Source organism: Pipra filicauda, unplaced genomic scaffold, assembly GCF_003945595.2.
Source record: "Pipra filicauda isolate LSUMZ 115617 unplaced genomic scaffold, ASM394559v2 scaffold352_size854550_pilon, whole genome shotgun sequence".
NCBI classification, from domain to species: Eukaryota; Metazoa; Chordata; class Aves; order Passeriformes; family Pipridae; genus Pipra; species Pipra filicauda.
The window spans coordinates 371,062-442,175 of NW_024104479.1; the positions used below are offsets into that span (position 1 = coordinate 371,062).

At 47.7% G+C, this 71,114-nt stretch overlaps 2 protein-coding genes across 3 annotated transcripts; one reads left to right on the top strand and one right to left on the bottom strand.

The window, feature by feature from the left end:
• Nucleotides 1–12,146: 12,146 nt before the first annotated feature.
• On the bottom strand, nucleotides 12,147–48,959 carry EMSY (EMSY transcriptional repressor, BRCA2 interacting). The gene is given in 21 exon segments (XM_027717839.2): nucleotides 12,147–13,896; nucleotides 15,485–15,853; nucleotides 15,855–15,983; nucleotides 16,818–17,381; nucleotides 18,804–18,952; nucleotides 21,667–21,822; nucleotides 22,099–22,263; nucleotides 23,508–23,706; nucleotides 24,602–24,775; nucleotides 26,294–26,430; nucleotides 27,734–27,907; nucleotides 29,630–29,779; nucleotides 31,347–31,601; nucleotides 32,794–33,061; nucleotides 36,667–36,926; nucleotides 40,274–40,426; nucleotides 41,697–41,872; nucleotides 43,724–43,798; nucleotides 44,281–44,380; nucleotides 47,805–47,913; nucleotides 48,845–48,959. Coding segments are annotated over 20 exon segments (3,918 nt in total). The 5' UTR covers nucleotides 47,875–47,913; nucleotides 48,845–48,959; the 3' UTR covers nucleotides 12,147–13,701.
• Nucleotides 48,960–52,511: 3,552 nt separating this feature from the next.
• THAP12 (THAP domain containing 12) lies at nucleotides 52,512–58,451 on the top strand. 2 transcript variants are annotated; one of them, XM_027717845.2, is made up of 5 exons: nucleotides 52,512–52,686; nucleotides 54,158–54,278; nucleotides 54,845–54,952; nucleotides 55,344–55,380; nucleotides 55,611–58,451. In XM_027717845.2, exons 1-5 carry the CDS (start codon nucleotides 52,598–52,600, stop codon nucleotides 57,557–57,559), a joined length of 2,304 nt encoding a protein of 767 aa, XP_027573646.1. In that variant the 5' UTR covers nucleotides 52,512–52,597; the 3' UTR covers nucleotides 57,560–58,451. The 2 variants fall into 2 exon arrangements, with proteins under 2 accessions (XP_027573646.1, XP_027573645.1); XM_027717844.2 differs by lacking the exon at nucleotides 52,512–52,686 and adding an exon at nucleotides 53,398–54,011.
• The last annotated feature ends 12,663 nt before the right edge of the window (nucleotides 58,452–71,114 follow it).

The following is a 71,114-nucleotide window of genomic DNA, read 5'->3' on the forward strand; positions in this document are numbered from 1 at the left end:
AGTTTAGCAGCTGTCCCAGACAAATCCCCTAGAAAATCAGGCCAGCAGGATGATACATCACTGACTGTGTCCCTCTGCTGCTCAACAGGAACCCTGATGCAATGTTTTTCCCCATTTATGTCATTGGAGCAGATCCAGTGTTTCCTGCTTGCCCCAATACGCTGATTAATATAATTAACAGTCATATCTTATGATTATTCCAACCCACTTATTCGACTCAGCCTGACCAGAAATTCATTTCCCTCTCAAGAAAGGGAATTACTTTTATTACGATTATTATTATTATTATTATTTTGTTTCAGACTCCAAACACCCTTCAGTTTCTATCTGTGAGTCAATCCCCTCCAGCTGTGAACCCACCCCAAGTTCCCTGGAAAAGCAGCTTTCGTGCCTCCCAGCATTGCTGTGAGAGGATAAAAGCATCACACTAAGGGAACAATCATCTTGCCTTTATTCTTCAGCACCTTTGCCTTCACTCTGAATTTTAATGTGGACAAGAGGTGCCAGCTGGGGAGTTTTGCAGACTGAAGTCCCCTCCACTGTTGTAAAGCAGGAATGAGCATAAATTTGGTCTAATCTCATGGAGGCAATCATCACAGATACTGGGAGTCCTCCTGGGGACTTTATGGGTTTTGGATAAGGAAACCCATTCCCTTCATCAGGTGTGAGAGATGGATTAGGCATAAATGGAAGCATGGAGTTTATAAAATTTAGCCTAGGAGACAGCAAGGTTTGTGCCCTATATCGAAGTTAATCCCATTGGATAGAAATAATGGAAATTTCACAAGGGCAGAGGTGCAGGTTGCACTTGGTTACATCTGGGCTGGACCAGGAAACAGAGTTTGGGTTTAAATAGACAGCCTAAAACCATGGGGAGAGTCAGTCACTGCAACTGTGAGCGCGTTGGTCCCGATCCTGAGCTCAGTGACACCCTCTCTGCCACAGGGCAGATTCAGGGATGCCTTTAGACAGACATTAACTCAGACATACAGAGAGAGCTCTGCCCACCCATCAGAACTGTTAGGAAGCCCCAAAACTGGCTTCAGAGCCAGTCCTTCCTCACCCCCTGGACGTGCAGCTCCTGTTGGATCTCTGTGCAAACTGTGGATGGGCTGAAGCCTCGGGAGGGTTTTTTAAGCCTTGTTACTTTATTAGCTCTGTTTATCTTTCTGTTCCGTGATGACAGCTGAAGTAATCCCAGCCCTCATGAATAAACTCAGAGCTTCACCTGTGTTTAGTTAAAGACCACGAGGTCCAACACTCCCCACAAACACGGCCTGCCCAGGGGAGCCACACATCCTGCGCTGTGCTGGAAATGACACTCTCCAAATTTGGTGTCTGTTTGGTGCCTAGTGAAGCTGGTGGAAATACAAAAATGCTGGCAGCAGCTAAGGAAAACAGCTCTTTGGTTTTTGTTCTGTTTCATCTCAGCTGAAAGTTTGCCAAGAGATGCCCAGTCCACCTCCTGTCTTTACAAACCGGCTGAGTCTAAACTTACTCTGCTTGTTTGTTTGTTTGCTTGGTCGGTTTTTAAAGTGTCTGACAGTCCACGTAAAACACTGAGACAGAGTGTTACTGGACGAGTTTCAACCTTGCAAAGAGAAGGAACAGCAAAACAAAACAAACAAACAAAACCCTCTCGATAAATCTCCAGTTTGAACGTCACATCTGAACAAACCACTGGCAGCCCTTTCTGCTCTGGGGTGAACCTTCATCCATCCCCCAGTCAGCCTTTCAGCCAAAGGCTTTTTGGGCCACGTACAGTTTCTTCAGGAAGGTCAAGCCCTCAGCCTCCAGTCCTTCTTTTGCTGGCAGTCTGGAGCCTGAATATTTTGGGACAGATGTTCAGGGCTGTGGGTCACTTAAGAAACAGGGGATCTATTTGCCTTTCTTGGAGTTAGTCTGGAAGATATTATTCAAAGCTCTTTTTGCTGCATGATGAATTTTTCATTTTAGTTTTCAGCTCAGAGGTCTGTTACCTATTTTCTTGCTGCTGACAAAATAAACCACAAAGAATTTCTCATCTCATTAAAAAAAAAATAAAATCTAACAGTGGTCCTGTATGGAGTTCTTAAGAAAAGGGCATGTAACAACCACAAAATGTTCAAGGCAAGTGGAGAGAGCCATAACCTTCATCCAGGGGACACTGACAGCAACAGTTTGTGGTGCACAACGTGGGCTTTCATCCAGTTGCTGCTCTGTGCAGGTTGTGTGGGTGCACCAAGGTAGTATCTCTAATAATGTCCGTGGGGACAAAGAACAGAAGAATTTGCATCCTCAGTGAAGCAGGGATCCAACAGATGATGACACTGAGTTAATGCCTGGGTGCCCGAGCTTGTTCCCCAAATCCATACTTGAAAAAGAATGTGGAAGGAAAAGGGATTTTGCAGTAGGATGGGAAGATGCAGCTTGGTCTTGATGAAGTTTCAAGGACTTTGAAGGATTGTGGGCCAATCTAATATGGAGCCTTTTCTCTAGACAATAAGAACAATATAAGGGACTGTCCAACTTCTGAAGAAACTGTAGAGTATCAAAAAACTCTGGAAGATAAGCAAATACCTTGTGGCAATTAATACCCAACCCAGTACAGGCTTTCAGGCATCATCTCTCCAGTAAACCAGACACCATGAGAACCAGCTCTCTCCTCAAGTGCCACTAAGCACAGCCTGGCAAACAGCACAAGATGCTCAGACACCATGTTTTGGTGAGAAATAGCCTTCAGCAGCGTGGCCATGGGCTGTCAGGGCCAGCTGGTGTCAGTGCTGCAGGGCAGTCATGGGCAAGTCCAGTTTGCTGGTGTGGGCACAGCCTTAGAGGGAATGAATGACCCAGGCACGCTCAGGGGGCAGGAATAACGGGGCTCTGGGGTGGGACAGTTCATGTGCAACTCACACCCAGAAGAAAGGGAGTGTCCAAAGTCATTTCCTGAGCCTACCAGGAACAATGCTTGTGCCTTCAGGGAAAAGAATCACAGAAATGCCAACATTTTACTACAGACTTAGGACCTGAGCCCTACTCTGGTGCCCCGGTGCCTCCTGCAAACAAACACTGGAAAATGAACAAGCAAACAAAAAAAACCCAAAAAAACCCCCAAAAAAAAAAACAAAAAAAAGGGAAGAATTTCTGATAACTTCTGCCTGGAAACATGGCTGCAGTGGCTGTGGATAATTGATAACAACATAGACACAAACCAGACACGCTGTCCTGGTATTTGTTGGCAAGAATTGTCCAGCGACTCAATCCAAACTGCTGCAAGGAGGGTGAGGTGGGAAGGGAGCCCGGGCACCCTGCACAGAGCAATTTATATCACATGTTACACTTCACATGTGGTGTTTTTTCCCCCACCTACTCACACAGGAGGTTTGTGACTTTAATCTGTTTATTTTTAGTAGGAAGCATGAGTAGGTAAATACGTGCTCTGAGCTGGTATTTTAGGCAGGAAGGTTTAATTGTGCGTGTGCTAATTGTTGTGTTTCTGGGGTTGTTGGTTTTGGCCCGGCTCCTGCCCACCCCCACAGCCCAGGGGAACAGGTCCTTTGGCTGCTGGCACAGACACTCCCTGCTACTGCTGCACACACGGAGCAGGGCGGGGGTCCCACCCCCCCACACCCTCCCTGCCCTTCTTCCCTAAGAAACTTGGAGCTGCTGGAAGCAGCCAAGTCAGTCTTGGGAAAGAAGCCTCTTGTTTGTGTGCAGGACGAGTGGAAGGGAGGCTGTGGCCACGCAGGGTGTCCCTGCTCCACGCCGAGGTGTTCAGGTGAGACCCGGACTGAGCCTCTGCTCTCGCTCTGGTTCTGCTGCTTCTGCTGCAAGAAGCGACAGGAGCAGCTGCCCCAGAAGCTGTGCCCACCCTGCTGAGCTCGTTGGTGACCTGCCCCTCTCGGCCTCCAAGAAGATGCTCAGGTGGGTGGGAAAGGGAGTCTGTCCCTCCTGCCCACATGGGAATCCTGCAATCCCTCGGGCACCTGTGCAAGCACTTGGCCCGGCCCCAAATCCCACAGGCAGCATGAGATTGCTCAGGCAGGCACAGACATCTTTTAGGACATCCCTGCATGGGAATGGTTGCTGAGGAAAACTCTGTAACCTGCTAAATCTGCACTGAACTCGGACCCAGCCCCCTCCTGACTCCTGACTCCTGATTCCCTCTCCCGATTCCCTGCTCCCTTCAGACTTCCGGGCTCAGAACCTCCGAGGGTAAAATACCACCAGATTTTTTTAGAAACACTCAAGTCAAATTCCAGACTTGATTTATATGCTTTGGGTAACGTCACTGAAATAAAACACAGTATAAATAATGCCAAAACCCATAGACCAGATAGGTAAATAAATTACAAGGTATTGTAAAATGACACGATTTTGATTAAAACCAAGAACAGAAAGGCAGACCAGAGTTTAGGCTTCAAATGACCCAGGTCAGCTTGGACTAGCTGAGGACCCATCAACCAAAGTGTTAACGTGCTCCCCTTATTTTCTAGACTGTAAACCAAACTCCAATTAATCACCACCACCCCAAGCAAACAATCTCCTCTAATCACCTTGTCGTGACAATACATCTTTGTAGTATTGCAGAGGCTCAGGGACATCTTATAAACAGGATGTAAGAGAAAATATATTAAAAAATTAACTAGATTACTGTAGTTGCTAAATATTATTCCAAGTTTCATAATACTATGTACTTTATGGCCCACATATAAAACAGCAGCTGCTGTTAGAAGAGTTTGTTTTTCCACTCATAATCAAATTTTGGCTCGTGGAAGGCTGTTATTTTTCTACACCCATTTTTTTTCTGGGAATTGTTGCACCAAGCACAGACAGAAAAAAAAAAAAGGGGGGGGGGAAGCTAACTCTTTCTTTATGGGTTTCCTAACTCTTTCTTTATGGGTTTCCTTATTTTTGTCTGTCATCCACCCACCTCCTGGTAGCTCTGCTCTGTTCTGTTTGTGCTGCTGGAGACACTCATTCTCTCTGCATTTCTATTGCTAAACCAGGGCATTTCTCACATCCTGTGTCCGGGCAGGTTTTTGGTCCTCCATGTTTCCCTCTATCCCCCTTCTCTGCTGAAGTATTTCATCTGTGCTTCTGCTGCCACACAGCCACCGAGTGAACCTCAGCACTGGGCTTTGACCTCTCTTCCCCCTCGATCTTGACATACCCACAGGGAGCTCTCACTACCAGAACCTGCATTTCAAACACACTTTTTTTTTTTTTTTCCCCAGAAATGAACACGTTTTCCTCCCAGATCCCACCTCTCCACCTTCAACTCCCAGATCTTTGACTCTTTTTCCTCCTTTCCTGTCCTTGCTGCAGCACTTCACTCACTCCTTTTCTTTCGTTCCCAAGTCCACACTTCCCTCTTGGAGACCAACCCCTCACACAGTGCTCAATCACACAATTGAAGTTACAAACACAGCTGTCCTAAGACCTCTCCTTTTCTACCTGTACTGCTCCCTGACCTTCATAACTGGGGCTCTCCCTGCTGGGACCAAGATCCAGACTATTATTCCACAGTGCAATGGCTTATCTCTATCTTCTCATCTAATTTCTTTTATCTCTTCACATTCTTGGCCTTGTGCCTTTGCCCTTTCCCTGTGCTCATCTGTCAAATGTCCTCTTTTCTTCAAAGCACTGCTTAAAATTCAGCTCTCCAAGCAGCACTCCTCTTTTCTAATCCCTGGCAACCTCAGATAATCCTTGTGAAGAAACATTTTCTCATGTTCTTCCACTGGTTTGACTCGACTACATCAGATTTCAAAGCCTCCTAGACAGGGAGTATGTCTTATCTGTAATCTATAAAATACTGTTCACATCTAAGCCACCCTACAAAGGTTATCTACTAAATGGAATTCCCTGCAGTGTATTTATGATCAGCTGCAAGAGGATGAGGAAGACCAGCTAAGATGTGAAGTTAACCGTTTAAAGCCTAAAACAAAGAACCAAGTGACATGGATTTAGCTTTCAGATGAAAGAGGGTAGATTTAGATTGGATAGTAGGAAGAAATTGTTGGCTGTGAGGGTGGGGAGGCCCTGGCACAGGTTGCCCAGAGAAGCTGTGGCTGCCCCAGCCCTGGGAGTGTCCAAGGCCAGGTTGGAGCAACCTGGGCTAGTGGAAGGTGTCCCTGCCCATGGCAGGGGGTGGGAATGAGATGATGGGCGTTAATGCTGCTTCCAACCCGAACCATTCTGTGATCCCATGATTTTCAAGTGAGATTTTGCTTTGCAGTATAAAGGAATCACGATTTGCAGCTCCATTTGAGCAAACAGCTGAGTTTTGCTTCATCACCTCCACCCAGGAGGAACACACTGTGGGACACGTGCTCAGCTCTGTGGAGCATCACCTCTCGCTGCCTTGCCCTGACAGTGATGGTTGTGGTAACAGTTAACAGTTGACAACCACATGGCCCCCTCAGGACCATGCCCTGACCCTGCCTGGCTCTCTGGGAGAGCTGTGCCCGTGCAGACAGGCTCCTGGGAGCACATGCTAGATACTGGCACCATGTGTGCTGCCGTAAGTCAGGGAATGGGAAAAGAGAAAAGTGGCTTTTGAGAATTCAGACTGATCCAGGCTGCCCCTCGGTTCTGTTACAGTCACTGAAGTGGTACCTCTGGACTTTCTTCGTAGTAGGAAGATCGTTTTGGAATAAAGGGAAAGGCAGCTCAAAATATGCCCCCCTCACTGAAGCAAGTTCCAACCCAAAAAACTCCATCCCTGCAATGAGACTCAGGGCTTGCCCAGCCACCCTGAGCAAACAGCTCAGCACATGACAGCAACTGCCCTGTCTTGCACATAAACTCAGCACCTGGACTGCCTTTCCTTGGAAACTGAAGTCAGAATGTGTGTCTGTTCCCAATGTCCCTGTATTCCTCCCAAGGGAAGAAGGACTCTGGCTTTGCAAGTGCAGCCTTAGTGCTGGGGCCAGGAGGGAGGAAAATGGGTGTTAGCAGCAGCTAATAAGGTCCAGTTGCTGTGAATGCTCCTCAGAGCATCTCAGCATCATTGTTTTGGAGCCATGTGAGTTCTGCTGCCAGGGGAGAAGAAAGGAATTGCTGTCACATGTTTTCAATGAACTAACCGTTAGCTGATACCCACCATTTAAATATATATGCATTTATGTATATATAAAATTGCCAGAAGTGCTGCAAACCTGGGGAAACAAGTAATTTCCTTCTCATTTGAAAAACAAATCTCAGCACATAATTAATTAACCGGAACCAAAGCTCGAAAGCAGGTTTCAACTAGTGCAGCTCTACTCCCAGCAGCATGGATTGATGGATGAAGATTCCCTTTAAACCCAGTCAAAACACCTCAGCCCAACCCTGCCAAACACTTCCCCTCACATCAGAACTACAGACACCCTGGACATCACTGCATGGCTGCATCTGCACAGTCACAGCTGTGACTTCCACGGATTCCTCAGCCTAACTCGTAAACTTGGATCCAAAGGAAGCAATAAAGCTTACAGATAGATGGATAATCTCTCTCTATATATAAATAAAATGTAATCTAATAGCAAAATAAAGCTAAGAATGAGCACACCTCATTCTCAACACCACAGGTTTCCTCTGAGGAGCAGCCAGTGTGGGGAAAGCCCTGGAAGGGGATGGCAGCTGGGTCCTGCCCTTCAGGCACCACCCAGGGACCTTGCAGGGGAGGGAGGAATCCTGCTGGAAGAGGGATGATTTGCCAACTGGAAGCCACACCAATTAGGGACAGAAGTAGCAGGGCCCTGTGGAGAACTGCTGAGTGAGGACACGGGGTGAGCAGCAGCTTGAGGTGACAAAAACTGGCCGAAGGAAAGACACAGCAGTTGGTTAATTAGGTGAGGGGGGGCAGGAGACTGGGGAGGGGGGGACTCCAGAAGATGCATTTTTCTATTTACATGATTTTTATTTCGCCCTCAGTTCACACAGTATCCAAGCAACTCAGAATCCCACACGGATTTTCTCTTTACGCTCCCCTGGGGAGCAGGGAATGGCCCAGGGCTGGGGGAGCCAAGGCAAAGAGCAGAGCAAGTGGTTTCTCAGCCTGGGGGCAGAGAGACTGTCTGACCACGATGATGCCAGCCCTGCTCAGCCTCTTCACCACAAGGGCCTGCCTTCCCCAAGGGAGGGAACTGCTCAGCAACCTGCCGGGGTTAACTGGAGAGGAAAGGCCTGAGGACAAGAGAAACACTAATCACAGGATCATTAGGGCTGGAAAAAGACCCCCAAGATCATCGAGTCCAACTGTTAACTCAGCACCAGAGTGTTCAGCACTGAACCCTGTCCCCAGCTGCCACATCACAAAGCATCACAAACACCTCCCAAATCACCTTGTTATTGTAACAGTTTTCCACCAGGAAAAAAACCCCATTCTCATCATATCTGCGCCAAGCTGAGGCAGAGCTCTCACTGCACAGCACTGCTGGTCAGCTCAGGAGGGACAGCAGTGGGATGGCCCCGAGGGGAGGCAAGATATGGGTCATTCCAGCCATTCATGGGGGGGGTTTTGCCACAGGCTACATGAAAAGAATTCCTGCATCCTTCTCCACCAGGAAGCCAGAGTTTTCCAGCTGTGCTTCCCTCCATCTGAATGCATTTTCCCCACCACAAAAGCACAGCCTTGTGGATTTTAGACTGATTGTTCAGTACTGGCACAAGAAGGAACATTGCTGGGTGATGTTCCAGTCACCTGGGTCCAGTACTGTCTCCCTTGCTTCAGCAAAAGGCTTTTGTGCTTAGAAGTCCAATTTAAAAAGTCCACCTGTAAAAGCAGAGCAGAGAGACACGTGAAGAGCAGAATAAGGAATTGAAAGCAGTCTGGTAAAAAGCATAATTTTTCTATTCTGGCTGACTCACGGAATCATTTGGGTTGGAAGGGACATTAAAGATCACCCAGTTCCAACCCCATAGTGAAGAATTCCCTCTCACAGTGAAGAATTCACATTTATAATGTCATGGTACACAGAACGACTGGATCAAAGAATTTTGGGGTTTTCTAGTAGTAACTTGATTTTTTTTTTTTTGAGCTATTTCCTTAGTCAAGAGATCACGAAGCAGCACAGCCCAAACTGCAGCAAACAGAAGTGCAGGAGTGTTAGGGTTGTTCAGAGGAAGCTGCTCACAGGGGGATGCAGTTTGGGCTGTTCCAGCTGAGGTTCAGTGGAACATCTGCACAGGGCTGTTTATGCCTCCTCACTGCACAGCTGGAGAAGCCTCGTCCCTGGAGATGTCACCATGCAGGTGACATCCAGCACAGGCACCTGCCCTTTGATTTGTGTTTTCCGTCAGCAGTTGTGTGTTTTTGAGGGGCACAGGCTGGGATCACACGTTTGGTTCACAGCTCAGCTCAGTCCTTCAGCACCCACGGAACACAAACACAAACCCGGCCCCGGGGCTCAGAGAGGAGGCACCCCTGGAAGGGTCAGGCTGTCCCACACAGCAGCCTTCTCTCACTCCCGTTATAATCAAGGTGTATTATTTTGGCAAAGCAATTTACTTTTTCAACATGAAGGACTCCTAGAAAGTGAGAGCTGACAGAATGTTTTTTTGCCTGGTGTCTCTGCAGTCCAGAAGTGGCTGCAGGGACAACACACCAGTTAAAAGTCGGGAGAGGAAAACAAATATCCCTATTTCTGGGAACACTGCAGCTACAACACTTTGTTCTGACTAAATTTGTGCTACTTCCTTGTGGCCTGTTCTCATGCTGCTGTTAACCTCTTCTCAGACCAAGATAGTGTTCCTATTTCATGTCCAAAACAAACCAAGGGCAAAACCCAGAAAACACAGCACAGACCAGGAAAAAAGAAAAAAGAATGTGTGGGTGGGCAAACACTGGAACAGGTGGTTGAGTTTCCATCATGGGAGATTTCCAAAAACCCAGAGGGACGTGGTCCTGAGCACTCTGACCCTGCTTGGAGCAAGAGGGTTGGACCAGATGATCTCCAGAGGTTCCTGCCAGCCCCAGAGATCATGTGTGGGCACGAAGGGCTGTTCCCAGGGCTGTATTCAGGTCTTGGGCATCGAGAAGCTTCTTGTGAGGAACTTCCCTCTCTCTCCAGGGAAGTCAGAGATGGAAAGCTGACAAAAACACTGAGATGCCATTAAAAAACCAACTAGAAAACCCCCTGCTTTTCACAAGAGGCCAAGCACTAGGCAAAACTAAAATCACAGGGAGTTTTGAGTAGGGTCTGATCTGGAGCAGTGTTTGCTGGACAATTCTAACAGTCAGCACAGAACCACTGAATGGTTTGGCTTGGAAAGGACTTCAGAGATCATCATGTCAACCCCTTGCTGTGGGCAGTCCTGGGCTTCAAAAATGATTCCAGACCATGTGGTTCCTCTTCAGTCCACAGTGCTTAAAAACTTCTCCATATCTTTCCTGCACCAAACAGTCCGAAGACCCTTTTGTCTAGAAACAGTGAGCAAGTTCCCAGGCACCATTTTCCCATTTACAGCACTCCAGCAACTCAGTGCCATAGGAAGGACACTTTGCACAGGCTGTTGGCAAACATTCCTCATGGTTTACACCCAACCTGAGGAAAGGAGAAAGTCCTGAGCCCAGCACAGACACACAGAGCCTAAAAATAGTTTTCTGCAGCACAGACGAACCCCAAAGCAGTGTGATTTTTCTAGTTCATTACCTTAAATTATGATCAGTCTCCTCTGGATTGAACACTGCCCAGCTGAAACCACCTGCCTTTGCAGTGCACCTGTGGGGATGACACCCACATTCTCCTGGGAAACCCTGAGACTTCAGGAACTACTTATGCATTAGAAACAAAGGCATGTGGTCTTAAGTTTCCCTGAGTTTTAATTTTTTAAAAGCTCTTGGGTAGGTTTTGATTTTTTTTTTTTAAATCCCATTTATTTACTCATGTGTTCTGTCCAAATTCCTGATACCAAAAAATTATCACCACCATCCCTACCCTTTGTTCTCTTCCAAGGAGGGACATCAGATTCATTTCAGGAACGAAGATGCAGCTTGTCAGGGGATGGGCTATGGAAATGTTACCTTGCACACTGATGTATTTTTAGCAGCTCAGGGATATTTATAGGGCTGTGAGGGGCTGGTTCAGGGCTGCAGGATGAAGTCAGTGTCCCAGGGGCAGGTTGGAAAAAGCTGCACATCTGCCAGGCAGGGCAAGGAGAAGGCAGTGATGCCTGGAGTTCATGGGAAGGGGAGAAGGCCAAATGCTCCAAGGATGCCTTCCTCCAGTCATTATCAAAAATCAAGTAACTAAGGAAAAGAATTAAAATATTGGCCCTAAATATTAGCTCCTCTTGTATATTCCTTGTTATTAAAGGTATTCATATGGTGAAGTGCTGAAGCAGACAAATTCAACAAAGAGAATGCCCAAAACACAGCTCCAGTTTGGGAAAGCAGCAGGAGAGGAGTCTCAAGAATGAACACACTGATCACCAAAGTCCCTTCTTCTAAATTTGTGCCACCAGCCCCAGACATCCCCAGCACGTGCTCCAACCTGCCAACCTGGAATCAGTCACTTCTCACACCAACAGGAGAAGCTTTCGGGTGTTTAACAGAGATCTGGTGCCTTCAAGGAACTGTCAAATAGTTCACTGCAGTTGTTCATATCTTTGCTCCAGGCACTCCTAAAGAGGCAAAAAAGGTCTGGCACAAAAATATCAGAATAAACTGGAGCAGAACTCCACAGTGCAGTGAGAGCATCAGGTGTTAATTCACCTCAGGCCATGTCTTAGCACCTGTTTTTGGCTGGGGAGAGCACACACACCTTCACCAGAACTGAAACTAGAATGTAAGGAACGTTCCTGGGCATAAGCACTTCAGAGAAATCTTACTTTCTCTGATATTCTCATGGCCTTCCAGTCCTGGATTTGTCAGGGGCACCTGAAGCCCTGCAAGAGCACAGGTGACCCTGAAAATCTGATACAAGCCAGAAGAACCGTGTGTGTCACTTGCTTTGGGCTTCTCCCAACTGGGGCTGGACAACTACAGACCCTTCCTGGGCAGCAGAAACCAAACCAACACCCATTTCAACATAAAGGTAACACAGAAATCATTATTTTTGTAACCCATTATTCCAGCATTTGCACGTTGAATTTATCAGGACACTTCTCTACCATATTAAACTACATTATTTTGGAACTAGTGCTGATGGAAGAAGAAAACAGAAGGGGAAAAAAAAAAGTATATGAAAGTCACAGTGACTTAATTTCTAAGATAACAGAGGTTAGGTGAAAACCAAGAGCCCCACCTAGGGGTTACTGTGCGTTCTAACACAGGTGGATATTCAGGACAAGTGAGATAAATGGGTTTTAGGGTTTGTATTTTTCCCTTTGAGTTACTCCAGTTGGAATTTAACCTTTACTACAATATCAACAGTAAAATCACAGCTTAAAAAAAAAAAAAAAAAAGACTGAGGCAAAGAGCTGTATTAGACTTTGGATGAGATCTACTTACAGTAGTACTTCAGCACCAAACCGTGGGCAGTTAGGCTTCCAGACGTATGTACAATTAAATGATATGGCAAAGTCGTAAAATGCTTAGTTATTTATAATGAAATCTATACAAAACAGTTAAAAACGTGGTTTTATATACACATTTGGAAAAAAAAAAAAAAAAAAGTCTTGATTACCAGAATGTATTAAAACTGGTTCTCTCCTCCCCTCTGAACCCAAACCTGTCTCCGTGACCTGGAACTATCACAAACCCCAATGTATTGCTTCAACAAGCCAAGGCATAAGGCTCATTTTGGAAACCTGCCCCTGTGTGCCCATTTAAGCTTTTAAACTCCCCAAATGGTTAAACTTTAAGAACAGCGTGTAAGAGTAAAATACAGATTTTTAAAAGCCTTACATCACTTCTAAATTCACAAGTTCAACTTGGAAAGACATTGAACCACTTATCCCCAGTTTTTGAAAAACTGATTTATAGCAAAAGACACCCCCCCCACTCAGTTTGTATCAGAATTAACACAACTGCCTGTTTCACAGGAACTTTTTCAACAACTTGGCCTCACTTTAATAAATAATCAAAGATTAACTGGAGTAGATGAGCATTTTGTGCACTTAGGGCAAAAGAAATGCCTCATATACCATCGCCCTACTTCTTGTAAAGCATGAAAACAAAATCCACCAGCAAATCCACTTTTCTATCAGTTAGTGATTTTGCTTATTTCCAAACATTCACCAACAAGAATTTAAAAAAAATATATTTTTAGTCTTATGAAAAAAAAACCAAACCAAATCTTATCTCTAAGTGAGCAAGAAAGCTGACCAATTCCAAAATTCCAGCACTGTCAGAGACACTAGTCTTCTCTCACATGCTGTTTGAAAATACAAGCATTTATTAAATGTTCTCTTTTTTTTTTTTGATGGTGTTTTTCTCAAGGAAAGGACCCGGCAAAGTGACGACCCCTTTTCACTGGGAGCTGTTTCAGTATCTGGGCAAGGGCTTCCAGAGCACGAGCTGCAGAGTTTGCTGCAGTGTGGTGTCTGAGCAGGAGTACATTCCACTGTCACAGCTTTACTGAATCTTGGCAACTACATCTTTTCTTCTCTTTGTTTTTTCTTTTGGAAACAGATTTGAAGAGGCAGCTTCTGCGACGCCGTCCTGTTAAAACACACCAATGCTCCCACGAACAACTCCAACGGGCAAAGTGCTCCAGGACATCACAACACGAGGGCATCTTGGATCCTCCGAATCCCAAGACATTCTAAAGTGCACTCCAGCATCCCAGTAGCTCAGGATTGCTCAGCAGAGCTCCGGGAGGGGCTGGGCTCGGGGCCATCCTCGGGGCCACTGTCCCCATCCTGCTCCATCGCCGTCTCCTCGTCATCCAGGCGCTGACTGGTGAAGTTGTTGAGCTCCAGGAGCCCGCTGGGTTCCACCACCACGTTGGAGCTGGAGTGACAAGGGATGGAATAGTGAGGGATAGTCTGAAAGAAAGAAAACATCCAAGTTTAGCAAACGGTTTGGACAGGTAAAGGCGTCTGGGCGAGCACAGGCACTCGGGGAAAAAGGTATTTGGTTTCCAAGGGCAGTTTTTCCCAGCTAAGGCTTCAAAGCATCCTTTCACTGGATTGTGAAAGGTAAAATTCGAATGATGTAGCTCTTCAGGCCCTGATCCTGGCCTTTGATCTTCCCTAAAGGTCTGTGACAGCATAACCAATGCCCATCATCCACCGCTCCCCAAACCCAAAGCAGAGAGAATATTTTCTTCAGCCTTATCTTGTCCTGATCTTTTTCAGACAAGCCATTCTGATGTCCTGGGTTAGAGGAGACTCACAAGGATCACTGAGTCCAACTCCTGGCCCTGCACAGGACACCCCAAGAATCCTGTGTGAGCATTGTCCAGGTGCCCTGGGATGACTAACTCTGTTTTCTGTACTAAACTCAATACAAGCTCCAGCCCTGTTCAGGGTTGCAGCAGCACAGAGGCTGTGGAAACACCACAGCTGTTTATTTCTAACCTATTGTTATTATTTATATCTATTTATTTCTGCTTATACTTTCCCAGGTTGTAGAAGCGAAATCTACAACTTCATACAACTGAAATTCCAGGCAGTATTTGCCTTTTGAAAGAGCTCATTGGGTGCCACAAGGATAAACAGGACAGGTTCTCAAAACATAGAGGTCTGAAGTAAAACAGAAATCTACTTTTGCCTATTTAGGGAAAGGAGGACTATAAATGAGTACAAAAATGATGATTTCTACCACAGAGAAGTTAGTCAGCCCCAGTGAAGATTTTACAAAGTAGCACGAAAAATTTGAGACCTCTGTACCCAAATTGTTTCCCACATCAGCAGCATTTTCACTGTAACACAAATGATACATAATACAACCATTTCAATCCACCTCTCATTTGTGTGAGCATAGGCTGTGTCAGCTATTACTTATATCCATATTATACCACTCAGAAGACTTCTATATTTTAGTTGACATTCAGACAACTTATTACAACATAAACCATCATATTTAAGACAGCAGAATCAATGAAAATATCAAGCATCAGTTAAGCAATAACTCAAGGCATATAGGCTGAAGATCAACAATCATTTAATCTCAGAAGTGGTAAGTCTGGTCATAAGTGAAGTTAAAAAGCTCCCTTTTGAATTCAGACCTTATTTGTTAAACTTTCCCAGTAAGTAAAACTCCACCATGCCATTTTTTGTACTAATTTTATACTCAGAGGTAACATTAACAGAAGTGACAAAAGACTCTAGAACACAGTTCCGTACTCGGTGTCGAAGGCCACATTTTTACCCATCTCAAATGAAAGTACTTTGTAAAATGAGATGAGCTCGGTTGTTTCAACAGAAGGAGGAAGACACTGAGGATGCAGCGCTAGAGAAACTCCAGCTCAATTTAAGAACAACGACACACCCTGAAGTAGCAATCCATTACAAGTGTAAGAGCAGAAGAAGAACCCAAACCCACTCAAACACCCTCCCGTGGCTGCCACCCCATCAGCCACGAGTTCGCTCCGCTCAGCCTTCTGCCTCATTGGCTCTGCTCTTCCCTTACCTGGACGACGATCTCCGAGGAGCTCTCTTCAGCTTTCTTCTGTGAGAGGTTCTGAATGTGCACAAACTGGTTTGCTGGGGGCACTCCCTGTGCCTCGGCGGGAGCAGCAGCGGGAGGGGCTGGGCTGGGCTCTGTCCGGGGCTGTTGCTGGGGGGTGGAGGTTGTTGCCGTCGTCCCTAGAGCAGCCACCCGAGGCACCTGGGGACAAGGTGACGACTCTGCTTCACTAGAGACTTTACTAGTGGACGTGGCCTGCTCTGGGGGATCCACTACCGTGTGCTCTATGTTTGCATCAGTGTGAGCTTCCACCACAGACACTCTCAAAATATCTGCTACTGCTGCCTCCGGGGGTGCCTGCATGGGAAACAGGGCTGGTAACCGGCAGTGCCAGCTGGGGCACACCACTGCCACCTGCTACCTCTGACACGACGGGAGGCCGACACCCCCCGAGAGTTAGCTCTGTGACAGTGGATCCTTGCATTAGAGTTGGATGTTGCACCTGAAAATCAAATTTTTGTTGTGCATATCACAGTTAATCTTTTCTTATTGAAAACCTAATCGGTATTTCCGAGGACAGAGTGGCACAAACAACATACTTGCTGTTAGGAAGACAGTTGAAACTCAGTGTTTTAACAAAGGAACTAGAAATGATAGGGCGACAGTTAATTGAAGCCTGGGGAAAAGCAGCTTCTTAGGCTGCTAGGTAAGGATTGTAGCAGTATAATCCCACGGCAGCCTCATTTTCCTTTGGGATTTACAGCCCCATGGGATGTCTGCTAAAGCCTCTAGTTTTCACATGTATTGCTGAAAGGGCCAAAAAAAAAAATTAAAATTGTACCTTTCTGGAGTTAGTTAAAATACATTTTTTTTTCCATGTTCCTCAGTCTTTACATTTTTCCCTCCCAAGGAAAATCAAATTACTCCTGTACATGAAAGCCATATAATTTCAGGAAGATGTAAACTACAAAGGAAGAGGAACAATGGAGAGCCTTAGGAGACTGCAGTCTTCACTTCCACAGAAATAAAAAGTGCTATGGGAATGGAAATTAGTAACGTGTCACACCTACAAATTAAAAGAAAATAACTAGGGACAAACTCCATGCACCAGTGGTGGCTGAAATCAATAAGAACTGTCCAACAAAACACGTTTGTGAGCTCTATGGATCTTTCCCCTGTGACATGTGCTGCTCTTCCCTAGTGCCAACCTTCTGGCGATGGACACCAGCGGAACGAGGAGTTCTCGTGCCAGGACAAAACACTGCTACACAGCCCAGGGCTGGCTGGGTGGTTTTGCCTGACCAGCAGGACGTGCATGCTATCAATATTCCGTTACCTGGCTCGCTGGCTGCTTGTCTGAAGAGGCAGGGAGCTGCACTGGGCTCGGGGGGGGCTGGGGTTGCACGTAGATTTTTTGTGCCGTTGGTGCCTGCTGCAGTTTGGGCAGCTGCTGCGTGGTTTTTACTGCCAGCACCTGCACTACAGTTTGCTGTGGCTGTGCCACTAAGGTGGGGAGTTGCCTCTCTTTGGCCATCATGTGGTGGGGGGGGTGCTGTGCATCTGGTTTGCTCTGTGCTTGCTCCTGCTGCAGGGGGGTTAGCTTTTGATGCCTTATGGAAAGCTGGGGCATTTGCGGGAGTTTGTGCTGGATCTGGTCGGCCTGCAGGTGGATTGTCTGCTTCTGCTTGGTCTGGAAGCACTGCAGAGTTTTCACTTGCAGTTGAGTCTGTTCCAGCTGTGGCTGACTCAGTTTTTGCTGCTTTTGTGCCTGGGACTGTGTCAGGGCAGATCTGTAAAACAGGCCAGTCTGAGGATCTAAGGTGTCCATCTCTTCCACTTCTCCCTCCTCGGTCCCAACTTGTTCACTGTGTTTCGTAAATGCAGTGTGACTGCTTAAGGCCTTAAGGAGAAGAAGTTAGAGCATGTTAGTGAAAAGAAAATGTAAGAATACACAATCTAGAAATAGTTTTTCATGTTTCAAATGGACTACTTTAACTTATTTTGCCATCACAGGCTCCCAATTCGTGTGTACTAAGATAGTATTACATGGGATTCCACAATACACATGCAAGAAATAGCTACTTTTATCATGTTAAACTGTGGTACATCTCTAGGTGAGAACATTAACTGCATCACTAATCCTCAGGGGGGTTTTGTACACCTCACTTGAGTCAGACTGAGGTTCAAAGCCCCCCAGGGTTGCCTGGCAGGTGGACATGAAGCAGCAGGGAGTAGTAGGCAGCTGAACCAATAGCTCCATGTTCAAACCAGAGTCTCTCTGCACAATTTTTACTCTGCCTCTTGAAAGCCTAGTCATCTTATCCATGATTTCCTCTGCAGGTCCCCATAGGCCTACAGTCTACCTTATTTCAGCAGAGATCCTCCCTTCTCCTTCCTTTCTCCAAACTGCAATTTTTCTTGGGTGTGGCACAAACGTCTGATTTTCTGAGGGATTTGAGGGAGTGAGCAACCTACACTCTACACTTTGAACACCACAGGATAAAGGTGGTCTCCGCAAGGAGGAAGCAGCCTCCTCCAACACCCATGGAAATCCACCCCCTGCCAGGGGTTTGGAACCCCAACACAGAACTGTTCTGCAGCACAGCTGAAGTGCCCAGAGCTTAAAGCCCTGCAGAGCTGAGCAGGTCCTGACCAAAGGCAAAGGAGTGGCTTCAGTAAGACTTCACCACAAGCTGCAGTGTTTGTTTGAAGTGTTTGGGATCCTCATGGTACTGATCTAAATACCATCTGACTTCTGATTCAGAGAAGTTTGCCTTTTCACCAGCTGAAGCCCTCAGAGGGCAGGGACAGTGTGTGCTCTGGGTACTGCCCAGGTTCTGCTCAGCCCTCCTCCCCCTGCACTGCCACCAACATCAGCTGAAGAGTCCAGGCCCCTGCAACACAACCACCACCCTCACCACCAAAACACAGTCATAGAAAGGTCTGGGCTGGGAGGGACCTTAAAGCCCATCCAGTGCCACCCCCTGCCACAGGCAGGGACACCTTCCACCAGCCCAGGTTGCTCCAAGCCCCATCCAACCTGGCCTTGGACACTTCCAGGGATCCAGGGGCAGCCACAGCTTCTCTGGGAACCTGTGCCAGGGCCTCCCCACCCTTATAGTAAAGAATTTCTTCCCAATATCTAATCTAAACCTGCCTTCCTTCAGGCCATTAAGGTAATCCTACAGTTACTAACTTGCCCGTACACCGAACGTTTTTGGTGGCAGCAACACGACACATTCACCCAGAACAAGCCCCGGTCCTGTACAATTCATAGAGCCTGCTGCTGTGTACAGACTGCTGGGAAAAGAAAGGGTCCAACCTGCTGCATGATGTGGGTGATGGCTCCCGTGGAGGAGGCGGGGATGGATTTCACCACCACGGAGGTCTGCGTTGCCGTCTGCGACTGCGCCACGTGCTGCAGGAGGGTCCGCGGGGGCTGCGCCGGCGGCGGGGGCTGCCGATGGCTCACTGCAAGCAAAGAGCTCAGTGCCACTCCTCCAGAGCCTCCTCAGGGCTGCACCAGGGCACGCCAGCCTCAGCTGGCACTCCAGCCTCAGCTGGCAGCACGGAGGAGCGGGAAAGGTCCCTTTGCTCCGGCCTCGAGGGGCACAGCTACTCTGAGAAACCTCCCGGGGGGCTCGCTTTGCTCTCTGTTTCCTGAGTCACCATGCTCGGTCCAAAGCTCCTCTGGCCTCCCTCTCCCAACACACCAACTCTGCTTATGCTCCATTGCCAGCTGGGTTCTTTGTACAGCACCAGTATAACATGCAGAGCACGAGTTAATTCTGGTTTTACGCTGGTAAAAGCACTTCCACAATTGACTGCAATTAAGAACAGCAAGCCTTGCTCACTGAATTTCTACCACTGAGAAAATGCACAAAAGACCCTCCAGAGCACAGGCTAAATTTGGGAGATTAACACGTAGAAAATATTTGGGTATTATGAAAATGAGTGAGGCTGATCCAACATGACCTTGTCACAGGCCTGTGTCACTTCTGAGAACAGATCCAGCATGAGTTACAGAGCTGTGGTGTGGGTCTGTAATTAAATAGGGGATCAACAGAAAAACTACATGCTGCTGAGAAAATAAACCAAACAAACCATTCTATATTGCAGTCACTGATATGAATCCAAATCACTTTATACCTGTCCATATTAATAGGCACATATTTGCTTTATATCTTAGTTACAAAATATTTCATAACTGAAGGAGAAGAAGCAAAAAGTTGTAAATTCAGTTGTAGCATAACTTAAAATGAAAAAGTTTCTAGTGACCTTCCTGATTGTTAAGAGGAAGGTCATATTTTGAATTAATATGGTAATTTTCCTTTCTCACTCCAAGAAAGGAGATGGATGATATCAATACCGGCCTGCATGCTGTGCCAGATTCATCCTGGACACCTCCCAACAGTTCCTAAGCAATTGAAAACTTAATTTAAAAGTAAAGTTTCTAACCTATATGGTTGTGTAGATATTCTTCCGAATGTGAACCAATACAGTGTTGTCTTCCTGAGTCTGCAGACAGACAAGAAATGGTGACACTGAGATGTGTGAAGTGCTCCCTTCACCTCAGGAGGAAGCACATGGCGAATCCCAGCTCCCCCAGGGATTGCAGTGTGCCTAATCCTTTGCTCCAGGGGCACGCAGGACATTTCACACCACACTACAGACTCTTTACTATCTTACTACTGAATTTTTAGCAGAAAATACAGCTCTGTGGGTTACTGATAAATCCAGAGAAGCACAAATTAAAAAAGCTCAATGATCTGCATTCCCTGGCAGTGTTCACAGAAACTGGGGGAAGGGACAAAAATCTAAGAGCAAAATAAACACTTTTGTGCTGCAGCAGAACCTGCTGCTCCTCTGCCCACAGCAGCCTGCAATCCTCTGGGAGATTCCCAGATTTCAAATCAATGTTTACAAAACTCCCAGTGTTTCAAACAGTGACATCTCCAGGAAGTTCTCAGCTTTTGTACTTTGCGTGGCTTCTAAGCTGCAGAAAAGGACAAAGACACTGACTGCAACTCCCCATCCTGCCTGCCAAAGGCCCTATTTTACATCAGGTTGCACAGCAAGACCTGTCAAAAACTGGAACCTTGACCATGTGCTCAATGCACAATATCCGTGCCAGGGAAGGAAAAGTGCTCTCCAGTTAGCAGGCAGTTATTTGTTGTGCTTTGGAGTTTGTTTTAAGAGAGATCCGAGGGAGCAGGACTCAAACATTCAGAATTGTAGCAGATACAGTAAGTGTTATTTAGAAGAGTAACAATAACATCCTCCCCAGCTCCAGTTTCACACAAATTTAGGCCGTACAAGGGATGCAAGCGAGGGGAGGAAGCACAGAGCAAAATATCAGATTAGACATTTAGCACTTAAACCACTGGAGTTACAGATATGTACCTAAACAATTCAATACAATTGTTTTATTTATTCCTCTATTCAATGTGGATTTTCAACATGGTTCTGCTTTCCTTTTCCAAAGAAAGCAGGGAGGGAGACCAACAGTGTGGACTCAAGAAATTAAAATGGAAAACAGGTAATTTGATCCTCTCATGAAGTGGTTCACACCTAATGTTGGGGAGCATCAGAGAGACAAGGACTTACACAAAATGGATGTCCAGATAGGAGGAGTCAGGAGTTTAAAAAGTTAAGCACTGAATTCCAACCAGAATTTGAATGATTTAAAGTGCAAATTTATCAGTTTAAAGCTTTCCAGCAAATGAAGAAACTGGGGACCACATCAGCATGCTAAATGCACACCTGGCTTTAACTCAGGACTAAATGGGTTTTAACTCAATGTCTGACTCCTCTCAATATGTACAAAAACCAGGATACAGTTCCTGTAACTTCACCTTCCACTTTGTCCTTACTGGACGTTTTCCTTTAAGACAAGTGGGACAGTCTGTCTTCTTCATCCAGGGACCAGAAAATCTATTCAACCGTGATGTCTTAAAGCAACAACCCTTTGTATCAGTTAGAAACATGTTCCCTTATGGCCCAGCAAAGCAGATACAACCTCTGTCCCCTCACAGGGTCTCAAGAATGGAAGAAAAGACTCATTTCCTCTACAGAAAACTACAGTGAAAGCATGAAGGTGAAACCTATTGTGAGAAAACTGCAAAATTAAGTCCCCAGACTTCAACTGCAAACCCACCATCACAGTGCCTTAGACACACACTTACCAGTTGTGATATATTCAGCCACTAATTCTGACTCTACAACAGCAATTGAAGGACTTTCTGGGGAATGCCTCTTTTCTTGAGTCATCTGGATTGGAACAGCCATCTGGCTCAGGTCAATGGTGGGCTGCCTTGGCTTCGATTCCAACTTCTCCTTCACTGCTTCAGCAGAAAAACATTAAGTCAGCCTCTAACACACAAACCTCCAAAATAAAACAAACCTCCAATATAAATGCACCAGTTCAATTAAACAGATCATGAACACTAGAGAACAGATGCACCAAATCCATGCAAACAAACTGATACAGGATAAGAAGAAAGGAATCAAGCTGATTCAAGAGAGGTGCTTTTCAATTACAAAACTTATTACAAAGGGTTGCTTAAGCAAAAAATAACCTTTGAAGTTATCCTAGACAATCTCATGGGTTTTCAGACCTGTTGTCTGCTGAAGTTCCAGCAAAGCTTTTATTGTGGAAGTGGCTGACTGAGATTCACTGGATACATCCTGGTAAATTATTGTAGGGCTTGTGTCCACAGCGATTTCATGTTCTGACCAGTCTTGACTTCTTGAAGCAATCACATGGACCACAGGCTGAGAATCTGTTTGTTAAAGAACAAAGGCACATCACAGAGTCATGGAATGGTTTGGGTTGGGAGGGACCTTAAACCTCATCCAGTGCCACCCCCTGCCACGGGCAGGGACACCTTCCACCAGTCCAGGCTTCTCCAAGCCCTGTCCAACCTGGCCTTGGACACTTCCAGGGATGGGGCAGCCACAGCTTCCCTGCCCAACCTGTGCCAGAACCATTTTGGGCTGGGGGTCTCTTGTCTGACTTCTTGCTTTAAAGCAGTTTAAAATTATACTAAGTTATTCATTATTCATTAGAATTTTGACCACTGCCAAGGATGCATACTCTGATTCTGCAACACTAGTTTCTATTACAATTGACTCTTGAAGTAAAACACTGCTGATGTTATGAACGATTTCCAGAAAAAAAATCCTGTATCTTAGTTTTTTTTCAAAAGACTTTGTTCCAAAAATCAAAGTTCAGAAGGTTTCTCTGTATGTTGAATTTGCCTTGGATTGAACTAGGTTTTTTCACAAGGTTTTAGCAGTTCAGGTGATCAACATGCATTCAGCATTCTGAATTAATGGCTCCTAAATTTTGATTAGTTGTTTGAATCTTCTAAACTTCTTAAAATTCACTTAAAACGGCAGTATAGACCAACAGTCACAGAATTATACAGAAGGGGTCCAAAGGATTCTCTGAGACATTTGCTTATATTTGCTGCAGTGACACATCCTCTGGTCACTTCCAACCAGAGGCTGGGTGCTGTTTATGCCCTATTATTTATGCTCCTCTTCCACACACAGAGCTGCACCTGTGCCATGGCTTGAAGCCAGGGCAGCATTCCCATTGGGACTGCATGTCTGATCCGTGTCCTGGTGCACATGCATGTGCATTTATAGAAGGACCAGAATCTGTGCTGTCCCATGGTAGCTGTCAGTCATGCAGCAGAGATGCTGTCACACAGGGAAAGCCAGGAACTGCCAAAATAACCCCAAAACCTGCTACACTGCCTGTCCCCTGGCAGACCCCCAGACCCAGGGAACAGGGGGCCTTGTGTGACAAGCTGGAGCCCAGCAGGGAATCGCTGTGTCCACTTTTCAGGAGAAATGCCAGCGCACAGTAAGCAGCTCAAAAGGAAGATAAACAAAAAAATAAGGGCACAATGGCACTTTGGCGTAACAGGCTGGGTGAAAACCTGTGCTGGCAGGAGACACAGAGTTATGTGACACCTTGGGGACGGTCCCCTCGGGGTTTGCTGTGACACCAACACACCTTGAGAGCTCTGGGAGGACTCTGTGGACGAGGAGCTGCTGTCGGTGTAGGTCTGTGGTTCCTCCTTCACCTCTGGCAGAGCTGGGGCCCCTGTCTCTGCCACCCTGGATGCCTGCTGCAACGTCTCAGTCACCAGCTGCCTGGTCTGCTCACTCACCACCGTGGCCTGGAACGTCACTGGCTTTGGTTTGATCAGGACCTGATCACACAGATACATTTGTGTACAGTCAGAGCACTCGACAAGAGGGGGCTGAGCAATCAGAGCACAGGGTGCCACCAACAGACCTGGTGCACCACCTACATAACATCCACATTAGTCACAAATCTACCTCTAAATTCAGCAACTGATTATGAAACCACAAAGCCCAAGTAAATGGCAATGCACAAGAATGCACTTCTCACTCGGTAATTTGAAGTCCTAACAAAATAAACCACTGAAGAGTCATTTTTCAGGACTAGATACTACTCTAGTGTGGTAAGAGAAAGCTGTGCAAGTGAGCTGGGACATGCACTGCACTGGGAAGGACAAGCACCTCCACAGGAAATCCAGTCCTGAACTATCAGGCACACAACACGTTATATCTGATAAAAGTTTAATTCTTTTAAACACTAAGTGCAGCCAGAGAAAAAGCTGAAACTGAAAGCACCCAAAAATGAGCCTGACTCTGTGTATTCAGCCCCATCAACCACACAAGGTTGCAGGGACAACCTGAACAGACACTGAGCAGAAAATAAACTTCAATAAAACCTCAGATTTGATGGACGACCTATGTCCAGACTGTGCATCTTTATTTCCCAGGATCTAACCATTATCTGTCAGACTTAAACAGGCACCTAGAGCCATGACCAGACAGTTTCAGCTCTGGAACAGGCTTAGTAAATCCTTTTGGCTTGCTCAGGCCTCCAGAAAGAGCCAACAAATGCAAACACTGCTCGAGAACTCAGAATCAAGGTCACCTCGTTCCACCACTGAGTCTCATTCCCCACAGACATATATCAATCCTGCAACAAATGAGGCAACACAGTGAAAAATGATTTACTTCCCATTAAAATGGAAGGGTACATTCCAAGACAGAAATGGGTCCTCACTGTACCTGCGTTTTCCCTTGCTGCCCATAAACAATTTTAGTTGGGATGATTTTGGTGGCTGGCTGGACCGTGGACCCTATTCCTTTGGGCTGTGTAACAATCATTTTTGTGATGGGTCTTGTGGCAGTGATGATAGCAGGTTTTGCTCCTGCTGGCACTGCCTGAATAGTTTTCTCCCCCTGTAGAGAAGCCAAAGTTTACAGGTTAACTTTATGAAACTGTTCAGTGAGACCCACTTCTCTAAAAAAAAAAAAAAATATATAGTTATAGATGAATGTGTGTACCATGAAATAAACTTGCTGCTGCAACTAGACTTACTTGAGACAAAACACATCAGAAGACCAAGAACAAAAGAACCTACAGCTTTGAATGGAAAAAGCTACCAAAATCCCCTTTTCCATTACTTTACCTTCTGAACAGCTCTGAAGGGGTGAATAAAAAGGAGTAACTAAAAGACACTGAGAAGTTTTTTGAAGTTGCTTCAAAGACTTTACGTAAGCTGGAACTTTCCTCAAATCTTTCACAAATGTTTTTGAAAACCTCTAATTTCTATTAACACTGACTGTGGCAAGACATCTACAAAACTTGAACTGAGATTCTAAAAGGGAATTATTTAAATATAGATTTTTGTATTATCCTCAGGGCCAAGACATTAATTACACATGGACTTCTTTTAAACAAAGTTCACTTCATCAACAAATGCAGATTCACAGCTGTGCCACAGGAATCATCTGACTATGGAATAGTGCTGATATATGAACAGACTTTGCTTAAGAGCAAAGACACTGGACGTGCTTTTTTTTTAAGCTCTGCAGAGTAACAAACCAAATGAGTAACAACATTAGTTGCCAGTTCTCCTAATATTCCTACCAATATCCACCAAATAGGAGGAAATCCCAAAAAACATACTTGTTTCAGAAATATCCTCCCATACTCCTAGTTCCTATTGTGTAACAAAATAAGATTTCCACTTGTCTGAAAATACATCTTGGATTCTGAAAATCAGGAAAGTTCAAAATTTAAAAAAAAAAAAAATATTCCTAAAATGTTTAGAAAAAAACCTCTGTAGTTCTGCTACTAAGCAGCCTTTAAAATGTTACATTAAATGCATTAAATCTCACAGTTCAATGTAGGAACATTCATTATTTTCATTTACTAGTACTTAGAGGTGAACTCAGTTGATGCTGGAAACTGGATTTTATTCTTAGTACACGTGTCAGGTTATCCAAAAAATAATTCAGGACAGTACAATGCTCAGGTACAGGATGGTACAGTGTCACACACCACATACACTGAAAGGGGGTTCCCCTGCTGGGAAGGCACAATTTATTTCTGCCTGTTTAATATAAACAGTTGGGGATACAAGTTTATAACCCAGGACCCTGGTTCTCCCTAGAGCACAAACAGGGGAAGATTCCAGTCATGTTCAATCTACTTCATCACTTCAGCATCACAAAGGGAAAAAAGGCAAGTTCAAAAATTTCTATTTTCCTTTAACTCTGAAAACATTCCCAGCTGGCTTTAAGCACAGAGTCCCATCCTGTGGCCCACAGTGGCCTCCCCAACAGCCCTGACACCAAGGCATGCTGGGGCTGTTAAGGAGCTCATGCAGTGGGCTTTCCAGAGAGCCCAGGGCAGCAGGAATGCAGCAGCACCCACGGCTCACCTGGCTCAGGGACACTCAGAGCCTCACTTACCCCCGCGTTCAGCAGCGTCGTGACAACGTTCTTGCCTGGAAGCCCTTGGATTGTAGTTCCTTTCCCAGTAGTCTTTTGCACAACAATCACATTGGGTTTGGATGTCATTGGAATTGTGGTGATTTTGGTTGTAGTTCCTAAATTTTTGCGGGAAAAGAAAGAGTGTGCAGTTTATCCCATTTTGTGTATTCCCCTTCACTGTGGAAGTCAGGGGGTTACAGAGGAATCACCGTATTTAAATCTGACAAGCACAACAAGAAGCCAGCCTCATCTGGAATGGGAATTCTTGTTATCCTCATCAGGATCAGTCACAGCTTTCCCCACATTAGCTGGTGCTCAGGAGAATGATACTTGCACTTGTGTATAAATTCACTAGTAGACCTAGAAATCGTTTTAACAACTCATCATACCCACAACAGGCTAAAAAAAGTTATTTGCTCCCAAAGAACTGCTGCAGCATCCCTATATATGATTTTGTAGAAATCAAGACCTGAAAAAACGGAGGTACCTCTGCCAGATTCCAGCCCAGAGTGGGTTTCCTGGATAGCTTGTGCAGCACTTTCCAGGGACTGGAGCTGGCAGGGGCCATGTCAGGTCTTTGCTAAGCAAAGCTAAAGTCCAAAACATATGCTAAGAAATTGTTACTGGTATAAGTGTGCTTGGACATGGTCCTAAAGAAACCCTATCTTTAGAGGCTGGAGAATCCCAGAATGGTCTGGGTTGGAAGGGAACCTTTAAGATCATCCAGTCCCACCCCCTGCCACGGGCAGGGACACCTTCCACTAGCCCAGGTTGCTCCAAGCCCCGTCCAACCTGGCCTTGGACACTTCCAGATGTGGGGCAGCCACAGTTTCTCTGGGCACCCTGTGCCAGCCTGGAACTGGCAGAGAACCCAGGCTGGTCAGCAGACTAACAAAAATAAGCAGCAGGGTCTGCACGAAGCTGGGAGGGAAAGCTTAAGTTAGAACGTGGGCTAAAGGAAGGACAGGCTGACACTGATAAAATACCAAATAAGATGGAGACTGCACAGCTGAATTTAACATATACAGTTCATTTGTATTCTGGTTCTTTGGACGTGTAGTAGAACAGAGAAGGGCAGTATAAGATTATAAAATGCCTTAAACTGGGGCCAATGGTGTTTTCTAACCTTTCTGCCCACTGTACAGCACAGCAGTCCCACCCCACATTTCCCTTTTCCTCCCAGGCTTCCCTCACATCTGATGTTTCCTTCTTAAACACAAGAACTGCTGCCATCCTTGAGAACACTTCACCTTCACAACTTCAACCTATTCCTTTCCTCTTCATGCTCAGCTATTTTTCTTCTGAACTCTCCAGTAAAGTTCCTAATAATGATTTCAGCATGGAACCCACCGGACAATCAGAGCAGGCCTGAAGTTATTTCTGCAGTAAGTCTTAATATCAAGGTACTCGTATGCCTACCAGAGACAATGTTACTGCTGATAATCTTCCCTCCCAGGGTAGCCAGGGACTTTGGGACCACGGTGATGATGCTGCCACTGGTGGTTTTGACGTAGGTGGCAGCCCCTGGCGTGCCAGCCATGCGAGCCCCCAGGGACGGGCTCACGGTGGGCCGGCTGTACGTCGCTGGAGTGCCTGTGGGAAAGAGAGAAGGAGAAAGCTCGCTGTTAGAACACGATCCTCTGACAGCTATTTCTGGAAAAATAAGTTAGTTTAGGAAAAAAAAACAACACCAAACCATCAGATTTATTCAGAGAGATCCCACACTGCGGCCTGTTGCCACCCTTCGCGACTCTTTAGTAGCTTTTTTATACCGACTTTAAATTAACATCCCAGTCCTCTGAAGTATTTTAACAAATGTTCCATGACTGCCTTATTTTAATTCATGTCCTTGTGCCTAAGGCTGTAATTCTCAATAGATGTTTGCATTCTACCAGTGTTTTTGCCTTGTGCTCCCTTAGAAACCCAAGAGTCAGGAACCTGATTGCACTCCTAAAACTCATCCCTCCCTATCATGAAAGACACTCCTCTTACAGGACAGACTGTTTACAAAGAGCACCAATGACTGCTCTAAATAACACTCTTAGAGAAAAACAAAATTTACCATGGTGATGCAATTCTATGGACTTAGCACACAGCAGCACAAAAGAAACCTAACACGCTAAAAATGCCGTTTTTTCAGATATAGTCCTTTTCTGGATGGAAACACAACAGAGTCCACAAAAGAAACTTGCTCAAAAATCATAAGTCAGCAGCTCCACAAACATTGCAATTCCCTTCTGCTTGTACTGCTGCAGATAGCACACTTAACGGGTAAAGATCACAGAGCAAAACAGTTTGTTATAGCGAGAAAGATGTGTGCACAATACATGTTTTACCAACTAAATAAACTGCAAAATTGCTATTTTTTTTAAATGAATTCAAGAATGTACCTGTGAGGTACCTGAAAAGTCGTAAAAAGAACATGAACCCCTAGTTTATGCTAAGGACAAGAGGAGATGGCCTCAAGTTGCGCCAGGGGAGGTTCAGGTTGGATGCTACGAAAAAACTGCTCATGGAAAGGGTGGTCAGGCATTGGAACAGGCTGCCCAGGGAAGTGCTGGAATCCCCACCCCTGGGAGTGCTCCAAAGGCATGTGGATGTGGCCCTTGGGACAGGGTTTAATGGGAACATGGTGGTGCTGGGGCAGTGGTCGGACTTGGTAATCTCAGAGGGCTTTTCAAACCTTAACATTTCTATTACTTGAATATTCCCAACCCATGCTAAAAAACCAGGAAATAAGAGTTTTCTGAAAACCAGGATAAACTGCCTTTCAAGTTTTCCTCATGCAAGTTTACAATCTGAACAGCCTGCATTATTTCTGATCTTTAATCAATTACAAACACAAATACAATTAGATGCCCAGAAAAACACTGGGAGTTGAAATGTCAATTTACTGGCCTTTCCATAAATTCACTGCAGGACTATGAGCAAGTCACCTATCTTTTAAAGCCCATATGTGTAAAACAGGAATGATGCTGACCTGTCTGCTGGAGTTAAATCAATGTAAATTTTGTAATATAACGTGCTACAGAAGTGCAAAGTATCTGTAGAAGCTGAAAGAAAACTTCCTTTAAAAAACCCCAGTGGGGAAGGAACAATGATATTTTTGTGTAGCAATTCAAAGATCACAAGAGGAGTAAAAGAGCCCTCAGTGCAAAAATCCTGACGTAGAATAAATAACAGCAGGAGTGTGAATGTGCTGTTGTGCTTCCTGCTCAGGAGAGAGAAGTGGGGGTTTTTAACCCTACTGAGCCATGTCTGGTCACCTGGATGTCTGGGTTTACCCTCCCTTCCCTTCTCAGAGCCAGAACTTACCAGTGGGAGTAGTGCCCAGTTTAGTTGTCATGATAGTCCCATTACTGCTAACCACCATAATGGGTGAATTGCTACTGCTGGGCAAGGTCGCTGTAACTGGTTTGGGAAGGATTTTACTGGGCTGCACCTGTTGAGTGATTATTTTAACACCTAGGAAAGGAGAAAGTCACTGTTAAAATACAGGCACGATAAGTTACTCTCTGAAATGCTTTCTCAGACCAAGGCCCAGCGGGCAAGTAGCCCCACAAGGCTTCAATTCTGAGCCCATGTATTCTTGATCCTGAAAAAAAGTTATTTCATTTTTGGGGGCTGGGTTTTCTTTGCTTGGGTTTGGGGTTTTTTTGTTTGCTTTGCAAATACCAAGGCAGCCATCATCTTTGCCTTTCAAGTGCCTGTTTCAATTCCTAGCTACTCCCACTGAGGCATAGGATTCCATACCATCATTGCTTGGTTTGATGTAATTTTTAAACTTTTCCTGGTCCACGATTCAAAAAGAAGAATGTTTCCCAGGAGCCAACAGGTTACAATCAAGACTGAATTGGTTCATATATAATGAACCACCTAAAAGTGAAGTAATTCTTCGACAATTTAGTCTGTAAATCCTAATGGGTCTTAATTAGTCTAGACAAACTTCGCCACCCTGAACAAATTAAAAAAAAGCCTTTTGCACAAGGAGCATTAGTGACTGTAAGGAAGCAACTGTGACACTGGCTAGGGAAGGTTATTTTAAGTAAACTGTTCTCTTTCCTCTTGATTTATTAGTTACCTTGAAGCCAAAAGGAACTGGGCTTAAAAAATGGTATTTCTAAAGAAACTTTTAACTAAAAAGCACATTGAGCCTAAACCCACGGGAGAAGACAAGGAGTGAAGCTCTTATTGATCAAATATTGTTCAGTGATGGGAGGATGGAAGCCTTTTATCTGCCTTCATTAGCAGCTATTTTTTCCTCAAGCAATGGTCCTAGAATCCTTAAGGAAGTTTTATCAAAGGACAGAAGTAGCTCTGTTTATTTTTTCGTTCTATGGTCTATATTAATTCTTTGATCTAAACAGTATGACTATAAAATGGTAATTTTACTGACATTATTAATACAAAATACTAATTTTATGTTAATATAGATATATAAAAATACTTTGCACTTTTATAGCATTTCTTCCTTTAGAAGTGGGTAACTTTGCAAGCATTACTTCTTTCTGAGATAAGAACTGTATGCTACTGCAGAGAAAAGCCAAGGAAGAAAGATTACATGACTTGCCCAAAGTCAGCTGAATGAATCAGTGTTACAAAAAGGATCCAGTCCAACCTCCAGATCTAATTGTATTTGTTTTGACAAGTACCTCAAAAGTAGGGTTTGATTTCTGGACCAAAGAAAAGAATTAAAACATGGATTAACTTCTTTTTCCAGTTGATACAGTTGAACAGCTCCTGGATCTTCAGAAAACTGGTCTCTTCCAGGCTGCCAATCACATTACTTTTGAAGTCATTTACATACCTCTCAACCTCTAGAGATAAAACATGGTCTGTAACACCTGAACCAAAGAAGAAGAACGAAAGAACCAAATTCTTTAATGAACGTTGGCTGCAAACATGCAAACACCTCCTCCTGCCGAGGTCAGAGCCCAGCGCTGCGCTCAGATCATCCAGCTCCCCGTGCACAGCGTGGGCAGGACCCTGCGGCCACAGCTCACCAACACGACCCCAGAGCAGCCCCCACTACCTGATTCCTGCTTGATCTGAATGGTGGGCTTGATGCCAGGGGGCAGCTGGGCCTGCTGGGGCTGCTGCTGGGCCCCCGAGGAGGGCACCAGCTGCTGCTGCTGCTGCTGGGCCGGCGGGACCTGGTGCAGCTGCTGCTTGGGAGGCTGCTGGTGCTGCTTGGGGAACTGCGCCAGGAGCTGCGAGGGGCTGCCCACCAGAGCCTTCGGGGAGGGCAGCCGGGTGGAGGCCACCTTGATGGCTGATGTGGACACACCTGCGGGAGAGCAAACGGGGGCAGAGTGAGCAGCGCATCGCCAGAGACAGACACCGCCATCCCCAGAACAACTGTGCATTCCAGCCGGCTTTGCTGCTGGAAAAGGCATGGGGATCTGTGAGGGAACAAAGCTCCCACGTAGCACAACTGCTCTGTCAGGAGGCAAGGGAGTTTAACTTTCTTTACATTGGGAGGGATTATCAGTTTATGTCCCAAAATGTTTCACCAGCATCTTCTGCACTGACACTGACGGCTGCAAAAAAACTGTTACAGAGATTCTCCACCTACTGTATTTTAGAATTAAAGTCTCTTCCACAACCAAACCCAACTAAAAATCAATGGTTTCAACAGTCTGCTGTAAGCCCTTCTGCTCTGTGGATTAGCATCTGATTATATTAATAGAAGCAATATGGAAGGAAAATACCTCCTCAGCCTTGATATGGTTACCCAGTTTTGTAGTGTGGAACAAGAATGGAAAACACGAGCCAGGAAAAACTGTGATGTGACACTTGTCACTGTCAGGTGGGGGTTTTTTAAGTGCTGCTCATTAAGATCCCTTCATTCACTCCCAGCTTCCCTTTCAAAGGTTAGCTGGTGGCTGTGAAGCTGAACAGTCCAGCTGGCACACACAGCTGCAACTTGAAATCAGAAACCTGAAAATTTTAATCAGGCCCACTCAGGCCTTAATTATAAAGGACTTTAGAACTGACGTGCTGATAAAATACACAGATAACGAGATGTAAACGCTTCTCTACCTCTCATAATTGTCATCTGGGCGTGTTAAACTGAAGTTGTGTTTCTTTGATGTTAACTTTGCATGTTTTTGTAAACCAGGCTTTTAAGAGAAGCAATCACCTTCAAATATTGGAAACATCCACTTCCATGCAGCAGGTGGAGTTCTCAAAGCCAGTCATTTGGAGGCTGCAGCGTTTTAATGATCAAAAACTATGTCACACCGCCCCACCACATTCTCCCTGAAAAGAGGATCTGCACACTTAACTGTCGAAGTAAAGAGGAAAAAGAGTTCAGCAAGAACTTTTGTGGAGTCTCTTGGCTTAGTTCCATCAGCAGACTCCTCCCACACCTCCTGTGCTTTACCCATCACACCCCAAGTGACACTGCCCGGAGCGTCATTCTCCAAAGCGCAACCCCTCGGATAAGACCCCCTGGAAGGGCAGAGTCAGGGCCATACCTTGTGCCACGGTGGACATGACCACGGAGGGCGTGGAGGACACGACAGCAGTGACAGCAATGGTGCTGGCAGTGCAGGGGGCAGCGGGGCAGCTGCTGCTGCTGCTGCCCACCGAGGGCTGGGCCGCCGTGATCACCACCGGCGGCTTCTGCGTCGTCGAGGCGATCACCGACGTGGGGACCAGCTTGGTGACTGCTGCATAGTTGTGGGACTTGGACAGGATGTTGGGTACAAAAGTTGAGCTTGGAGAGGTGGTTACTATTATCACCTGAAAGAAGAAAGAAAAAAGAACAACAGGAAATTCATTTGTCCCTTGCACGCGTTCAGGAGCATAAAATTGCAGTTACGGGCCCGCCTGTGTATTTAGTTTTAGAGATACGTGATTATTAAGAGCACTTAAGAGTGTCATAATCACATTTGCTGGCAACAGAAAGTTTCAATTATTTTAAAGAAGTGGTGGTAAACATTTCCTCAAAATTAGAAGGTTTTTTTTTTTAAGGAAAACCATTACTGTGCAATTAAAATAGCATTATCTCATGTCTGAAGGCAAACAGACAGAAACGAACTGCTTGACTTCATTATACTGAGCCAGGAAGCCTGAAGCCCATTTTCAATGGAACTGAATGGAGGTTCAGCAAGATTTAAGCACCATTCTCCCAAACCTTGCACAAATAGCAAGAAATGGCAATGAGAGAGAATAGGTGATGGGGTTTTTCTCTTTAACAATTAACAAGCACTTGCTGAGCCAGTAATGGGAAATATTTTTGACCCACAAGGCTGTAAACAACATTTCATCAGTGCAAGAAAAATGGTTGAGGTTTGAAACATTTTCTGCTCTAATTAGTGCTCTCAGGAACTAGAAATTCTTCCTTATATGCCTGAAAACCATTTGTTTGAAGAGAATAAACATCATCCTAGTGCAAGTTACAATTACAACTCTATGAATCTGATCTGACATAGAAAACCAGAGAATTCACGACAAGATTGGAAGAGATCTGTCCTTAAGCAGCTGACCTAGAAAACTAAGCCTTTATTATTATTTATTATTGACTATGGGGACAGTTTACATAAAGAAAACTTTTATTCTACTTATATGTACCTTCTTGTACTTACACAGTTAAAATAGAAAAAAAGCACAGAAATACAACATATCTTCAGTTTACCATGCAAGAGTATTGAGAAATTATTTTAATAATGCAATTGTTCCAATAAAAATTTAGTTTATTAAAATATCAACTTATTAATGATTCCATGTAACAAGAGCACATAGAATGAATCTGGGCACAATCAAAGTCCTGAAGACCATTTTCTTCCTTCAGGGACAGAGAAAAACCACCAGTCCAAGACTATCCCTTAAAAACACATGATTTAATCATGCAAGGAGTAGGGCCTGTAAAGCACTGCAGCTCAGCAGTGACTGCTGTACCATGACTAAGCAGCTTTGGGTCTCTCTGTGCCATTTCATCTAACAAAATTAACACAGCAGAACAAAGTTCAGTGAACTTCATGTGTGAAGTGCATCCAGAAAACAAAATTTGGTTAAAAATGTAAAAGCTCAAATCACAACTTTCATACTTCTGAAATACTATTTTCTCACGTATATGTTGAAAGGATCAAAAGAATCTCTCTTGGTTACCAAAACTGCATGACATGTTTTACAGAGACTGCTTGGCTTTAAACATACACACACACACACACACAAAAAAATCAAGTTGGCTTTTTTGTTGTTGACTGTAATTGTTACAGTAAAAACTAATTCCCAACATACACTGAAATTAGTCCTGTCAGCTCCATTTTGACAGACATCCAAACCCAGTTCCTGAAAAATAAAGGTTCTGACTGCCAGGAACTTCACTAACTGGATTCCTTCTGTGTCCTAGACAGGGGACTTTATTATCAGACAATCCAGGAACCAGAGCTGTGACATTATTAGTTGTTACCACAAATCTGCCTTCACCCTACTAAAATGTCAAAGCAATTCAAAAAGTTGCCATGGAGAGACGAGGACCTTCATTCATATCCAAGAGCTCACAGTGAGCTTGGAAATGTGCTGCTGGATATGAGGGAACGGGTCTGACATTCCACTGAAAACTACGGAAGGGGACTTCTCCCACCGAAACGATCCAGTGACATGTTTTGGCACATCTAAATCCAACAAAAGAGGGCAGTGTGACAAGTTCAGATACAAACTCTGCCCTGGCTGCCTCACCAAACCAGCACTGAGTTTCCTGTCACTGCAGATCAGTAGGAGTCAGATAATACTGTGCACAGCAATCCCTAAAATTCCCATGTCAGAACAGGCAGAGGCACAACTGCAGCAAACACCAACAGTCCATTCTTTTGGAGATTTAATACTCTCTGTCTTTAATTACCATGATATATAACACCCATACTTAATCCAACCCTACAGACACTTAAGGCAAAACAATTGTTTGTGCACAAAAGACGGGCCTAACGAGCAGCAGGACGGGTGGTTAAGCCCTGTAGCAGCTGTGGATTTGCTGCACTCAATGCAGGACATTTACTGGATGGTTCATGCTCACTCGTGGATTTCTATGAAATTTGATTAAGGACACTTATAGAACAGTGAATCAAATGAAAGCATCGAAGAGCCCTGGAGTGGGAAAAGGCCAGAGAGAGCAAGATCTTTATTGCACACTACTTCAGTTAATCTTACTTGGTTTTAAAGTTTCCAAAAACCGGGACATGGGAACCTGCTAATCCAAAGAGAGTCATAAAACAATTAAGACTAATAGAACAAACACCATGTGAAGGTTTGAGCTCAACAGTCAGTCTCTCACAGTCAGAAAAAAATGCTTGTTAGTGGCCAGCCTACCATCAGTCTGTCAGCATCGAGGCCAAATTAACTCCACAGAGACACCCCCCTCCCTGAAGTCTGCCTTAATTAATAACTGTGCCAAGAATGAACTTGGGCTGAGCCATTCATCTTTTTTTTTTACATCTTAAGAACAGAAAAACAGACACATCTGAAATGCTTCCTAAAGCATGGGAAAACAGTCATGCCATAGATTAGGCACGTAAAAATCTGAGTCTAGTATACAACTTCAGCAGGGAAAACCTTTCCCACACACTGCACCGTGGTGGAAGCTGGGCACACTCAGCTGAAATAATGCAACTGATTTTGACCACTGTTAATGCAGAATGAGAAAGTAGTACTGAAAGGAAAATAAAGCCCCCCAGTCTTTGATCAGCTCCAAGAGTATGCTTTATAGAGCCAAGGAAACTAGCCTCTAGATAAAAAGCTTGGCAAGGGAAAGCCCATGCCATCTCTCCTGGAATTCTACTACTGCAAAGAATAATTATAAATAAGCAAAATAGAAATAAGAAAGATTACCTTTGACCAACAGTTGTTACCATCTGAAGGCTGTTCAGTGGCCTATGTGATCCAGTTCTCAGTGGACTAGTGTCCATATCACAAAACCCAACACCACAAAGGGTACTAACTGGCAACCTTGCTGGCAGTCTCACCAGAGAGGCCAAGAATTGAATGAGCATGGAGACTGAATCCCCTCTCATCCCTAGAAGTGGTCCCTTCAGGTCAGGGTTGAGGCACATGGCTGGGGCAGTCTGGGGGAAGCTTGCACTCCCGCTGCCTGTGCTGTACCTGTTCTGTGGATAAAAAGAGGGCTTCAGTCTCCACGGCTGTCAATCCAGGTCCTTTCACACACAGCTGAACTAAAGGCACACAAGAGCTCGGTTTTCTCTCGGTTCGGTTTAACGAGGGATTACCTTATCCCAAGGGCAATCCTTAAAAACCAGCCAGACAGCTCACAGAAAGGAAGAGTCAAACATCACATCTTACTCATTGACAGAAGCAGAACAGAGGAACATTTGGCAGCTCCCCCCACATACCTTCTGTGTTGTGGTGTTTGTCGTCTGCGTCGAGGGCTTCGTGAAGGTTATTTTCACAGGCGACATGTGTGGTGGCAGGGAGTTGGCAATGCTCTGCATTATGTTACTCATTTTGGGGCTGCCACTTACAGGCACTGTGATAGTTTTAGTGACAGGAGTCACTGCCTTCGGGACTTCTTTCAGGAGCACGGGGGAAGAGCTGGAGGAATTCGTTCGCCGCCTTTTGCGGGGCTTTTCATCGTCGTCCGAGCAGCTGACACCTGGAAAAGAAACACTTCTGCTCAATTACACTGCTCCCAGGGCTTCCCAAAACACTACACACTCCTGGAGTCTGACACCCTCTTGCAAGTAAGGTAAAAAGGAACAGAGGGTAAATTACATCTCACGGTCACAACCAAGCTGGATCACACCTCAGACACTCTCAGTCCTTGGCACAGACCACACTCACAGTGCCAGGAGCCAGAGGCAAACCCTCCCAAAAACCCCAGCTGCTCAGTTACTGGGTTACTTCACTCAGGTTGACAGATTCAAAGAACACAAGAGCCAGCACAGGGATTTCATTCTGCCTCCAGAAGTTTGACTGATGAGGGGTTAGGGTTGGCACAATGCCACGCACATTTCAATTTAAAACTTCTCACTGCACTGGTGGTGGTGGTGGTTTTGTTTGCAGCAACTGCAAAGTTTATCCTCCTACAGTCTTCTTGATTTCAGCCTTTGCACCTACTTCCATGCCATGCTTATCCCTACAGTATCCTCCCTTTCACCTCAATACAGCACCTTGAGATCCTTTTTTCAGTTTAACTATGAGGATCTAACCTCACTTTATCAGCTTTTCCCTTCTTTGGTGCATTTTGAGCAACAGATATAAAGCGGATATAAAACACAGTCATGAAAAACAAACCAAGCCCAGGCTCAGAAGAGTTCCTTCTGCCTCACAAGCATCTACTGCACACATATAAAAAAAATCTGCTGCACTATTCAGCTCAGTAAAGGATAAAAGCGTGATTAACGGATCTTAAACCCAAACGAAACTTTCCAAAGTAGGCAAGAGGTTCATAAGTTGGTCTAGATTACAGAAAGACACAATTTAATAACCAAATTCTTACAGCTAGTGGGTAGCATCGAAGGCAGTGATTCCGAGATTTATGTTAACCAGTGTCAAGCTGTTTAAAAAAAGAAACCCAAACAACCAGAGAGAAGCTGAAGAGATGCAATCCTGCTTGTGCAGGACAACTGAAGACAACTGAAGATCCTGTTCCCTGTGCCTGGGGCTTGAAGACAAAGAGCCCCATCACAGCAAAAAGTAGCCTTGCTGCTGGTAACTCGAGCAAACTGGGTTGGCAGTCAACCTCTAATTAGGGTCAAGGTCTAATTATGGCCAATCTCTAATTAAAATCACATTCAAGCATTCAAAAAGTGAAGATGCAGGAATTAACACGGACAAGGAAGTGCCCAGTAGCACAGCAAGTAACTTCTGAGGACTGGGGTTCAGTGCCAGCAGGAGCCCCAGCTCCTCTGCAGGTCCCTCCCCAAGGACAGCAGCCGTGCCCACAGAGGGACCCGGACCCAGGGAAGAGAAGCAAAGGCTTCGTTTGAAGCTGGTTTTGAACTCCAGCCCTCAGTTGTGGCTGCAGCAGCACAAGGAAACTCTAACCACAGTTTACTGCCCCAGCCTCGTGGTGATCTCCCTCCACACAGGAGAGGTTTGGTTACATGACTTCAGGGTTTATCATGGACAGGCTTTTAAGTATTACTCACACAGTGAGTGCACTATGCAAACTTATAACTGTGAGTGCACTAATCACACTGAACACGAGCAGGAGTTTCAGAACCTCAGAATCCATTTGAATCCAAAGTCCACAAGCAGCTGGAATGTTAGGACACAGCTGTTATTTTGCTGGGGCATCAAGAAATACGGAAGAGAGAACTATTTATTTGTGGTCCTCAACCACAAAAAAACCCCCAAACAACCCAACAACCAACCAACCAAGAAGTAAGAAAGTAAGATTAAACTAGCAGAGCATTATTTTATGTTAGGCACAACTCATTTCATCCCCTGTTTTCACTGCTGGGGTTCTGCAGGAACGTTTTTCCTTTCATGTCACGTTAGAAATTGCATTTGTACAAGGTCAAGCACAGGCATTCAGCTCAAAGGTAACCCAGGTCCACTGTAAGTTACCCCTGACAGGTGAGGAAGCAGAGGCAGGGAGGGGTTAATGGCTCAGTGAGGCTCTGGCTGGGGAGAGGGCACCCCACACACCAGTGCCAAAGGCAGGACTATAACTCACACCTCCCAAATTTGCTCCAGAGCGGCTTTGTGAAAATTAATGGGACTGATGTAACATACTCTGACAGACACGTGATTTCTTAAAAACAAACAACAAAACGAAGCACAAAAAGTGGGGGGAAAAATGAAATCTAGGGACAGGTAGAATAAAGATGATCAACCCTCTATCATGTGTCTAGACTGGTTTGATACTCATTACCATGTAATAATTCAATAGAGGTCTACATTAAATTTTTAAGATGTTAAGAACATTCTCCCCTGAATCTTTAAACTGAAGCCAAGTGATTAGTGCATAAATCAGAAGAACCTTAATGCAATGGGTTCCCTGGGCTGACACAGCCACTAAGGATGGTGGTGTGCAGGTAACATTATATTTAGGTACAGTGTGACATTTCTGCCTGGCTAGCAGCTCATACAAATGCACACATAGAGCAGAAAGACTGAAATAATTTAAAAAATATTAAAGATAACCACAGCAAGCATAAAAATACCACTTATAACCTTCGCTGTTAATCTTTCTTTGTCATTTTGACAGGTACCAAATAGGGACTAAAGGAAACATTTTAATTATTAGTAAAATAAACTACGTACACTGAGGGCATACACATGAGGTTGCACTCTGCTTTTAGAGCTAGTTAATTTATTAGCCAAACAAAGAAGGGGACACACAAGACACAAAAAAAAGACTGTTTCTATTTCCAAATTTAAATACATGAAGATGGGAATCTGGTTGGAATTCATATGAAGCCTTCACAGCTGCCCAGGAAGGCAAGTCTCACTAAGACTGACTTCCAAATCAATCACAAAATGGCCAGACATAGTCAATATGTAAGCACATAAATGCCTGCCAAATTGCATCCTAAAAAAAAAAAAAAAAAAAAGTCTGTGTCAACTGTGAAAGTGGAAAGGAGGGACCTTTTCTAACTCAAGTAAGTGAATACTATGCATTATTTAAGCAGAGTGAAGAGGGAAGTCCTCTGCAGAAGCAACCAGCAGAGCCACCTTAAAGACAAGTTCTCAACAAGATGGATTAGAAATCCACTGATACACAGCAATTTCTATGTTTTATTTTCGAAATCTCTTCCCCTCTTGTTGTCCTTGCAGCATTACTGCTCCCTGCAGCATTCTGCTGCCAGCGGATTCATCCTGAACACAATTTCTCGGGAAAAGGGAAGCGATAAATTCATTCTTTGACCTACATGAAGGCACAGAGGCCTTCAGTGACTTGCCCAGGGTCTGAGTGTTTAACTCAGCCTGTGCTCCAGCCCCCAGACTGTCCCTTTCCTTCCCTCTGGTGCAGCAGGTGCTGGGATCACTTACTTTTGACGTACACAGCACTTCCACTTGGCAAGACGACTACACTGGAGGCTGGGCTGGCGGGCCTGGGGGACTTCACTGCTGCTACACTGCCACCTGGAACTGGGGTGGATGTTGGGGTTGAAGTGGTACTTGTGTAGGAATAGCAAACCACCACTGAAGAGGAGAAAAGACACCTTCCATATAACTGCAGTGCAGAATCCCATTATTCTGTCGCTGTGTTAACAACTGGAATGGAAGCCAGAGACCCACTGGGTCATCACCCCCATTCCTGCCTCTGCAATCCTGGCACTGTGGAATGCTCCCCAGCTTGAGCTAAGCGTGGCCACGGAGCTCATGGCCTTCAAAGGCAACACAGAAATCTAACCTCCCTCCTCCTCCCACCCCCAGAAATCTGTGCTGCCAACGTGAGCTTTTTTGGTATTAATCTGATGTTTTACTTCATAATTTGTTCTTTTTTATTTTAGCATTAATTCAATGCTTTGATCTTTCTGCTTTTCTGTAAACAACTGTATCTAGACTTCTAACTGATAGAAAAGTGCTGTTGCCTCTCCCCAGCAGTACACCAGCTGAAACAACCAAAATATTCCTTTGGTAAGGAAGATTGATTTTGCTAATCAGCTTTTTTAAACCATTGCTATAATACAGTGATCCAGTATCTCACAAAAGCAGGATGAAACAGCCTGTTTCCAAGAAGTGTTACACATGTTCCAGTTGCATAAAGCACAATTCAAGCCTGTTCAGCCAAGCCAGCTGGAACGTGTACCACCATTATTTCAAAGGCATAGGGAAAGCAGAAAACAACTTTTTAAAGTGTTACCCTGATCTGAAAAAAAAAAAAACAACCAACCAAACAAAAAACCAAACCAACATTTTCTTGACTTCTACCAAAATCTACTTACATTCTTAAAACAAAGTGTTCTGAAGTGCCTTTGATCACTTACAGAACTCTACCAAATCTTAAGCCACTGGTACAAGTTTTTAAAGCTTACAGAGCTGAAGAAGTTAATCAGTGAATGTTCCCTTCATTTCCTGACAAACTGGGATTTTTTTGTCTCAGTTGCCAGTGTGCTCCCCAACACAAAGCTGCCAGATTTATGCTGCAGAATACTGGAAAGTATCTTTAAAAAAAAGGGGTTTTTTAATATTTTCTGTGAATAACGTATAATAAGAAAGATTCGGGGTTTTTTTTTTTTTTTTCCATAGAACCACAGAATCAGAAGGGTTTGGGCTGGAAGGAACTTTAATAAGGCTCATCCAGTCCCACCCCCTGCCACGGGCAGGGACACCTTCCACTGGCCCAGGTTGCTCCAAGCCCCGTCCAACCCGGCCTTGCAATACCCGCTTTGATTTCTAACACCGATTTCTGCCGTGACGTTATTTCCACGCTGCCCCGGGCCCCAGCAGGGTCCCCTGCGTCCCTCACCTTCCTTGCTGCCGGTGTCTGCAGGCAGGGGCAGGGAGGAGTTGTGCTGCACGGCGGCGTTGGCCACGGCGTTGGCGGTGACGGTGAAGGCCGTCTGCGGCACCAGCCGCGGCATCAGCGGCACCAGGCGACGGCCCTCGATGGACCACTCCGAGGAGCTGTTGGGGCCAGACATGCTGAACAGAAAGGCACAGCCTGTAAGTCTTTGCCCAGTTTCTGAATGCTCAGGATTCTTATTTAAGTACCTTTTCCCCCTCTCCCCAGCGGTGAAAGTCTAAAAGGCAGTTCAGGACATACTCCAGCACTGACGTTCAACTTCCTTTGTTCAACTTCCTTTGTTTCACGAGGGCCCTCACCTCTCTCAGCTGACACAGAAAACCTCCCACAGTAAATTGAAGAGGTGATTCTTCTCTTACTGTTTTGTTTTACAGGGCTCAGAAGTGTGTGGGCATCACACTCAAACTCCCTGATTAGGTTTGCTACTATTCAGGCAGAGTTGGTACCCTCTACTTCTGGATAGCAATACCTAGAAACCCAGCAGATTTCATAAAAGACTCCTGAAATGGACTATGTTACAGGGAAAAGCCCTCAGCTTCTAATGCTAATCTTGTTTGGGCTGAACAGGAGAGTTCAAGACTTATCAAAGTAGCCCCAAACAAGGTGACAGAACATGAAATTATTAAAATACACCCTGAGCATCTTCCTAAGCAGAAACCTGTCTCCTGCTACCACTTGCTCTTGCCTTAGTACTTACACACAAACTAGAATGTTTGTTAAAAATGTTGTTCTTACCTAAGTGGAGAAGTGTTTCTGTTTATGACTATTTTACACGAGTCATTTGTCAAATCACCAAAACCAAAATGGTAAATTGTTTTCCAATGTCGTAGTGTTCTTAAGCAAATCAACCCACTTAATATATTAATATATTAATATATTCTGAAGAACAACTTCTCACATGAAATATTGCAAGCAAGTTGCAGCAAAAACTACTACAAATTAGTTTGTAAAACACACAGGATCTGTTCTGTTGTTAAATCTCTATATGCTTCAGCATTCTTCATACATATTCATGCAGTACAAAAGGAGCTTCATGAGCTGAGGTAAAAATACATTTTAAAGCCAAACAATAGAGAGTACAAACATTCCATATAGTAAAGTTAGCAAAGTCAGCCTTCCTAATGAGTTGAAGAATGATAGAAATCAAATACTGTATTACCAACCATCACTCACAAGGAATTACCACAGGAAGGATAAAGAGAAGCAGCACTTCACAACTGCACTTTGTCTGGATTATAACATCTCACTGAAGTGCAACACCTCAGGGCAAACTATGCATGATCTGTAAAATGCTAAGACCAGAACTACTAACTCAAAAAGAAAACCCGATTCAAGAAAAGAATCCTGATTTGACAACTACATGCTTCTTTTTCACTATTTTTTCCCCTTTCTTGAAGATTGTTAAGTAACTCAAAGGGACATAACTACTTGTTCTCTTGCTCCCCTGCACCTCTCAGAGGTCCTTTCTACTCTGACCATTTCTCCCCTCTGTGCTGATGCACTGCTTTCCACTCATCTCTTCCACCTCTTCCCCCTCCCTTTGTCTTTCCTATGTAGCTAAGTCCCTCTTAACATAACCTTTCCAAACGGATTAAAATAAAACTGAAGGCGAACCAAGAAGTGAGTAATAAGGCAAACATGTTCATCCTGCTTAGGAACTTCTCTGTTTTCTCCATTCTCTGTTTCTTCTGGTCTGTCTTACAGAAAGCTTTCCATGCCACCAGACTGTGTCTTACATTGTACTTGTACAGTGCATGGGATAGCCTCAGATCCAAAATCTAACTGTACTAAAGAACTGCTTCTAGTCCTTGATGCGGACCTGACACGGCAATTCTTTCACCCACACGCTGTTTTAACTACTGTTCTTAAAACCACCATCGATCTTCAAAGTCCCATCATTCAGCTGAGGCCTAATGGGTTTTTCCAAGGGGTACTTGTGGCAATCAGGGCACCAGGGCCCCGTGACTCACTTGTGTGCGATGGTGGTCAGCCGTTCATCATTCACCGCCCGCCGCACCTCGGCGCGGTGTCGCTCCGTGGAAATGCTGTGGAAAACCAGCCATTCATTTCAGTCAGGGGGAGACATGAACATTTATCTAAAAGCTCCAGCTGAAATTAAACTTATGATTAATCTGCCTCGGAGACGAAAGGGAGCGGGCGTTTACGTTCAAGAGATTGTCACTTAACTTTCGCGGTCACGGGGAGAAAGGGTGAACTGTATTATTGCTCCAAAACATTACTGAGGAACAAAAAGAACATTACTGCTTACAGGGTACCCCTGCAAAACAGCCAGAATCCAACCTCCTAACGGGAGCGATAAATTTAAAGGATATGGCAGAAAAATTCACCCAGAACACACAGCTTTCGTTCTTGAGGCACCTTGTGCTCCAAGACCTTGGAGTCCTACCTTGACAGAACCCCAAGCCAGCACACACTCATGAGCTGGCTGCAGTCCTCTAACACTGCCACAAAGCACCAAAGACAAGACAACAGGCCGTGGTTCTTGGTTTAAAGAGGTCAGGGTTACCTAAGCACTTTGGAGAGTTCTCCCAGAAGATCCTTCTTCTCCTTCGTGAGGTCTCCCTGCGCACGTAAGGCACTGATGACACCTGCATAGGCCTCCAGCTCTGAGGGGAGAGAGCACAGGGTGGTTCTGTTTAATGCTCACAGCACAGGGGAAAAAAACCACACACTGTTTTCCTCATTACTGACAGCATTCTATTAATTTTCAAAATCATTAAGAGGAACATGTCTCCCAATTATTCAGCGCTTTTCAAAAGAGATTGATGAGTTAGAGCTCTCTCAGTCAATTACTCTGCAGCATGAAGCATTTCTGTGAAACAACTGTCTCATCACAGAGGATTATCTGGTTTATAAACCCAAGTGAATATGTCAAGCTCTCTCTGAGCTGACAGTTCAGGCAAAAAGCTTGAAGAAACCATCCCCAGTTTGGAGAGTAGCTCAGAATTCTCTAGGAGCAGGAGAAGGAAATCTTTTAACATGCATCATTATTACAAATTCCATAGCAAAGCTTGGCCTGGAAAAGAAATACACTATCAAAAGAGCAACTTGATTTTTGGTAATGCCTTTCCTTAATTAGCATGGAGAACATCAGCTCCAGTTTGTTAAATATGATCATCATAATCTTTTATGCCCATTTACTTGATATGTGCAACTGCTTGCACCTGAAAAGAATGCAATACACTGAATGAAACCTGCTCTCAAAAGAAACAATCCAGCTCTTCCGAAACTTAGAGCCATCACAAAGACTAACTCACAAAAATGCAACTCTGATTTACAGGAAATTCGTAATTCCAGGTAACTGAGATGTCATGCCATTGGTGTTCTAAAAAATACAACAGCAAAAGGTACTGAAACTTCTGAATTTTGTCCTACTGAGCAGGACCTAATGCAAATAATGGAGCCTGCTAATTGGCCAAAGAATAACCTGCTATTCTCAGCTTCACAGAGTTCAAGGTAACATTCATCAAAACTCCTGCTTTAAACCAGAAATACAAATTCTTTTGGATGCCTCTCATTTGACTCGCCCTTTTCAGCAGCCAACCCAAACCAACCCCACAACAGATCCCAGCTAACCAAAACCAGGAATAAAAGGTGCAGGCCAAAACCTCACACCTCTGAAGTTTGCTGCAAAAGAAAAGACTGATGCTGTTCTGAAAAGCTTTCAGTGCAGGATTCCAAAGAGCTAATTTACAAATCAAATCAGGGAACTGTGTTGAAAAGAAGTCCTGCTCTCCTGTCCTGCTTAAGCAGCCAGAACACAAAGCAGAGTCACTCTGGTTAACTATGCAGCCTGCACAGGGATGCTGAGTGACCTACAGAAGCATTTGAAGCTTCAGTTATAAAACATTTGCTAATTAATGCAATGGTTATTACTAATATCAACATTTATTTAGACAAGCACGTTACAATATTTAAGATACTAATGATTTTCCTCTGTTAACAACTTAAAGTAATTCTCAGCCACAACCATATAATTATTTAGCAAGGATAGACTTTTTTTTTTCCCTTCTGCATTATAAATAGAGATCCTCTACACTAGAGCTTTAAAAATACACATTCTGGTCTTTTGGAAGGTAGTGAAGATTACAGAGAGCTGTTAACCAGCTTGTGTCTGTGCAGCAATCACTAACTGGGGCGCTCTCTTTCCAACACAGAACACATCAAAACCCAGCCAAAACAGGTTTCCCAAAGAAATATCATTATTTCCAGCGGGAGGTGCCACCATCACCCAGCTCAGTGACAACCAGGAGCAGCAGCAGGTACCACACCCCTCGGGATGTGTCCCAGCCTCACCTACTTGGCTCCTGCTGGAGTAACCCCGCTGCTGCTGAGCCGTCAGCCCAGTGGGATGCTGTGCTGAGAGCTGGGAAAGCAGGGCTCTGGGAAGCAGATGGATGTTGCTGGATGTGAGGGTCAGGGCCTGCAGCCTGTCTGCAGGGAGAGCTGCTCTGCTCTGCCTCAGCCCTGCCCCGCTGGCAGGGCCCCCTCGTGGGGACACAGCTCGTGCCAGCAGAACAAAAAAAAAGGGATTCTTTTTTTAAATTTTTTTCCCCTTCCTGTCGGCCCAGGTTATGTCAGTGAGGGAGGTGTAGCTGCAGCCCTGCTTGGCTCAGCTGCAGGGCAGGGCTGTGCCAGCACACCCGGCAGCTCGGGGGAAGGGTTTTTCCGCGCTCCCGGCCAGCGCAGCTCCGGTCACAAAACTCAGGAGTGCACATCCAGCCCAAAGCCTCTGGCATCCTGCACTTGCTCCTCGTCTTTGTACTTCTGAAGCCTTGCTTGAGGCTCAGGGCTGTCACCTTAAGAGATGCCCATCTTATTGCAGGGCTGAGTGCGACATCTGTGCCACCCTTTCAACAGAATACACATCCCACATTCCCAAGGAATGAAACTAAAAGGGCAAAGGGAGGGAAAATAAACTCTCAACTCTCAAAACATCAAGTGGATGGCTTCACAACGTGTGGGAACCTTGGCACAGCTAGGAAACAGAGCACATCATCTCTGAGCATTCAAGCAAAATGAGAACAGGAAAAGCTGTCACTTGATGGTCACAGGAAGTCAGAGGGAGCTCAGCTTTCTTCCTGACATCATCTCCAACATCATGGTCCTCAGAGTGAAATCTCAAAAGAAATCTAAGGCTTTTTTTTCTTCCCTTCTAGTATTATACATCGTTTAACTGGCAAGAAACCCCCTTAATTAAATAAACTCAGCCCCAAGAATTCAAAACCAACTGTTCTGGATCTGATCAAAGGTCTAACAAAGGATTCTCTCTCCTGTGCCAGCCAAAAGAGGATGCTTGAGGAAAGAGCAAATGTTTTTATTACTTTACAAAATACAAAAGCATCTCTCCTCATACACACAGACCCACGAGGGCAAAGCACAAAACCACGTCCCAGTACCCATGCCTTGGGCAGGGGGCTCAGACACTGAGCTGCATTTGAAACAATGCAAAGAGCTCCTGTGGCTGTGGCAGCTGAGCCAGGACATGGTTCTCCCCCTGCCCTGACGTGTGTCGCTGCAGATCACAAACCAGCACCATTTCTTCCCCCCCCCCGTTTTAAGTCTTCACAGTAGTAACTTTAACACTTGAACTCAGTCCTACAGTGCCAGTTAAGCCAGGGTTCCACGATATATTTTTTGGGTACAAAAAGGTGTCTAAACACAGAACTGGGGGAAGGGGGGGTGGAAACAAAACAAAAAAGAACCCCAAAGACTCTCCTCTCACAGAGCATCTTGTTGCATGATAACAGTGGCAAAAAAAAAAACCCAGCAGTGCAACACTGCAACCAGGACATCCACGAGAGATTGGACCAAACCAAAACCACTCTCCTCCATTCACTTTGCTGGGGCTGAGAATATCTACCAAACCTCATTTTAACATTTTGAGCCAGGGTTGTCAAACCAATGACACGTGGAAGATGCAGGACACTACTTGCAAGTTGCCTGTAGATGTATTATTCCATGGAAGCAGCAGGCAGGCAAATCTCAGAAGGGCAAACACACAGAGCCACAAATTGCATCTTACTGTACCCAGTTTGCGCAGGATCCTCTTGCACTCATCCCTGCTGAGGTCCAGCAGGGTTGGCCACACCACAGGCATCCTTCCCTCGCGTCCGTGCTCCCGCACAGCTCAGCCTCGCTGGAAAAGGAACAGAAACGCTGTGAGCCCAAGTCCGCAACGTATCGATTTCCCGAGCCGATGAACGCGGGCTCCTCTCAGCCCGCTCCCGACTCCCGGACACGCTCGCTCCATCCTTTGCGATGGCCCGCAGGAATCCGGCAGTTTCCCGAGGGTACGGACTTCCTACACCCTCTCGCTCAGATCATCGCCCAAGCCTTTTTACCGAGTTCCCCGCCTCCTCCTCGAGGCTCTTCCCCGCCGGGCGCCGCCGCTCCCGGGATCGCCGCTCAGCCTCCTCCCCCTCGTTGTGCACAAGCACCTACTGCGGGAACTCTCCCGCACGCTCCCCTTGCCCCCGGGGCACGCATTCTGCACCAGCCCACTATACGGCAGCGTGGCAAAAGCACCGTGAAAAGCCCCGCTTTCCGCGCACCAACGCCAGCCCCTTCCCCCCAGAAAACACCGACCGACCGAAGGCGGGAGCGCCTCCGGCCCCGGCGCATCGCGGACCGGGGGCGGCGGGGCGGGAGCGCCTCCCGCTGCACCGGAGGGAACGGAGGGGAAAAGAGGAGCCGGGGGCTCGGCACGGCGGGGGGTGGTGGCACCGGGAACAAAAGCCCGGGCGCCGCCGCCGCGGCTCCGAGCGCGGGGCTGGACGGAAGGACGGACGGACGGACGGACGGACGGACGGACGGGCGGAGGGAGGGTCGGTCTCCCACCAGGGCGCCTCCCGGGCACTCCCCGCCCGCCCTCCCCGGCCCCTGGGCGCTGTGCCCCGCCGGGCTCGGGGGAAGCATGCAGGGAGGGAGGGAGGAGCGGGCGCTGCTGCCCGCGCCGGGCGCGGACGGGGCGCTGCCCCGGGCTCGGGGGGGGCGGCGGGTCCGCGCCGTCCGGGGGAGCGCAGCTACCCGTGCCCCCGCGGCGGAGCACTGCGGGGCGCGGGACCCACCTGGCCGGCCGTGCCCGGCTCATGGGAGGCGCGGCGGCGGCAGGACCCTCCGCTCCCGTTCCCGGGGCCGCGCTCCGGTTTGTTTGGTGGCGGTGGCGGCGGTGCTTCCCCGAGCCAAGATGGCGCAGCGGCGCGCTGCGCATGCGGGCGCGCCGCGGGGCACGCCGGGAGTTGTAGTCTCCGCCGCCCCGTGACAGCGAGGAGATGGAAGAGCGGGTGCCAAGATGGCGCGGAGCGCGTGCGCGGCGGCGCGGAGCACGCCGGGAGCTGTAGTTCTCTCGGTGTCTCCCGAAGCGGCGCCGACCGTCCCGCCATGGCCCCGGCGGGCGGCTACGGGCATCCGGAGCGGACAAAACACCGCGCGTGTCCTCTGCGCGGGCCGGGGCGCGCGGCGCGCTCCGGAATCCAAAATTTCAGGGATTGACATCCCACCGCCGCTCCTGGAGCAAAACCCCGGGCAGCTATTGGTCGCCTCCAGCTTCCTGAGTTAAAAGCGGCGCAGGAGGCGCGCGGGGCTGCGGCGAACCGCGTGTGAGCGAACAACAAAGGGAACGGATCCCGCACCTCCGGCCCCCTCCCAGCGCTGCGGGGGCTCCGCGCCCCAGGACCCCGCCGCCGGCCCTCTGCTGCATCTCACGGCCATTAGCACTCGCTTTCCTGCGCATTTCCACGAAAAAAAAACAAACCAGTATACGGTATCTATTTAAAAGCCCTCAGTCCAGACTACAAATAGAAAATAAACTGCCTCCGGGGTGCAGCTGGAAACCAACGCGCCCGATTCGTGACTGCACAAAATTGTTGCAGCGAGGAAGTATTAAAAAAAAAAAAAAAAAAAAAAAAATCCCGTCCGTGAAAACGCCTGCAAGAAACGGCTGGAAAACCTCCCCAGGGCGCCCCGGGCCGGGCTCTCCGGCTCTCGCCGATGGACACTTTCTCCCTGGCTGTTCCCTGTTGTTCTCACAGCGCGGTAAATCTCGACGGGCTGGTCAGTGACTCGAGATGTCCTCCTGGCACAAGCATCTCTATTTTAGCTTCATTCTGTTGCCCTCGCACCGCTCCTAAATCCCCTCTTCCTCATCGCCCTCCCATCCCATTTCCCCCCCCGGCTGAGAGCAGAGCAGGAGCCTCGGCAATGTTCGGGCACTGGCACCTTGCCAGAGGAGCCTTTTACACACAGCCTCGTCAGCCGGAGATTGTCACCCGGGTCTATTTGCATTTAAATCCACACGGATATGTGAGCTGCTTTCACTGGAGACAGCTTTGTGCTGCCAGTCAATAGATATTTCCCCCCCTCTATTATAATACGTATTACATTCAACAAACAAATCTATTTTACAAATCCTAACTACTGAGCTCAAAGTAGCTAAATTCGGCAAGGCTCGAAAAGACATCAAAATGCCACTGTGTATCCAGTTGAGCATCTATTTAAATACTTTGGTACACCGAGGCAAAATCTCGATTATGTAACCTCGGATAACGACAAAAATCCCTTCCTTGTGTCATTCTGCAGCATATCAGGGAAATTAAAGCTGGTACCCTCTGCAATCTGGGGAGGCAGATGCAAACCTCCACCCTCTGTGGTGTGCTGTGTTGGCAAGGAACACATAAACCGGCTGGGAAGGAAGCAAAGCCACTCCTTGGGATAGGAAGCCTCAGGATAAGGGGAAATATTAACGTTATCGCTCCTCTGAGCCACTTCAGTCCTTATCTGTGGCCACACTACAAACCCTGGGTATCTCTGACAAACTGCTGCCACTCAAAGAACGTGTCCCAGATCAGCAACTGGCAGAATTCAGCCCCTCTGGGACCTGATTTGCCTGGGATTTTAGGGTAGCTGGCACCTTCACAGACTGTCTGTTGCTTTTAAGCCCAAATCGACTCCCCAGCAAATTCCTTGCTCCTGATTTTGACCAATCATTTTCACAAGGCTTGGTGTGATACAGGGAGCGAGAGAATGTTAATGATTAAAAATATAAATAATCCTAATATAAATACCAGAAATTACACTGGTCCCGGAACATCTTGCAAGTGAAAGTTTAAAGTAAACTTACAGTATTGTTGCAGGGTGAAAACAGCAATGGGAAACGAAAGCATTTGCAAAGCTGAGAGGCTGATACTGCTGTCACTGAGCAGTTCCCAGCACAGCTTTGGGCAAAAGTTCCTGTGCTGGAGGATCTCAACGCTGGGGATTAATTAGCAAGGCTTGTGCGGACAAATAAAGACAGCAAGCAATCAGGGGAAAGAAAAGATGGCTCAGACCCTCTCACTCTTAACCCCTTCATGGTGATGTGACCGTTTCAGAGTGAAACCTGATGGAAAACCTACGGAAACCATCATTCTTTGAATCAGGACCATAAAAAGATTCCAGCGAAATTGGGAAAATGCAACGGGAATTGGGTCTGATAAACTCCTGATGTTGTTGTAGATGTCATTAACTTTAATTTGCAGAAAGTGAACCTTGAGGGAGGAGCTGGGATACAAACCCTGAAAACGGGTTCTGTGGGATTAACCTGGTGTCCATTTAGTTCTGACACACAGGTTATCCCAACAACAACGGGGCTGTGAGGCTTGCAAGGGAATGTCACAGTGAAAACAGCCAGGAAAGCATTTCAGACCTCAAATATTCTCTTGGGAACAAATGTTTAATGGAGGGAAATGTGTGGAAGTGCACCGTCACACTTCAACAGGGCAATCAGACAATAAAGGTATCCTGACTCGCACCCTGGGAAGGAGACAGGCAGCTCATGCCCAGAAGCACATAGAACGGGTTGCTTTACACTACATTTTCAGTATTATTACACCATATTTTTAGTTTTACACCACTTATTTTTATTATTATTATTACACTGTATATTTTCAGTGTTATTACGGATGATAATAACAATGGAACACAAACACCCCCGGGGGCATTTAAGCAAAGCCTGGACGTGGACACTGACATTGGAATGGGCTGCCCAGGGAAGTGGTGGATTTGAGTGGACACTGACATTGGAATGGGCTGCCCAGGGAAGTGGTGGATTTGAGTGGACACTGACATTGGAATGGGCTGCCCAGGGAATGGTGGATTTGAGTGGACACTGACATTGGAATGGGCTGCCCAGGGAAGTGGTGGATTTGAGTGGACACTGACATTGGAATGGGCTGCCCAGGGAAGTGGTGGATTTGTGTGGACATTGACATTGGAATGGGTTGCCCAGGGAAGTGGTGGATTTGCCGTCCCTGGAGGTTTTTAAGATGAGAGCAGATGTGGCACTGCGTGCCATGGTCTGGGAACCACGGCGGGGTTGGATCAAGGGTTTAACTCGACGACCTCGGAGGTCTTTTCCAACCCGGTTGATTCCACAATTCCATGGCGCTCAGTGGCACAGTTTAGTTGACAGGGAGGTGTTTTGGTCACGGGTCGGACTCGATGGCCTCAGAGGTCTTTTCCAAGCTCGGTGATCCCGCGATTCCGGGTGTGCCAGAGGGGCGAACCCCGCCGGAGCGCTGTCCGGACCGGACCCGGCCCTACTCCAGTTGGAGGGCGCGCACACCGGAACACGGCGCGGTCCCGCCGCGCATGCGCAGGGGGCCCGGCAGGGGCCCGTCGAGCGCAGGCGCGGGCGCGGCGCGGTGCCCGCGGCGCGGGGCACTGTGGGAAGGAGGCGGCCCCGGCGCGGCGCTGACTCCTCCGGGCCGCTCACAGCACTGTGGAGCCGCCGCGGCCCCTCCGGCCCGCCCGCCCTGCGCGCCTTTAAAGGGGCAGCGGCCACCATGCCGAACTTCTGCGCCGCGCCCAACTGCACCCGCAAGAGCACCCAGTCCGACCTGGCCTTCTTCCGCTTCCCGCGGGACCCGGCCAGGTGAGCCCGCGGCGGGGCCGCGCAGCGCCCGGCTCTGCCCTCGGCCCGGCCCGGCGGCACCGCGGCGGGCAGGCGCCTCCCTCCCTCCGTCCTTCCCTCCCTCCCGCCCTCCTCCGCCCGGCCTCCCTGCCGCTCACCGCCGTGCCGGTGCCCGCAGCTCGGCCCTGCCCGCGGCCGCGCTCGCTCTGCCGCCCGCGGGGCTGCGGCAGCGGGCGAGCCCCGCGCCTGCGCCGGGCGGGGCGGCCGCGGGGGCGGAGAGCTCCGGCCGTGGGAACGGGAACGGGAACGGGGATGGATGGAGAGCTCCGGCCGTGGGAACGGGAACGGGAACGGGGATGGATGGAGAGCTCCGGGAATGGGAACGGGAACGGGGATGGATGGAGAGCTCTGGCCGTGGGAACGGGAACGGGAACGGGGATGGATGGAGAGCTCCGGCCGTGGGAACGGGAACGGGAACGGGAACGGGGATGGATGGAGAGCTCCGGCCGTGGGAACGGGAACGGGATGGATGGAGAGCTCCGGCCGTGGGAACGGGAACGGATGGAGAGCTCCGGGAATGGGAAGGGGAACGGGAACGGGAACGGATGGAGAGCTCCGGGAATGGGAACGGGAACGGGAACGGGGATGGATGGAGAGCTCCGGCCGTGGGAACGGGAACGGGGATGGATGGAGAGCTCCGGGAATGGGAACGGGAACGGGATGGATGAACGGGAACGGGAACGGGGATGGATGGAGAGCTCCGGCCGTGGGAACGGGAACGGATGGAGAGCTCCGGGAATGGGAACGGGAACGGGGATGGATGGAGAGCTCCGGCCGTTGGAACGGGAACGGGAACGGGGATGGATGGAGAGCTCCGACCGTGGGAACGGGAACGGGAACGGGGATGGATGGAGAGCTCCGGCCGTGGGAACGGGAACGGGGATGGATGGAGAGCTCCGGGAATGGGAACGGGAACGGGGATGGATGGAGAGCTCCGGGAATGGGAAGGGTCCCGGGGGATGGAGAGCTCCGGGAATGGGAAGGGTCCCGGGGATGGAGAGCTCCGGCCGTGGGAACGGGAACGGGGATGAATGGAGAGCTCCGGGAATGGGAACGGGAACGGGGATGGAGAGCTCCGGCAGTGGGAACGGGAAGGGTCCTGGGGATGGAGAGCTCTGAGAATGGGAATGGGGATGGAGAGCTCCGGGAATGGGACTGGTGCTGGTCCTGGGGATGGAGAGCTCCGGGAGGGCTGGGGACGGGAATGCTTGGTTTAACTGGATGCTCACAGTTTTGGAAGGTGCACAGGCATAGGGCAGTACCGGTTACCTCTTTCCTAACAAACAGTAGGTGCTTAAGGCTGAATTTTTTTGTGATTTATACATGATATTTGCTTCCTTCCTTCCTCAAAGCTGCTTAACCTGCAATTTTGAGTGTGGTTTGAAATTCCAGTTTTATCTTAAGACTCTCTAATTCCTTTGCTCACGTGCAGGTGCCAGAGATGGGTAGAGAACTGTCGAAGGGCAGACTTAGAAGATAAAACTCCAGATCAACTCAACAAGCATTACAGACTGTGTGCTAAACATTTTGAGACTTCCATGATATGCAGAAGTGTGAGTGAAAACAAGCAATTATTTATTGCACCTCGGAAAACGTAACATTTTCCATGAGAATGCTCTGCCTTTTAATCTTGGAGCTCCTGGGTAATTGGTCACTGGGAGAATTAATTTCTTGGTGTTAATGTTGTCATGGTGTGGGACACCACGGAGGCTCCCAGCTGTTGGCACAAAGGGTGAGGTGGAAATGAGCAGCTGGGGGAGAGAGAAACAGCTGCCCCTGCTGGTTTAAGGGGTTTGTGGAACACTGGCCTTCGCTGCAGTTCTTTCCTCATGACCATCTACAAGTCTTTTCTTCCTTCTGCTCTATTCACAGATACGTTTCCCTTCAATATAATCTTTCACAGTAGTGTTTTGTGGAATTCACAGTTCTGCTTAAAGAAGCAATAGAACGTTTTCACAGTGGAAATGTTTAGTGGATATTTTCTAGAATTGTGAAATAAGTGATAAAACCCAACACACAGCAGTAACAAAATGTTTCCTTCCCGTTGCATAAATGTCTTTTTCTGCAGAATGCTGAATTTTTAATTTTTTTTTTATTTTAAGTCTGTGTTTGCTTCCAGAGCCCCTACAGGACGGTTCTGCGGGATAACGCTGTGCCAACGATATTTGACCTCACGAGTCACCTGAACAAACCCCACAGCAGGTATAGGAAAAGGATAAAAGAGCTGGTGAGTCTTTTCATGTAAAATTATTGCTGTGATATCAAAAGAAAATAAAAAAGGAAAACAAAAGAAAATAAAAAGCTGCGAAAGGAGAAATTGTGAAAAGAGAATCTATTTACTAAAAATTATAAAATTATAAAATGCATATTGAAGAAACTTCTAATATAAGCATGGGTATGTTAGCAGTAGTAACAGACTAATTTCATGTAGTTAGCAGATACAGGTAATGGCACCAAAACACTACCTGAAGAAAACTCCTTGTCTTAGACTTTCTAGCACTTTCTGGTAAATATTATCTGGCCTTATCTACAACATTTGTATCTGATCTTGATCTGTTGATAGTTAAGATCCTGTGCAGGACATTATCATCAATATGAGTTCTTTGTTTTTCTTTAAGAGTGAAGAGGAAATAAGAACACTGAAGCAGCAAAAGAGTAAGTGGGCAAAAATAATTGAGATCATAAAAACTTCATTTACTAAAGCTGACAAGGTAATGCAGGACACATAACTATTAGTTTGTACATGTACAAACTCTTTCCAAACTACTCATTCACTTTTAAACTGGAAACATTCTCCTCTGGTAACTTAAAGGTAATGGGTTTAGTGAGGGGGAAGTAAATGCTGTGTCTTACTGTGGACACTGATGGTATTTCTCATTTTGCAGTTGATGAAGCCTTTGAACGGCAACAGGCAACTCAAGAGTGCAACGAAAGCAATGCCCAAAATACTGTCTCAGAGGAAGGAGGGCAAGGACAGGAGGAAGAGGCTGTTCCCTTGACGCTGGAGGAGAGAGAAAACAAGGACTACCTTAAATCACTGTTTGAAATCTTGATCCTAATGGGGAAACAAAATATCCCTTTGGATGGCCATGCTGTTGATGAGCTTCCAGAAGGTATTTTTGCCTCGGACAACTTCCAGGCTCTGCTGGAGTACAGGATAAACGGTGGAGATGAGGTCCTGAGGAAGCGGTTCGAGATGACTGCGGTCAACCTCGAGTACTGCTCCAAAACCCAGCAGAAACAAATGCTCGAGATCTGCGAGAACTGTGTCAGAGAGGAGACACTGAGGGAGGTCAGAGACTCGCACTTCTTCTCCATTGTCACGGATGAAGTAGTGGACATAGCAGGAGAGGAGCATTTGCCGGTGCTGGTGAGGTTTGTGGACGACTCTCACAACCTGAGAGAAGAATTCATAGGGTTTTTGCCGTACGAGGCCGATCCCGACATGTTGGCTGTTAAATTCCACACAACTATTACTGAAAAGTGGGGTCTAAACATGGAGAACTGTCGGGGTCAAGCCTACATTGTCTCCAGTGGGTTTGCTTCTAAAATGAAAGCGGTGGCTATGAGACTCTTGGAGAGGTATCCCCAGGCTGTGTATACGCTCTGTTCCTCGTGTGCCTTAAACGTCTGGCTGGCAAAATCCGTTCCCGTGGTCGGTGTTTCCGTTGCACTGGGAACAATGGAAGAAGTCTGCTGTCTCTTTAACCAGTCTCCACAGTTACTGGTAGAACTGGACAACACCATTTCTGCTCTCTTTCAGGACAATGAGGAGAAGGGCAATGAGCTGAAGCAGATCTGCCGCTCCCAGTGGACGGGCAGGCACGACACCTTTGAGGTGCTGGTGGACCTCATGCAGGCCCTGGTGCTGTGCTTGGACGCCGTGAGCAGCGACTCGACCGTCAGGTGGAACAACTTCATCGCTGGCCGAGCGTTTGTGCTCTGCAGTGCCCTGACAGACTTTGATTTCATCGTCACCATCGTCATCATGAAAAACGTCCTGTCTTTCACGAGGGCGTTCGGGAGGAACCTCCAAGGCCAGACGTCGGACGTGTTCTTTGCAGCTGGCAGCTTGACGGCAGTGCTGCACTCCCTGAACGAGGTGATGGAGCACATTGAAGTTTACCACGAGTTTTGGTTCGAGGAAGCGACAAATTTGGCTACAAAACTGGACGTACAAATTAAGCTGCCGGGAAAATTCCGCCGGGCACAACAGGGGAACTTCGACCCCGATATAACGTCGGAAAACTACTACAAAGAAATCCTGAGTGTCCCCACAGTGGAGCATATTATCCAAGAGCTCAAAGATATATTCTCAGAACAACATCTGAAAGCTCTGAAGTGTTTATCTTTAGTGCCCTCGGTCATGGGGCAGCTGAAATTCAACACGTCGGAGGAGCACCACGCCGACATGTTCAAAAATGACCTGCCTAACCCAGACACGCTGTCTGCCGAGCTGCACTGCTGGAGGATCAAGTGGAAGCACAGGGGGAAAGACATCGAACTTCCAGCTACTATTTATGAAGCACTTCACTTGCCTGACATAAAGTTTTTCCCCAATGTTTATGCACTGCTTAAGGTCCTGTGCATCCTTCCACTGATGAAGGTGGAGAATGAAAAATACGGGATAGGGCGGAAGCGCTTAAAGGCCTACCTGAAAAACACCTTGACAGAGCACAGGTCCAGCAACCTGGCCCTGCTGAACATAAACTTTGACATAAAACACGACCTAGATTTGATGGTGGACACCTACATTAAACTCTATCCAGATAAAGTAGAATTTCAAGAAGACGGTATTCCCCCAAACAATTCCGAAGTAACGGAAAATGCTTAATTTTTTAAGCTCTAACCAATCTGTTGAAACAGCTTGTTCTTAACTTAGGTTTCAAAGCTGGGGGGGGGGGGGAAGTGAAATGTGAAAAACATCACTGCAATTGTGTTCCCATTTTAGGCCTGGGACTGAAGAAGCTGTGGTCAGTGACCTAAATTATGTGTTGTTAGTCCACACTAAATGTGTTTGGCAAACAAAATCAAGCCTGAAAATAAGCCCATGCTCTTGGCAGAGGGGCTTTCTACACCTGACTGGCTTACCCGGGGTGCTCCTTTACTTCACTGCATCGTGGGAAACGTACCTGATGGTTGTAGGAGCTGATGGAGCTGTTACATACTCACTGAGGAATTAGGATGAGGGAAAAAATATCCCCAAAACATTCAAAGGAGTATAATCCGTTTAAGTTCTGTTACTTAGGATTTTATTCTTTTCGAAAACAGTTTTCTTTTCAGAGGAGTCTTTGGTGTGTGTTTCAGTGGCATTTGGGAGGGTGGTTCAGGTGTTGCACGAGCCCCGTGCGGGGCAGTTCTGGTGTGAGTGACTGTCAGTGACACAGGGGTACATTCACAGTGTCCTTGGCAGAGTCATCCCCCCTGTTTACATTCCTTTGTGTGAGACACAAACCCTTGATTTCTTCAGGCTTTTAACAGGCACGGCAGGAGTGTTGGAATTCCTGAGAGCCACTAAAAACGTATTCCACAAACATCTGTATCTGTTCGCTCCCTCCCGGCATCCTATTGTATGTTTATTTGTAAACTCACCCAGGACAGATTAACATAAGAGTTTGTTTGTTTGTCTAGAAGTAAGATTGAAAATATTGCTGTTATTTTTGGCAAGAACGAAACATTTTTGTACAGTTTATTGCGATTTAAAATAAAATGTGAATTGCTTTGTACGTAGTGTTGAATTTCTCAGTAGAGCTGTGCCTCTGGGACTGTATGTTCTGTGAAGGTGCCTTTTAGTCTTGGCAGGTTTTTCTCTCCGTTGTTTTTGCAGTTGTGGTGAGCAGCACTGTCTGAAGACACAGGTAACTGTGACAGCACTGCCGATCTGTGTGTTCTGCTGAAGGTCTTGGGAAGTATTTTGAGGTAGCATTAATTGAGATAGCATTAATTCCTGTGCTGTTACTGGTGGAAGTTCTGTCAGCCAGGCAGGAAGAGATGAAGTTGGAAATGGCTGGAAGGTAAGAGTTTTGCAGCTATCCTGATGCAGGCCAGTTTTGGAACTCATTTATAGGATCACAGGATGGTTTGGGTTGGAAGAGACCTTAAAGATTGTCTTGTTCCACCCTGTGTGGATCCTCCAATGTCTGGTAAAGGGTAAGGCCACATCCAGCCATGTGCTGGAGCCAGGGGAACTGCAGGGGCTCTTGTGACTCTGCAGGACCCTCCTTCCTTCCCCATATTTGTATGGAATTGGCCAGTGGGTTCAAAGGTATTAGTGGAAGCCTGATAAACTCACACAAGCACCCCAGAACATTTACAGGGGTTTTAAAATCCTTTTTATTTCAGAAACGGGGCTAAAAATACCAAGTCAAAGAACAGCACGTAGAAGAAGAGCATGCAGGACTGTTAACACCATTTCTGCCTGGCAATTTGGTATATTCTAGCAGACAAACAGGGTAATTAATTTACCCTTTTTTTTTTTCCTGTGTAAAAGCCAGACATATCAGGATTCTTTTAGCTTTTAAATGTGATACACCCACCTCCTTTGTGCTCAGCTGAACGTGCTCAGGAGCTGTAGGGATGTGCAAGGAAAACCAGGAGGGAGAGCAACTGTCACCAGCAAATGCATCCCATTTCCAGTGGGGTGGGAAAGCATGAGTGCCACAGATTTAAGCTGGTTACTCTGCAGCCCCCAGCCCTAGCTGTGTGTTCATGGCTAGTGCCTTTAAAATCAGGTGCCATTAAAATGTCTTCTTTCACATATTTTCAGATTTCTGGACCAGCAAAGGGACTTAAAGATTGTAATAATCTGGTTATGGATTACAAGAAGGTTAGAGAGGGACTTGTGACAAGGGTAATGCAGTGATAGGACAAGAGGGAATGGCTTTAAACTGAAGGAGGGGAGATTTGGGTTAGAGATTGGAAAGGAATTCCTGGCTGGGAGGGTGGGGAGGCCCTGGCACAGGTTGCCCAGAGAAGCTGTGGCTGCCCCATCCCTGGGAGTGTCCAAGGCCAGGTTGGAGCAACCTGGGCTAGTGGAAGGTGTCCCTGCCCATGGCAGGGGTTTGGAATGAGATGATCTTAAAGGTTCCCTTCCAAGCCAAATCGTTCTGTGGTTCTATGATTCCCTGCAGGTAAAGTGGCAGTGTTTCCTCCTCCACTGAGAAATTTAATTTTCCCACTGCTGTGTTATATTCTTAAAGATTTGGAGCTTTTTTTGAATGGCTTTTTGGTTTCCTTTTGGGTTTTTTGTTTTGTCGGGGTTGGGTTTGGTTTGGTTGGTTTTTGTTTTCGTTTCATTGGGGTTTTGTTTGTTTTGTTTAGGTTTTGTTTCATTTGGTTTGGGTTTTTTTTATGTTTGTTTGTTTGTTTAACAGCCGCCAGAGCTGAACAGTGACTGGTTTGTCACTATTCACTTCACTTCTCCAGGGAAGAACAGACTTGGACTAAATGGAGCACAGAGATGTTCAACACAATGGGCAGTGGGAGTCTGGAAACAAAACCCCGTGCCATCAAAGCCAAAATACAAAAAGCTCTTAACAGCAAACATATTTGGAAAGGACAGATGGAAAAAGAAAAAATGACTCCTGAGCTGTGTGACAGGATCATGTCAATCAACCCAGCAGCAATGGCACATAGAAACCTTCCCATGTGAGCAAAAAACAGAACCAGGCAGGATGGTGACACCTCCCCCTCCTCAAAAACCAGGAGGGAGTCAGGGTGACCGTGGCCCTGGGAGGCTGAGGACAGGCAGAAGAAGCACAGTGGTTATAGCAGTGCTTTGTTTCCATAAAGCTGGGCTTTGGGAGCTATAGGAAAGCATCATTTCAATACGTTTTTTTCCACAGATCAGTTAAAAAGTACAGCCTCGGGCTCCCAACCAGCCTTTTTTCCGCGTAGCAGAAAGAGGGTGATAATCGGGGTGTGCAGAGAATGAAGCAAAGCTTCACTCCCGTACACTCCCTGGTGTATTGCAGTGTTGTTTTTGCCACTAGATGTCCTGCTGACCCCGCGGGCCACGGGCTGAGCTGCTTTCCAGGAACGGGAGAGACCAAGGTGGAAATCCAGCTGTGACCAGGCCTGCTTGTGACTTCAGTTCTCAGGGGATTGTCTCTGATTGATGGCAGCTCCTTCACACAAAGAGCCTGGGAGAACTTCCTCATCTATCTCCTTTTTTCAGGTGTCAGAATGGGAATAAGGCTCTGGCTGTCCCCCATCACTGGTCCTATTTCAGAGTACCGGTCTCCTGCTCTGACATTGTGATTCTCGTCCCCATCCCATCTCCCTGATGGTCTCTTCGCTTTTTTCCGGGGGGGTTTGTTCTCTTTGGCACCTACAAGTGGTGTGGACTGAGATGAGCTCACCACTCGGTGTTTCCAGTCGTTCCTGGCAAAACTGAGGAGCTTTCAACACGAACTGACACCTTCCCAATCTCTCCGTGTTCCCAGGACTGTTCAGGGCGGTGTCCCAATGCAAGGAAATTCCAGGGATGCTCAGGAGTGTATCTCAGCGGAGGAACCTGGAAGAAAATATCAGAGAGTTCGTGTTTTAACAGCCTTCCCTCGAGATAATGGTGAGGATTGGAGAGTTTTCTCCTCTTTCCATTATTTAGCAATTATCAGAAGGGAAGTGCTGCACGGGATGGGTGGGGCTTTGACAAACAAGTGTGTGATAGAAATTCCAGGAGTGGCAGAAATGGCCACCATATCTTCTGGACAAACAGGACAGCACAGGCAGGCTGAGTTCAGTGCCAGGAGCTGCAGGAAGAGAAGGTGGGACCCAGAGCTTGGGCTGGTCCCTGAGTCTGATCTGACACCTCCAAATAAGAGACCTAGAATGGGAGGACGTGTGGGTCCCTCCTCTCTTCACCTGCTCCCACTAATGGAAAAGAGCTCCTGGGGCACACTGAGGAAGAAAACTAGGGAGGTTTTGTGTGCAAATTGTGCTCCAGCGTGGAGACTATTTCCAGGAATCAAACAGTGAAACATCACAGAAAACCCCTGCCCTAAACCTGTGATTGCATCCACTGAATTAAATGGTATTATCTGTGATTTGTCCTGGACAACTGGCAATGACCGTAGCACTTAAAAGGAGTTACATGGGGACTTTTTCCTCTGTTTGAAGTCTGGTTGAGTCTAGCTTAATTATCTAGTTTGATCTAATTCATCATCCAGCTCATTGGCTTTCATTCAGGGGGTTGGAACAAGATGGTCTTTAAGGTCCTTTCCAACCCAAACCATCCTGGGATTCTGTGACAGGCAAAGGGAGTAGGGAAGATGCAGAACAATAACCAAAATGGCTCTAAGCCCGTTGCTGCATCCCTGTGTTTTATGATGCCAAGAACTCCCCCTGCCGTGAGTCAGAGACGTGCCCATGTCTGTGCCATTGCATAAATGAACTGCAGCTCTCTCGTTATCCCCCTGCAGACCAGGACTGGGGCTGGATCGGTGGGGCAGAGGGAAGTCACTGAAACGTGGAGCAGGAGGAGGCAGCAGGAGGAGGCAGCAGGAGGAGGCAGCAGGAGGAGGCAGCAGGAGGAGGCAGCAGGAGGCACAGGCGAGGCATTGCCAAAGGGCTTTGTTGGATCTCCCGCTTGGGGTGGGTTTGCTCAACCCCGCTGACCCCCCGCTCCCCCTGGTGCTGGGGGAGAGCACGAGGGGATCACCTATTGCTGGACTCAAGTAGGTGAGAACTACCCCCCACACACCTCTTACAGAGGAAAAACCGGGAAAATCCAGGCGTGAATGTCCCAGTGACAGCTGTAAGACACACCACGGCCAGCAATCAGCTGAGCGTGAAGGGTGAGAACAGGAGGCTGAAAGCAGGGCCGCCTGGGTGCCAAACGGGAGAGATTAATTCGAGTGCGTCAAAGGGAGGGGAAGCAGGACCTGATAATCTGGGGCGGCCCTTCTCCGGGATGGGATCTGTGGGCTGTGAGCTCACATCTGCAGGGAGGCAGCTGGAGCCACGGGGACGGGGGCTGGTAAGGCAGGACTGCATGGGGAAGGGGGTGTGTGTGCTCTGAGGAACAGTCCCAGAGCAGGCAGGGGACGTCTGTGCCCAAAGTCATCTCCAGCTCTTCTTTAGTCATCGTTTTAGAAGAATAGTAGTTCCTTTGGGGATTACTTGGAGTGTTGTCCGAGTAAGGCAGTAATCCATGGAGCAAATCCCCCCCCGGCCTTGCTAAAGGAGGTGATTTCCCTGCAGTGAATAGAGATGCTACAGCTCTGCTCAGAGGCGGCTCTGAAGATGCTTCTCGGAGTCCCCCCGTGGATCCACCCCCCGCTCTGGGGACCATGCGGTGGCGCAGTTCCCCTGGATATCAGATCCCAGCTGGCTGCGCACCCACCGGGCATCTCCCGCAAAAACGCTCCGCTCCGCAGCTCCGTAACTGCAACCATGTGCCGAGGAGCTGCTGCTTTATGCGCTGGTTAGCTGCATCACCGAACCTCTCTCTTTGTTTGCCTTCCCGGGGGGTCAGTGAGGTACCGCAGGGCAAGAAAGAGAAGCGAAGCGTGTTGTGCTCCCCCGTTAGCGAGCGTGCCCCTGGCAGGGATCCCTTCCCTCTGCTCTTCTTAAACAGGGCTTAAAAAGAATAAACTAACTCCAAACGCTTAGTTATGTGCCCCCCCGGGAGATCACTGCAAGGACATGGCTTGTTTTGTTCCCGAGGCAGCAGGATGCACAGCAACAGCCACGGAGCACACGGCAGAAGGTGGTGGTGCCTCCCTCCCGCTGGGGAGGGAAGGAAAGGTTGGAGACCTGTGTCCTGTTTGCAAGCACTGCCCTTCGCTGTCTGTCTTGGGGTCCCCTTTGGGCTTGGGAAGGAGCGGTAGGTCCAGTGCCCTGGCTCGTTTCCAGGGAGGGGGGCTGCGCTAAATCTGCCTCAGGTTCTCGCTCGATTTGAACTGGAGCTGGTTTTTTTTTTTCCTTGCTTCCTCTTCCCAGCGGTTGGGTCGCCTTGCTGTGTTCTCACACTGCCCCAGAGTGGGAGCATCGCAGTGGAGAACCTGCATCTGCTGCGGAGCTGGGACGCTGCACGTGCAGACGGGACAACCCGAGTCCCGCCTTTCACATGGGAACAGAAATACTCTGGCACACAAAAGCCCTTCTGCCCCGGGAGGCCGTGTGCGCTCCTGCAGGGGCTGCAGCTTCAGACTCAGCCTGGAGTTCGCCTTCCAGAGCTGTGGTGGAGCTGAGGCGGACTCTGGTAGGGTGGCTCGGTCAGCCCGGCCATGGCACGCAGGGGGTGCTGCATCCCTATCCTGTGCTGTGCTGTGCTGGCATCCTTATCCTGTGCTGTGCGGGCACCAGAAGGGACACACACCCTGTCGGCAGGTTGTGGTATCCCTTCCCTGGAGCATCACTGATCCCCGGGGTGATACGGTGAGAACTCGCCCTCCTGCTCCGCAGGCAGCGCTGTCAGGCCCTGATTCTTATCACCTGTACACTTGAGAGATCAAAACAGCCACGAAAAGGCTTCTCCAGACTCTGCCGTGAGTGCCCTGCCTGCCCCCGGCCACATTCCAGCAGGGAGAGGAGCCCCAGGCTGTCCTGGGCAGGCACCACCCCAACACCACAAGGGCAGATCTGCAGACTCTGTCACGGGCACTGCTGGGACACGGACCAGTGGGGCAGCTGCTGCCTTTGGCCCCCAGGAGAGAGGGGACAAGTGCCCCAGGTAGAGCAAGGACCAGAGGGGCCACTTTTCTGGGTGTGCCCAGTGTGCTGAAATGATCTGAGTCTCCCTTCGGGGGTGCCCTCCTCCTCCACCCGTGGGGTGCCCAGAGCTCCTGAACGAGCGTGCTGCAGGCTTGCAATGACATTTAACATCTTCTTCACCTTCCAGAATTGCCTCCCACCCTCCTTGGGCAGTTCATGTGATGCTGGTTCCAGGATCAGTCACCCAAGGCCTGGGTCTCCCACTGGATGGGCAGAGCTGTGGTGCCTCCAGTCCCCCAGTTCAGCTCCGGCCTCGGGACAGCACACTGGGATCAAGGATGGGAGCAGTTGCTACAGGAGGGCCCTGGCCACCCCTGACACCTCCTGGGGTGCTCCCAGGCTTCCCCCAGGCACCACGGCCACCTCTGCTGTGGGCTCCTGCTTGGGAGCTGAGCCCTGCAAACCTACACATTCCTCCTTGCTTACACACCGCAGGCTTTATTTGTTTTAATCAAAGGGGGCCCTGATAATTATTAACATATTTAATTATTTTTACTCTGAGTCACTGGGCTCAGGCGTGGAGTGATCACAGGGATTGCTTTACTCCACAGGCCCAGCCCTGGAGCATTTGCACCACCAAGGAATGGCCCCGTGCAGACAGAGCTCCCATTGATGCCTCCCAGCCTGCCTTCCCTCCCAGTTTGAGCTGCTTTTTGCTTCACTGGGAAGTGCCACACTCCAGAGGAGCAAAACTGGGCACACTCAGACAGTTTTCAGGGCTGAGGCTGCTGACTCTGGGGCAGAGCTGGCAGGGAATGATGTTCACCTGAGCTCTGTGTGCTCCAGCCCTGCCCCTCCCGGGGGTGTCAGCCCATGTGCCCCCCGTGGAACTGCCTCACTCCCCAGCACTCCCTTCCCAGCCCGTGGCCTGGCAGCAGCAATCAGAGCACGCTGCAATTAGTGGTGTTTGTGTGAGGAAACTCTGAATCTGCACTTCCCCATGATTTATGAGTTCTCCAGCCCGGGCTGGCCCGGCCGTCGCGACCGTTCCCAGCCCGGCGGCTCTCGGGGAGGCTGCTCGGAGAGCTCGGGGTGTTCCTCCTCCTTCAGGGCTTTGCAGGGAAGTGCTGCCCTTGGAAAATACCCACAAGGAGCCTGTAAGGTCTGAGCAGTTGGGATGGGGATCTGACCCAGGAATCAGGGGTGCCTTTGCACCGGGGTGCACCCACAGCATCCTGAGCGAGCTGGGTGCCTGCTCACTCCTCTGGGACGTGGGACTCTGCCCCTAAGACAAGACAGGACCCTGTGATCACGGATCCCACAGGACTGGCTTGGTCCTGAGCATCCAGGAGAATTAGAGTGGCTTGCAAGCAATAATCACTAATTCTCTGTCCCACCAGTGCTGCAAGATTCTATCAGCCTGATTGTGGGGACAAGAAAACTGTGGAGGGTCTCAAGGACGCACAAAGGGGACCCTGGCAGGGCTGGGATTGAGCAAAAATCTTCAGACACCTACAGAAGATGTTGGCCCTTGTTGAAATCCATATTTAAGAGTAAGTTTTCGGTTAAATGCTCATATAAATATTTACAGAGAGGGAGAGAAAAGAAGAGGTGGAAAGAAATAAGTTTCACAACCCAAAACCTTAACAATTTTAAACAAATCAAATCTGTTAATGAAAACCAGAACACTGATGCTACTTTAAAAGGACATAAGATAAGGGTCAGTCTCTGCTTTCCCTAGAGGGAAAAGATCGGAAAATTGTGATCAGGCTGTTCCTGCTAAGGTTGGGCTCTTGCTCGGAAAGCCCCCTTTTCCATTAGCTCTAATAATAGCAGCACTTCTTTGCCCGGGCTGTTGTCACTGGAGACTCCAGGGAGCAGAGATGGTGGCCTGGCATGGAAAGGCTTGTCCCCACCAAAGCCCATTCCTAATCTGGGTCAGGAATTTGGGTGGGCAGTGATCCCCCCAAAGTCCTGGTGGTTTTGGTGTTGTCTTGTCGCTCTACAACCTCTGTGTGTGTCCCTGTGCAGCCCCCAAAAGCCACACGGCCACAACCTGCCCACCAGACGAGGGGGGGAGGCTCAGGGGAGGGGGCAGGGGAAAAAACTTGGAGCTGGTTTTTGTTCCTGCCCCTTAAGCCCAGCCTGGCCCCTGTGATGGCCAGAGAGCACTGCCTGCCCCACAGAGAGCACCACCCCAGCCTCACCCCAGCTCTCCTGGGGGGACACGGCGGGGGAAAAGCAAATGCTTAAGTGTGGGGTGAATTCCCAAGCTCAGCTCCGTCTGTGTCCAGTCCAGGGAAGAGCTGGGCCTGTGAACATGCCTGCACTCCCCTTGTTTAGAGATGCTGCGAGCTGAGGTGGGTGACAAATGGGAGAGCAGGGCCCAGCTCCACCTGTGGATGCTGCTCCTGAGGAAGAGGGAGTGCCCTGGAGCAGCAGATGGCAGTGGTTGGAAAGTGCCCCGGGAGGCTGGAGAGAGGCACGGGGAGAAACACTCCGGGACCCAGGAGTGCAGGAGGTGGAAGAGGCCTCATCTCTTCTGTTTGCTCCAGTTGCAGCCGCTGAGCATCCTCTCAGGATCCCAGAATCCCTGCAGGACTGGAGCCTGGGCTGGGTGTGATCCACGGGGGCTGCCTGAGCTAATTCCCGGCTTGCACAAGGGGCCATCCTGGCAAAGGGAGATGAAAGGCCCTGCGTGGTGGCTCTCTGAGTGCTGCTGCTGCTGCTGGGAGCAGAGCTGTGCCATGGCAGCATCCTCCCCTCAGCACCACTCCCCAGCCCCTCCGCACACAGCCACACAAAGCTCCTTTATTGCAGAGCCAGGGCAGGGAGGGGGGGAAAACAGCGCAATTAAAGCCCAGACTATGTTAAGGCACAGAAAACCACAAAAATAAGTGCCTGCAATCCCAGCAGTGCTAAACCTGCCCGCTGACTTCCCTTCCCAAAGCAATCCCGGCCTGACCCGGGTGGGAAAACGCCTGTAGTCGTAACCACTCCGTCAGGGAAATACAAAGCAGGGCATTTATCTGAGTGTTGGATTGCAGAGCTTGGCCCTGAGATCCCTTCCCTCTCAAAATAACAAAGCCAAGACGCTGCAGGTAACAGTCAGGCCAGAAAGGCTGAGAGTTTCACTCCCTACAAGTAAGTTTTGGCACAGTAGCTACTTCACACCCAATTAATTACTTCAGCACCAGATTATACTTGCAGGCTCCAATATAAGTGATAATAGGAACCAATTAAATTAATTTATATTTACTTTGTAAGCATATTTTCCTTTGGTAAATCTTTGCTTTAGTTTGACAGATTGGACTTCAGCATTTTGTTTTTATTAAGAGATACAGCCCTAAATCCAGAGGAACAAATCCAAACCTGGAAAGCTAAGAGGTCCTCCCCTGAAAGGTTCCTTTTGAACCTGAAAGATTCAAAACCATGTGGGACATGGGGTTAAAAAAAAAATAAAATAAAAAGAAGAATGTTTGCACGTGCCTGGACTAATAAAAACAACCTGTGAAAGGTGTGGGGGGGTGCCAGCATGTCCTGCTGGAAGAACACGAGCATGGGCTGGGTTGGGGGTGGTGGTTGGCGATGTTTTTGTGCCAGAGCTTGAAACTGAGATAAACTTTCGTGTCACAGAGGGCAGGCTCACAAAACAGCTTGTATGGGAGGGAGCCACAGCCTGCTGTGGGGGAACTGGCTTAACGTGCAGCTGCTTCAAATGGGGTGGTCCCAGTTTATGCCATTGGACCTTAAATGGTTAAATACCTCTGTGTTGCAGTAGCACAGTGGCTGCTCCTTTTGCACCCAGTTTGGGTGTTCCTGCAGCACACACGTCCAGCAACAGCTGAGGGCCTTCGTGTCTTTCCTGAACCCCACACAGGGTGACTCAGAAGGGAGGGATTTATAAACCATCACGTTATCTCATCCACATCTCAGGAGACAACCCTGATAAATATAGTACCAGTCAGCTGAAGAGTGGCCTGCCACAGACAGACAGCCAGGAGAGCAGACCTGTGCCCAGCGTGGGGTGCTGGATGTCTGTCCCTGTCAGCCTTCCCCACCCCACTGGCAACCCTTCCTTCCTCCCCTTTCCCCCTCCAGCACTGTCCCCACCAGCCTCTGATGGGTCATGAAGTGCAGTCCTTCTTGTCACCCAGTCAAACCATTCCTGAAATGTTTAAGGCACCTTCTCTCCTCGTCCTCTTCTCTCCTGAGCATCTCTCACAGGGAACTGCAACTCCAGCAAACCACCTTTGAAAACCAAACCTGGGGGCGTGCCAGAGCCCTCCCCTGCTGCAGGACAGGCTGAGCTGCTGTTTCCCCACAAGCTTCAAGCAACAGACTGGAACTGGAGTATGAACCACGTTGTCCATGCTGTTAAAAGCCTCCATTGAAGGTGGGGGAGTTTGTGTGGGGGCTCTGCCTCTGGCATTGAATTATGGACCACATCAAAGGCAGCAGGGACAGGGACACCCGAGATAACAGCGTGGCTGTAGCTGAGAGAGCAGGAGAGAAGTGTCCTTGCACTGGTGCTGGTGGGCTGGGCACGTGCAGGGTGGGGGCAGAGGCACATCCTCATGGACCCTCACTTTTTGTTTTTGTCGAGGAGCTTTGGCTGAAACCTCTGCCTTCCCCTGAGCTGGCAGGAATGGGGGGACACAGTGGGGAAAACACTCCCCTTTCCCGCCCTGAGGGATGAAAGACAGCTCACTGGAGTTGCCAAAGAGGCTTTGGGGACACTTTAATGACTTTGGAAAGCCACTGGGCTCCTTCTGGACTCTGAGAATTTGCTGCTTCCAGTGTTGCTGGTTTCTCAGCCTAGCACAGTGTGTGGATTTTACAGCCATAGACCTGCTGCTCATTTTTCACCCTCTGGATGGTGATTTATGGCTTCTGGAACAAAGGTTAAACCCTCTTCCTCTCCCTGTTAGTGCTGTTTTACATGCACAGATTGGTGCCGTTGCACTCGGAGGAGTTTGTTGGCCAAGGTCCCGTAAAATGCAAATTTCTCTTCCTTTGGGGTCTCCTGTGCTTTAAGTCAGGGAGATGAGTGGGTATCTCACCTCAGCAGACCCACACATAAGAAATCTTCGCTGTAATTCAGTGGAGAAGGATCAGAAAATGAAAGCATCTGCAGGACAACCCCAGAGCTGCCACGTCCTCTGGTGCATCCTCGTGGGGCAGCGACATCAGGCTGCCCCAGTGCCCTCTTCTCTCTGCCTGTGTGAAGGTGGGCTGCCCACTCAACAGAACACTTGGGAAAGATGGACATAAAATCATGGAATCACAGACTGTCCTCAGCTGGAAGGGACCATCGAGCCTGACTCCTGGCCCTGCACAGGACACCCCAAGGATCCCAGCACATTCATCAGGTCAGCAGCCTTGTTTGCTCCCCCCTCCAAGGCTGCAACAAAAAAGAAAAAAAATCAAAAGTCAAGCAAATCAACCCACTGTGTTCAGTGAAGGACATGCTGCACCTCTGCAGTCTAGACCTCCCCAGACATATTCCAACTGATTTCCCTTTCTGACTCCTCACTCTCCCTGCCAGGGCTCAGCCTGCTTTCTGCCGCTGGCTGGGATGCACAAGCACCCAGGGACGGGCTCTGTGGCTCGATGGTCCTTGTGGGTCCCTCCCAGCTGGGAATATTCCGTGGCTCTGTCTGCATGGGCTGCTGCATTCCCACGGGGCTGGGCTGGAGGTGGGATCGCTGCTGGGAGCCAGGGGTTGGCCCTGAGCTGGGGACACCAACCCTGGTCTGTGCCTCCCACGGCCCCTGAGCTGGGGACACCAACCCTGGTCTGTGCCTCCCACAGCCCCTGAGCTGGGGACACCAACCCTGGTCTGTGCCTCCCACGGCCCCTGAGGTGGGAGCTGTGGTGGCTGGAGCTGCTGTGGGTGGTCAGTGCCCCGGATCCAGAGGAGGCTCCAGGACGTGGCTCCTCGTCCTCAGTGAGATATTTCCACTGCCTTACCACCACGCCCCGTGAGCCACTGTTGTGCTTGGCTTATCCTCCCACCAGATGCAGGTTTGCTGTTGTGAAGCAGAACTTAGAAATTAAAGCTGTGCGAGGGGAGATTTACGGGCTGTGTTACTGCTGGGCTGGGGAGTGAGGGCCCGAAGAGCTGAGGTCTAAAGCACAAATATCCGAGTTCTGCCTTTCACCCTCCATGAACTCCACTGGATGGATCGAGAGCAGCCTCTGTGCACTCCTGTCTACTGCAGTTAAATCTGGACAGCCTTTAGAACAGGAGGTGAGGTCTGGCCAGGCTGTGCCAGAAGAACTCCAGAAACAAACCGTGTGAGCCACCATTCCTGGGACATGCTCAGCAAGCCAGGAGGGTATCACACTGTCATATCTTTGCCTTCTGCAGCCCTCCCCATCATTAGTGGAAGCCTCTTGTGAGCCTTGGCTGAGCTTATTCCTCTGGCTCCCTCTGAAAAGCTGGTTTCTGCCTTAATAGTTTTGGGAGAGGGGATGATGTTATCAAACAACATGAACATTTTAACGCCGTCAAAAGCCCCCACCAGACTGAGAAATGAAACTCCTGGGTTGTTTGAGTTCTTGTGTCTTCACCCCTCACCCTTCCCCCTGCTCAGGTCCCTCAGTAAAAGTCTCCTTTGTAAGTTGTCCAAGCTATTGTTATGTCAATATGTTCCTCTTTTGGAAGGACCCCCAAAAAAGCAAAAAGTCGCAAAAAGTTTCAACAGCTTAGGAAAAAAACCCGAGTC

Bases quoted from the DNA above. Each gene is read 5' to 3' on its own strand.
- THAP12 (XM_027717845.2), top strand. From the start codon at position 52,598: ATGCCGAACTTCTGCGCCGCGCCCAACTGCACCCGCAAGAGCACCCAG. The intron at 52,687-54,157 runs GTGAGCCCGCGG...GCTCACGTGCAG, and splicing joins TTCCCGCGGGACCCGGCCAG to GTGCCAGAGATGGGTAGAGA. The intron at 54,953-55,343 runs GTGAGTCTTTTC...TTTTTCTTTAAG, and splicing joins GGAAAAGGATAAAAGAGCTG to AGTGAAGAGGAAATAAGAAC.